At 32.4% G+C, this 61,582-nt stretch overlaps 4 protein-coding genes and 1 pseudogene across 4 annotated transcripts in view; 3 read left to right on the forward strand and 2 right to left on the reverse strand.

The window, feature by feature from the left end:
* Window positions 1-1,300, forward strand: part of LOC100246366 (UPF0481 protein At3g47200) — a 2,353-nt gene extending 1,053 nt beyond the window's left edge. The window contains exon 2 of the mRNA XM_010646355.3: window positions 191-1,300. Coding sequence (XP_010644657.1) covers window positions 191-1,099 — 909 coding nt within the window. The 3' untranslated portion in view covers window positions 1,100-1,300. The remainder of the gene's footprint in view (window positions 1-190) is intronic.
* A 17,661-nt stretch (window positions 1,301-18,961) lies between these two features.
* Window positions 18,962-21,754, reverse strand: LOC100241241 (protein DJ-1 homolog D-like; annotated as a pseudogene).
* Window positions 21,755-31,146: 9,392 nt separating this feature from the next.
* On the forward strand, window positions 31,147-33,776 carry LOC104877669 (UPF0481 protein At3g47200). The gene is made up of 2 exons (XM_010646439.2): window positions 31,147-31,814; window positions 32,740-33,776. Exons 1-2 carry the CDS (start codon window positions 31,284-31,286, stop codon window positions 33,637-33,639), a joined length of 1,431 nt encoding a protein of 476 aa, XP_010644741.2. The 5' UTR covers window positions 31,147-31,283; the 3' UTR covers window positions 33,640-33,776.
* A 7,805-nt stretch (window positions 33,777-41,581) lies between these two features.
* LOC109121769 (uncharacterized) lies at window positions 41,582-44,918 on the reverse strand. Its single transcript, XM_019217032.1, has 5 exons — window positions 44,661-44,918; window positions 43,844-44,351; window positions 42,550-43,580; window positions 41,987-42,072; window positions 41,582-41,585 (listed from the first exon to the last, which is right to left on the reverse strand). The coding sequence occupies exons 1-5, from the start codon at window positions 44,916-44,918 to the stop codon at window positions 41,582-41,584; spliced, it is 1,887 nt and encodes a 628-aa protein (XP_019072577.1).
* A 3,969-nt stretch (window positions 44,919-48,887) lies between these two features.
* LOC100253232 (UPF0481 protein At3g47200-like) lies at window positions 48,888-51,267 on the forward strand. The gene is made up of 2 exons (XM_010646440.3): window positions 48,888-49,418; window positions 50,368-51,267. Exons 1-2 carry the CDS (start codon window positions 48,888-48,890, stop codon window positions 51,265-51,267), a joined length of 1,431 nt encoding a protein of 476 aa, XP_010644742.2.
* The last annotated feature ends 10,315 nt before the right edge of the window (window positions 51,268-61,582 follow it).

Here is a 61,582-nt window from a genome sequence, read left to right on the forward strand (position 1 = left end):
CCGTGCTATCTGATCAAGTACACTTGCAGCTGCAACATCTAATGGAGCCATTGTCCATGGAAATGGGGCATTCAACATTAGTTTGTTATACATTTGTTTGGGTTGTTTGGATATTAGATCCCATTCATATATGTTATATGCAGAGTGGGACTATTAACATCTATTCTCTATTATACACCCTATTGCGCAGGAAGAAGTGGAAGATCCGATCTTCACAACCCGCTGGATGCTACGGACCCTCCAGAGAGATTTATTGAAGCTTGAGAACCAGCTGCCATTCTTCGTTCTTGAAAAATTATACGAGCTTATTAGGTTGGTCGATGACCCACCCCTCGTTGATCTTGTAGTCACATTCTTTGATCCCTTGCTGCCAAGGAAAAATATTAAAGGGAAGCTGAACCCTAATGAGGAGTTTGATCATATGCTTGATGTGTTCCGTTCCACCTTCCTTTCCTCCATCAATGAAAGAACTAAACCTGCTGGATGGAAGCAACTGCAAAAGTTAGACAACATTCCACTGGTTGAAGAGAGACAGTTAATTCACTGTGTCACAGAGCTTCAAGAAGCAGGGGTTCGATTTAAAATGAGAGAAGACCTCGATTTGCTGGACATAAGTTTTAAAGACGGGATGTTGAAAATCCCTCCTCTATACATTGATGATAATACAGTCCCCCTCTTCCTAAATTTGGTTGCTTACGAGCAGTGTGACCAAGATGCTAAACCTTTCTTCACCAATTTCTGCATGTTCTTTGATAGCTTGATCAATTCTCATACCGACGTCGGGATTCTTCACAAGAATGGGATAATCAATCATGTTTTGGGGAGCGATAAGGATGTAGCAAATCTTTTTAACAAGCTTGGCCGGGAGATTGTTTATGATTTGGATGAATGCTACTTATCTCAACAAATGATGGACGTTAACGACTACTGCAAACAATACTTTGCGAGCAAATGGCATGTTTGGTTTACAAACTTGATCCGTGACTATTTCAGTAGTCCTTGGACTTTTCTCTCCCTCCTTGCTGCCATTGCTCTTTTGTTGCTTACTACTGCTCAAACTTTTTATGCTGTGTATGCTTACTATTTTCCAAAGTCATAATTGACCTGTGGATTTTCTATGTATATTCCCCACTGTTCATTCACTTTACCGTTACTTGTATATCATTTCCACTCTTAAGGCCAACCAAAGCCTGCTCCCTCCTGACCCCATATACTTTTATTTCATTTTCATGAATGCATTTGAATAATTGTGAATGATCACATAGTTATTTGTGTATTTAATTTTAATTTTTTTCCAACTCCTCTGAATAGGGTAGTAGGGCTAATTAAATGTCTAATCATAAAGTTCTTTCATAATTCTATCTCTTCTTTATTTCTTCTTCTGTGATATATATATATATATATATATATATATATATATATATATATATATATATATATATATATATATTTCAAGACATTATCAACACCAATTCTCTACAAAAACTCTTATAAGCTCTTTTAGAAGATTGTAACATTGTAAGGATAAATCTATGGTCGGAAAATACCTCCTTTCTCACATGAAAGGTATGTGATAAAATTTTACTTTTATTTGATTTGTTTTATTTAAATGAAGAAATATGTTCATATGGTGCATAGAAAATATTTTTGTAGCCAGAAACTATGAAAAAATTTCACAATCAAAAGTTATGTAACATTCTCTAGAAATTATGCAAGAAATGTTGTTACCGTTTTCATAATTAGGAGTTATAAAAATATAACTAGAAGCTATGCATTCAATTTCTAATTCCTTTTAGTTATATTATATACTAAAAATTTTACAAAACAAAATTGCTAGCTACTTAGCCATTTGCACTTTTTTTTAAAAAAATTTATGTAGCTAAAAGCTATATAAAGAACATTTCCTAGCTTGAAGCTACAAATTTATATATTTTGTTATAAGAAAATATGTAAAAATAATCCATACCCAAAAGCTATGAAAAGTGCTATCCATTCTCAATTTTTATTATGTGAATGCTACTTAATGGTTATGCATTTTTTTAGCATATTTACAAATAATATAATAGTAATTAAGAAAATATAATAAAATGTTAAATAATTGTATTTTTATCATAAGCAAATATTGTATTTTTTTACTTGATAAAATATTATTAAATTGTTTTATTTCATTTATTTATAGTTTATTTCAATAATTTGAAAGATGATTCTAATAAAATGACTGCATATACGGTTTTCAAATAATGTCACATCTTACCAAGCTTGTGTTTGTTGCTTTTGATATTTCGAGCAAAAATTGCTATCTCGGGGTTACAAACACCTAGATTACAGACACTAGTTCATAAAGAGTCTACATGTAGTGGATAATAGGTCATGAACCCAAACTTCATCTCGTTGTCATTTACATAGGGTATTGGAGTGTAGTTGATTATCTGTAGTAGGATGTTGAATCAACTTTAGAATTAGATTTTGAGGGATACAATACTACTATGGGTCCCAATGGTCCCCATTTGAACTCATATACCTTGATGACAAGATTTATCATAGTTGGATTGACTCTAGGTTCACTTTTGTGCATAAGGGTGTTTTGGTAATTATGTAAGGTTGCATAGAGGTTAGTGAACAAGGTCTCTATAAAGGGCCAATTGATTAATGAGACAACCACATTTAGTTAATTAATTAATTAAGACTTGTTTTGGGCTAGATTAAGTAACCTAAGCCTTTAGTGGGCTTAAGTCACTTAAGCCTAATTAAGGAACCCTATATATACCCCTTTAAGGGTTAGGGTTTCCCAATCACTTTTGTGAAAGCCATCTTCCACTTCTAGAAAGAGAGAGTCAAAGCTCAATTCCAAAGACCCACCATTTGGAGTGCCAAGATCGAGGTTAGAGCCATTGGATGGAAGATCTTGATCGTGTGAGACCTTTAGATTCTTTAGGCTTCTTCTTCACAATGTGGAATCAATTTATTAATGTATAAATTGAAGGTAAAGTTTTCTATAGTCTTTAATCTAGATCCTTGAATGTTAAAAAAAAAATGCTGCTTTTGCTTTCATTGCATAGGATCTAGAGGCCTAGGGTAGATTGCATGTACATATACGACCTAAGGCATGGGAATAGAGAAATCCAAGGTTCCTATCAATTGGTATCAAAGCCCTAGGATAGGTTTTTGCTTGTTAGATTTGCTTTAGGGTGTGCTAACTTTGTTTTACAGGGTTGCTTGTTTCATCCCATGGCCATAGGGATGAGTGTTCATGGATTTTAATTGGAATATGATGGTCATAACTGTGATTTGTTTTTGCTTTCTTCTAGATTGGGTTGTAAGCTTCGTGTTTAAGAGTATAGGATTTTTGTTGCATTCTAAAAATCTTATTTTTAATAAGTAGATTGATTGTAAACTCCAAACCAATGGAGTATAGGATGTTGACATAAAATTCTAGTTTTAAATCAATCTTGTAACCCATGGAAGGTAAGAAAACAATCCAGGATGTCCAAGTTAAGGGTTCTTTGCAAGTAGATGAGTTGTTTATAGTAAGTCCACAGGTTTAGACAATCCATTTGAGGCTGTAGTGCTCTATCACTTAATTGGAGGGATGTTTTTTCTTAGTCATTGGGATGGGGTTCCCATGTTGAGTGCACTAATGTATATGGTTAGACATTGAATATGACCTATGATGAGTCATGACATTGGCTATTAGTTAGTCATGACTTCACCAAACTATTATGTTGTATGGGCTCTCAACCTTGAGTGAATATTGAGCTAGTGCTAAGGTTTTCAATGGCTTTGACTTATGAGTGAGATCTTAAAGTAGTCCCATATTCCAAATGGATTGGGTCACTACTGATTAAGGTGGGTGATAACAAGTATTCTTAAGATAAGCACCAAGATATTTCATGGGTTTGAGAAAGTGTGTCCCTATAGGTAATCCTAAGGACATGTGATAAGAAAAACTATGACCACAATATTTCCTTAAGTGAAATTTGACATATGCTCTTAGAAAGATATAGTATGTCGGTTGATCACATAATAGGAGGATATGAGACTCAAGAATTATAAAGGTAATCTTGAGAGATTGATAACATTCACCTTGTTAGATTACAAACACCTATTCATGGTGAGCTTTCATATAATGGTTAATATGTGACATATTGATTACTACCAAAAAGTGCTATTTTGTAGATCTAATTATAATGGTTTTAAGCACCTTTGAGTAGTAATCATATTCATTTAACCCAATTAATTCATTAAGGTCCTTAGTAATTGGTTTTAACCATTTTGTGGCAAGTTTACATGTTTTTATTAGCTCATGAACCAATTCAAGCATGCCAATTGATGGAGGAGCTACTTGGACAAGTTAAAGCAAGGATTTTGGAAGTTTACAGGCTTGAATTTCAAGTGGAAACACGAGCACAAGCAATGGAGAAGAGGAAAATAGAGTGAAGAAAACAGAGGACAGCAGCTGTAGTCTTCTTTAGCACTTTTAGATCACTTCCCGAAGTCCATTTTCTACATGCTATATACCATTTCAAAGCTCAGGAAGTCAAAAATCCAACGCTTCAAACGGTGTACGATTCGGAGTTGAAATGAAGGAGTTAAAGCCATTGGAAGCTGATCACTCCAAGCTGAAGGAAGATTTTTGCATGGCTGCGAAATTAGCCTTTTGCTGTGAGAATTTCGCAGCCATTTTGAACAGTGCACGGGTGTTCTCCTGAAGCTTCCCGATAGTTGCGACCGACACTTTTGGATATTTTTCTTCAGATATTTTTGTATAAATTTCCATTCTTCTCCTTGTAATCCACCAACCATAAGATTTCTTAGCTAGGAAGGTTGGAAAAACGTCTCTATATATATTCCCTTGCATCCACTGTAATAGATATAGAATCATATATGTAATATCGATCAATATATAGAATATACAGAGCCTTGCTCTGTTTTTTTTCTCTCTTCTCCTGTTCTTCCCCATTTCTATTTTCTTAGTAGCCAAACAACCTCTGAGGGCTTTTCCTCAGAGGATGATTGGCTAAAACTTTTAGTTTCTCAAAGTATGGATGTTATGTGATGACTTGGATGCAATCCCATGGAAATTTCTCGCACCTGGAAGGTAAGGTAGTCGTTTTTCATTAATGGTTCATTAATGCAAAGTTTGGTTTTTATTTCCTTTGGACAACTTCCAACGGCCAATACTTGATAAGCTTTTGGATTTTTATCCATTAGTTATCTCCTACGAGCTATTGGAAGGTGAGGTTTTCAATTCCAAGTTTTGCATTAATCTGTTAGAACCAATTTCAATGACCATTGAAAGGTGAGTTTATCACCTGGAATGACCTTGAGTTGCCAATATTTGGTAAGCTTTTGGCTTTAAACCATTAGTTATCTCTTACGAGCCATTCAAAGGAAGTCTAAGGTGAATAACCATTGATGAAATTCACTACCATCTGTTTTGCCATTTTAAAGGATTAAAACTTGATTTGCTAAATCCATACCGGTTCGAGAAGCAAACATCACCATAGTTGCAACCCCAACGCGAGGAGCCTATCCTGAGATTTCCAATTTGCATAAGAGTCAGAGCATAGCTATCCTATCTTTGAGAAACTTGTTTTTACACCCTTTCATTTTAATCTTTAATGTTAGCTTAGATTAGTTTAAATCTTTCTAAAACATTTACATCTTTATGTTTTCTTTTAAAGCTAACTTTGAAATGAAAAGGCACCAATTCATCTTTGAATTAATATCATTTGTGAAGTGAAAACCCATCCCAGCGAACGATCCTAGAACCACTATGCTATAGTAGCTTGGCTACTTTAGTAATAGTATTTAAGGTATAAATTTTGTTGATACGCCTTTAAAGCTAAGCTACCATGAGTCGAATCACATATTAAAGCATAATATCTTGAGTTAATTTAATAATATAATGGACTGCAGTTGATTCTCTATAGTGTAATGTTGAGTTAGCTTCAAAATTGGATTATGAGGAAACTATTATTTTTCAATGGGTCGTAATGATCCTCTCTTGAACGCATATTTTTTTATGGTACATTATTTAAGGGATAATTGGGTTCTTAGTTCATATGTGCACATAAGGGTATTTTGGTAATACATAAGGTTACACAAGAGCTTATGAATAGTTTTTCCATATTAGACTGATTAATTAATTAAAGCTCAATCAAACTAATTAATTAATTAGAACCTAGTGGACTAGATTAAGTAATCCAAACCCAAGATGTGATCAAATTACTTAAGCCCATAAAGAAGCCTACATAAACCCTCTTAAGGGTTTAGGGCTTATATCTTTTGGCTATTCAATCTTCTAGAGAGAGGAAACCTAACCTCCATCCCAATAGAGAGGATTCTACCATTCTCATATGCCAAGATTGAGGGAAAAGAGCAATAAAGTAGAAGATCTCTTGGTTTTCAAGATATGTATCATCTTTTCATTGATTGGAATAGATCTAAGAACATCTAGATCCCAAGTATCACACATATTCTCATGATCCATGTTCTAATTACCTATATGATTTTGTTACATAGATCTAGAGAAGCCTAGGATCATTTTTGTATGCACCCTAACAATTTAGTGCATGGGATGGTTTTCCAAGCCATTCCTACAAGCCTTGGTTATTTGGGATTCTCTATAATGTATTGTATTATCAACAATTCTTATAGACATCCTTTAAAAATAATTAGAAGATTTTGGTTCCTAATGATTACAATTGTGTTGTCTGTTCACAAATTAAATTAATTATTAAACCATATTTCATCAAAGTTGTATTTAAATCCTCAGCCTTTTTAAAATGCATTCAAGGGGGCATTTGTGGGTTCATTCACCTATCTACTAGATCATTTCATTATTTTATGGTTTTAATTGATTTATTAACTCGATAACCTCATGTTTGTCTTTTTTCAACTTCAATTAATGTTACCTTTGCTAGATTACTTACTTGAATAATTTGATTTACAACTCCTTGATCACCTTATTAAGATAATTTAAATTGATAATACTTGCGAATTCTCCTTGCAAACATTCGTTGATTATTGTATATCGGTTGGTATTATTGTTGAGCATCTTATTACTCATACTTATACCTATAATGGATCAATTGAATCTCTTATTAAGTGCTTGTTGCTTTAAGGAATAAATATTTGAAAGAATAGGAGAGTATAGGTTTGTCATATCCTTAAATGTAGACTAGTGCAATACTAGGATCAATCTATCAGGAAATTTTCTCCTTAGTTGTGAGAAAAACTTGCTAAAAAGCACCGAACTGTTTGTATAAGGTTAAGTTAAAGTGTTTGTTGAAATGAAAGATAACAATTTTATAGACAAAAATTAGGTGTACACTTTTCCCTTAATTTAGTCCTCTTCTTTGAGTGAGATAATCCTTTTTAGTATTCTAAGTTAGGTGTACCTTTTTGATGCTCAAACTCACTCCCAATGTTGCTTAGCTTGTCACCCTCACAACTTTACAAAAAGTATTTACTATGATAAAAACCTAATTTCACTTCATCTACTGTGGTTAGCTTCAAGGAGAGTGGGAGATACTAAGGTTCAAACATACTACTAGAATTGCTTAGCTTGTGGCCCTTCACAATTTTGTACCATGGATTTGCTACAACTATCAACTTTGTTTTCCTATCCACTGCATTATTAAACCAAGTTGTAAGAGGTACCATCCTCTTTCAACCCACACCACTTAATTATCTACTTTATTTTTCATTAATTAAAGAGAATAAATGCTTCAAGGCTTGTTAATTCAAAAATGAAAGTGAGGGTCAACAAAAGAGACTAAAACAAGATGACCTTTCTTCTCAAAAGTAGAAATTTTATAAATCATCAAGAAAGTCATACAAAGATATTACCAAGGAAAACTAACTTTGAACTTCTCTATTACTAAATTTTATTTTCTTTCTTTTTCTTTTTCTTTTTAACTACTTTCAACTCTTTGTACAAAAATTGTATATGTATGGACTCAAATGATATACAACTTTTTTCTTTTTCTCTTTGTTGTTTCTCTTCAACTACTTTTCTCTTTCTAACTACTTTCCCCACCCATGTGTGAAGGCTTAAAAGTCTTAGCTATTAAGAACTTTGGATTACTTCTTTCTTTGCCTTGAATCCTATAAGGTGCTTGTTATCTATCTTTAGGCTCTTTAGATGTAATGTACAAAAAATAATGGCTATAAAAATATAATCAATCATAGATCTAAAGATATAGAAGTCATATATGCAATCTGGATGTTCCTAGATTGAATCCAATCCAAAGAGAATGTTGAATCCACGGTAGTCATTGTTGATTTTGTCTACCACAATCTTCCATCTGATTTCCCCCTTCATGAGATCTTGACACGAGAGGGGTGGGCTTCTCTTCCTCTCTTAAGGGTGGCTAGGGTTTGCTTTGTCTCTTTAGAAGATGATAAACAAAGTGCCAAAATGGTAAACCTTAAACCCTTGAGGGGTTTCATATGGGGTTCTTTGTGGGCTTAAGTGACTTGAACCCAAATTGGGTTTGGGTCACTTAATCCTACCTACTCGAGTCTTAATTAATTATTTAACCTTATTGGGTTCCAATTAATTAATTAGCCCAATTCAAAAATACCATTCATAAGATTTATTGCAACCTTACATTTTTATCGAAACACCCTTATGCACACTTATAAACTACAAACCTAAATCTTTCAAATAAAACTTGCTACCATGAACTAGGGGCATAAACAAGGACTCATAGGAAAATACTGGCTCCCACTAAATCCAATTTTGAAGTTGAGTCAATACTCTATTAAATAAAGTCAATTGCACTCTAGTTTCTTATGATATAACAACGAGACAAAGCTCGAGTCCATGACTTACTATCCATTGCATGTAGACTCCTTATGAATTGGTTTCTATGATCTAATGAGGTAAATGCTATCATCCTCTTAAGATCACCTCTCCAATCCTTGAGTTATAGATCCTCTAATTACATAATCAATTGACATACCCCTAGCTTATAAAGTGCATTTGTCAAATTTCACTTAAAGAATTACTATGACCACAAATTTTATGATCACATGTCCTTAGAATCACCCAAGGGGACACACTGTCTCAATCCCATGAGATATCATGGTGCCATTATCAAGAATTTCTATTGTCACCAGCTTTCATCAATAGTAACCTAATCTATAAGGAATATATGACCACCTTATGGTTTCACCTATAGGTTAAAGTCTCCTGTTGGTTTTATCATAGACTTAATATCCTCTCAAGTTTGAGAGTCCATGCAATATAGTAGCTTGGTGAAGGCAACTTGATATTCTTACTTCATGACTTACCATAGGTTCTATCCAATGTGTAACTATAGATATTAGTACACTCACCATGGGAACTCTATCTAAATGGCTAAGACAAGTCATCTCTCCAATTAAGGGATAGTGCACTACAATCTCTATTGGATTGCCCAAATCTATGAACCGTTTGTGAACTACTTATCATCTTGTAAGGAACTAATGCCTTGTATCTTTTGTGCAACTCTCATGCACCTAATTCATGTATAATGCAAGTGATATGAGCCTGAATGCTCAAATTAATATTAATACGAATGGTCGATAGAGAAGTGGAAACTTAAGTATAACTTTGTTACATTATGCCTTGCTTTTAAGGGCTTTATCCTAACAAACTTTTACTAGCCCTAAATGTAGACTGGGCATCGCAAAAATTTGATCTATTGTCACTTCACTTCTCTAAACTGCCTCACAAAACATGTATTACTTTCTCTTTATGCATTTTCTTTTCTAGTGATTCCTTGGTTCTTTAGATTGTGACACCATACCACTATTATCATAAAATAGGATCTTACATGATATAAACAAGAGAACTACCCCAAAGCCTTACAGTTTCTTTGTTACTTTAGAAGTTACAACAAATACCACCTAGAGTATGCACATACCTAGAGGCTGATCGGTGGAGTCCTCATTAGATTGAAAGTGTCAATCTTGGTACCTAAGGAGTGCCAACTTATTGCAAAAACTTACAAGCATATAATCTTTCATTCTCCTAAGATACTTCACTATATGCTTAACATCCACCTAAACTCTAATCCTCAATTGGACTGATATCTACTCACTATCCTTACAACAAAGCAAATATCCGATCTAACACATAATGTCACATACATAGGGTTGCCCATTGCATAGACATAAGGTACCGCTTTAATGTGATTGTTTTTCTCAAATGTCCAAGGACATCGATCCTAAGAAAGGGGACTCAAAACCTAAGGGATAACAAACCCTTCTTGGAGTCCTATATCATGTACTTGACCAAATGTTAGTCAATGTAGATGACATTGTGCAATTTTCCTATTCTTGTAGTCTTAAAGGGCTTTAATCCCAAGAATATATTATGCCCTTTATAGATTTTCAACTAAAATTGAGTAGACAGTGAGATCTTAATTGATCACAATATCCCTACATCATTCTCAATGAGTAGATTGTCATCTACCTACAAGATCGTAGGGCACCACCATGCTTTGTTGTGCCTTTTACACAAGACCCTTTACTATGAAAATGTCAAGTTGCATGATATATATATTAACATCAAACTAATTGTTTAAGAGTACTATCTAGATATCCAATTGCCATATCTCATAATTGAGATGTGTTGCAATAGATATGAGTACTCTGATGAATTTTAGTATGGTTATTGGTAAAATGATTTCCTATAGTCAAAACAATGTTTTGAACTATAATATTTAACTACAATCCTAGCCATATGAGTCTCAACCATTCCATCTTTCCCATGTATGAACACTAAAAGGTCCACACACATAAGTGTATATGTACTAATTGCAAACATTTCTTGACTCTATATCCTTTAGCAATAAAGTGCCTCTTGGTTATTTTACCACTTATACAAGATTCATAGACTGGAAGATTTTCTAGATTTAAAATGTTCAGAATTAGCCAGTCTTTGGATTCTATTTAGATTAATATGACCTAGGCTTTAAAATCCAAATTCTTGATTAGTATTAGGTTTATTCCTATTAGTGAGATTTGATAATTCTCATTTCATGAAAAAAGTGAAAATGGAGTCATACATAAAAGAGATAAAATACCTTCCACTAGTGGGCTTGGAATCTATCCACCATAACTAGTGAGATTCACCACTATATAATCAAGAATGAGAAAATGATGCATACTTTCTGACCGAAATTTCTCTATTGTACCAAAATACTTAGCCTTTTTACGTAGTAACTCCGGTGAAGAAAAACTAGAGAAAGAGTCACTACGGCTTTTGTAGTATTCCGGGTATCGTTCTCAAGGACTGGCTTATGAAAATTGTCAATACTAGAATAAATGAATTGTTTTTGTTTAAATCCTTAAGTGAAAAACAATATGTGAATAATGTGAAACTAAGTAAAAGAAGTTAAATTAATAAGAAAAAAATGAATATTGATTTTAAATTCAATTGATTCAAGTTTGGGGTTTTCCACAATCCAACCTAGGGTATAGAAATTATAGAAAACAAAGGTATTTTAAGTAATATGATCTTAGGGTTTTGGGATCCTTGGCCACTCGCGATCAAGTTGAGTTCTATAACTCAAAATTGCATTCGAAACCTAATTTTTCCTTTTTAAATCAGATTCCTAAAACCATCAAATGAATGAGATTGATTATCAATTTAAGATTTGGCTTTTTAACCATTCCTACTCCTTATAGCTTTGTTTAGGGGCAAATAACGGTAGGTAAGATAAGGATAACTAATGATCAAGAATTACCAAGAATCACTAGTATCAAGTAATAACCTACCGTATCATTCCCTAAACGAACTCAAAAGGATAGGATAAAAAAAAAATGATAAATTGTCACTCAACCAATAATTAATCTCATTGTTATAATAATTCACCCATTGTCCCTATAGGTTTCCTAGCCCTTAGGTTTTCATGCTTCAAGCCCCAAGTTGGCTCTTAGCCTCTCATGGGGGTGATGTCACATTCACAATCCATAATAGAGTAAAAATCCATAATTTGAATCAAAAGAAACTAAAAACAATATATTCAATAAAGAAGAAAAAGAAAACAAACCAAAGTTCTCGTCTTCTTCCTCCTTCAATGTCAAACTCTCTAGAAAAAAAATCCAAGATCCCTAAAACCAAGAATTGAGAGAGTTTATATAATATCCTCAATTACCTAACATGTGGCACACTCTCATTGGCCACTTATTACAAAATAATTTCCTAAAAATGATTAAAAAATAATAAAATGGTGATTTCTAGTCGTGTGGGGTCCACCTAGGGCGGATGGAGTGCTTTAGATGCAATTCCCGAGGTAGAGGAGGCGGAACATCAAAGTGGCAGTGGGTGAATTTGAAATTGGTGTCATTTCGAAGTGGATTTCGAATTCATAAGTTGAATAGATGCAATTCCCGGGGTAGAGGAGGCGGAACATCAAAGTGGCAGTGGGTGAATTCGAAATTGGTGTCATTTCGAAGTGGATTTCGAATTCATAAGTTGAATTTCGAAATCATAAGTTGAATTTCGAAATCATAAGTTGAATTTCGAAATCATTTCGAAATGACCCTCCAGCTTGGTGCAATTGTCTTCAAATGGCCATAACTTCTTCATTTCAGCTCCGATTTGCAAACCGTTTGAAGTGTTGGACTCCTGACTTCCCGAGATTCGAAACGATATATAGTATGTATATAATAGACTCCAGAAAGTGCTCCAAATTTGTCCTCAAAGTTAGAGTATATAATGTCATCAGATTTTTGAGTTTTAAATTTTCATGCAGCTAAATCTTGCTTCATGCCTCATTTCCCACGCTTTCTTGCCTTCTTTCTTACTCTATAATGGTCATTTATCATCTTCTAACCTCATGATATCCTTGTTTTGCCTTTCCTTACGTTCAATGAGTCTTGACTCACTTATTTCCTCATTTAGCCCTTTCTTGATCTTTCAAAATCTAAAGTCATTCAATTTGCACAATTCCCTTGAACCTGAGATAAGTCTCCAAAGTACAGATTAAACTCATGGTTAGGGCCTTAGCATTGATTTAGGTCAAGTTGGGTGATTTGAATGTCCTTTGGTGTACAAATCATATCGAATATGTGCCATTAGAGCACATATTTTGGCTCCAATCACTTTCTTTTTTCATTTGTTAAATTGGGCATTCCTTTTCAAGTTTCCTAGAAAGTCATAAAGGAATCACATACCCCTAAGCTTGCTTTCTCATTCTTTTTCTCAAACTTTCCTTATTTGGTGTTGTTTTTTTTCTTCTTCTTGGTAGATGAGACTAAAGAACTCTTGACTCTCATATGAACACCCCTATAATTTTTGAAAATCCCCTTAGCCATCTAAAAGAAATCTTGGTAAGGTCTTTAAGATCATATAAACCCTAGTGTTCATAATAGTCCTAAGGGCAACTTGTTTGGATGACTTTCCCTAATGTGGACCCGTATTTTTCACGTACGTCCCCACTCAATGGCAATACTCATTGGTGAAAAATTAGTTTTGGAAAAGTTGGAGTCACCTCTTATTTTATTTTATTTTTAAAGGGAAAATAAAACAAGAAAGAAAACCCTAAAGAAGTGACTCCATAGTTTAGGAAAAACAAGTCTTGAAAAACCCGAGTCTTGGTTTGGGGATCAGGTTACCTATTGGGAAGGTACCTCTAAGAGGTAGCACCCCTCTAAGCCCTAAAGAGGTCTCTAATGACTAAGTTGAAGGAGAAATGACAATTAATTAATTGATTGAAGGTACTTAGGTAGACTAAGGTGATTTCAAAACTGGCATGCCAAAAAAAGAAATCAAATCACAATTGTAAAGGAAGGTTTGAATGTGTACTTGGACTGTTTCTCAAGCACTATCATAAAACATCAAAGTTAGCATATAAATATAATACACAACATGCATTTTATCCAAGCAAATCTAACATACATCTAAGCACCCAAGGATGGAATCGGACATAGATATGGCTCACAACAACATGCATGTTTATAAAATTCCGAAAAGCAAGTGATAGAGAGCATACCTGGATAGCATGCATAATTTATAAGGTTTCTCCAAAAATTTTAAAGTGGTCAGGACAAGTATAAATTATATAACATATTCATTATGTCTATTATACAGTACCAAAGCCAAAATTGAGCCAAGATAAGTCAGATGACCCAAAAAATAAATATGTAGACCCTCCATTTTGTCCCTTTAGCACATGTCTTTAAGTTCACTTCCAATACTCCACAATAGCTCCTTGGTGACCCATTGTTACTCATATTACTTACATTTTTTTAACCACCTTGGACACTTTGGTTGAGGGATTTATCTAACCCCCATTGTGACTCTTAGCAGCCCCAATTTAGACTTAAGCTTTTATTTCTTTTTTAAGATGGCTTCTAGGTCATTTAAGCCCACTTAGGCACACTTGGCCCATTAGGCACCATCTTAAGCCCACCTAGGTCACTTAAGCCCACTTAAGCACACTTGACCCATTATGCACCCCCTTTAGGTCCATCTAGGCTCACTTAGGCACACTTAGGCCCACTTGGCTCATTAGACATTTTTAGCGTGACTTGTATGACTTGCATGGTTGCATGACTTGTGTGGCTTAGTTTTTATTGATTTTTATTTATTTGTATTATTATCAATCACTTGTTAATTTTTATTTGTTATATTATTTTTCTTATTTTTTTAATTAACTTATTTATTTATTATTGTTTTATCATTTACTAATTTTTTACTCATTTATTTATTCATTCAATTATTTAATTTAATAAATTTCATGCTTTTGCAAGGAAACTTACCATTGGAGTTTAAGGAATGTGGGACTCTCCTTGGAAGACGTTTTGGGGAGTTTGAAATTTTAAGGATTTGTTTTGGTGCAAAAGATATGGAGATGGCATGGGAGTCTAAGGAAAGTGAGACTCTCCTTGGAAGGCGTTTTTGGGAAGTTTGAAATTCTAAGGATTTATTTTGGTAAGGAAGATATGGATATTGGGAGTTTAAGGTTGGACTCCTAGAGAATAATAGAGTCCACAACTACATGTATTTTTGAATCTAAAAAGGAGAATTTGAATTGAAATGGATTTTTGGGATGGGAAGATTGGAGAAAGAAGGAAAAATGGGAGACTATTATTGGAGAATGGATTCACGGATGAGGGGAATTGTTTTGAAGATCATGTCATTAGTGGAATTTCGGGGCTTAAGCCATGGATAAGGAAGGTTAAGCATTTTAGAGAGAAGAAATAAGGCTATGGTTTGGAGAAGAAAGGGGGCAACCACATCAGAAATCTCGAGGACAACTTTTCCATTGGGCTTTGGGGGAGAAGTATGTATCCTCTTTAAGAACAATAGCCAAGGGCAACTTAGGAAGAAAAAGCCTATGCACAGTCCACTACTGGAGGGACTGCATAAGTGCTCATATAAACGCCATTCTCCATGGAGAAACACTGACACGTAGTAGCCTAAAAAGGAAGAGAGTTCATCTTGGAAAGAATACCACATACACAGGCTACCACTTGGAAAGATTCTCCACGCACACACCAAGGGTGAGAGGATAGCCACACAACCCATAACTTTAGGATCTCCATGCTGGCTGCATTGTTGAGAAACAACCTACCGCATCAAGAAAAAGATAGGAAGCACACACAACCACCGATTCCAAGAAGGTGGCAGCCCATTGCACTTTGCCAAAGATCATCACTCCACACACTCTCATAGGGGATCCCACAAAGAGACAACATATAAGAAGAAATAATCCACCCAGTGTCCACATACAGCCAATCCACATGTTGTTAGGAAATGTAAGTTAAATCTTATATATTTTAGTGTTGATTCATTACTTTGGATTAAAAAAATAGGATTTTGTTTAGTGTAATTTTGGTTCATTATTTTGGGTTAAAAAGTTGGAATTTTGTTTACCTTGGTTCTGATTCATTTATTTTAGATTAAAATTTTAGAATCTTGTTTAGTTTTGATTCTTTGTTTTAGTTTAAAAAATTAGGGATTTTGCTTAGATTGTCTTTGATAGTTTTGATTCTTTGTTTTAGTTTTAAAAGTTGGAATTTTGTTTAGTTTATATGTTTTCATAATTTTAGTTTATTAATATAATGGATTCCATGTGATAAAGTTCATGTTTTAATTTTTGTTTTGACTAAGTTTTGATCCATCTTATTTAGTCTATTTTGATTCACCATTTTTAGTTCATGAGCTTTTAGAATTTAAGTTGATTAGTTTAATTGGTTCCATGTCTTTATTTTCATCTTTTAAGTATATCAATTTTCATTCTTGGTTGATCATTAGTTTAGACCATGTGTTTTTCTAAAATTTTGATTAATTAGCTTAATTGATCTTATGTTAGTTCTTGGTTGCTCATCTCAGTATGTGCTTGATTGATCCTTGTTAATTCTTGATTAATATCTTGTTAGTTTTATCTTATCTAAAGTCATTTAGTTTATTCCTTTGTTGATTTTTTGTTAAAATTTTCTTTTAGAGGTCCTTAGAAAATAATGAAGATTGACCTCTATTCTCACCACTTTAGTTTACCCAATCATTGACCCTTTAACTTTAAAATTCATTTCAGCAAATTCAAAATATTTTTTAAAAATTTCAAAAACTTGCATGGTTTTCCTCATTTCTTTAACTTGAACTTAAAATTTTGTTTGAGTTAGAAAGTAATTCTAGAATAGAAGATATAAATGAGTTTTTAGGAGGGCTCTGTTTTCACCTAGTTCTAGACACCCGAAATATTTTTATAAAAATAAAATAATAAATAACTTTTTAAATTTGATTTGATATTTTTTCTTAATTTTAGACTTATTGAAAATTTATATTAGACATATAAAATATTAAAAAATATGATTTTTTTGGGGAAGATATGATTTTTCAAGTTTGTACCTACTCTACATGATGGATTCTAGACATCCGATAAGTTGGAGTATTTTAAAAATATTTTTGAGTACTCTCCGACCTTGGATTTATTTTTCCTGTGATATAGACATTTTGGACGATGTGTGTGATTTTTTATATGATTTTATGTGATCATTTATTATTTTAGAAGGGTGCTATCTCTTAGAGGTACCTTCCCCAATAGGTAACCTGATCCTCGGACCAAGACTTGGGTTTTTCAAGACTTGCCTTTCCAAAACTATGGTGTCACTTCTTTAGGGTTTTCTTTCTTGTTTTATTTTCCCTTTTAAAATAAAATAAAATAAGTAGCGACTCTAAAATTTTCAAAACTAATTTTTCACCAATAAAAATGAGTTTTGCCATTGAGTGGGGACACACGTGAAAAATGCGGGTCCACAAAATAACAATTCAAGCAATGTACAAGATCATCATCATGCAACTGGTAAAGGGAGCATCACAAAAAAATTTCTAAAAAATGTCTTGGAGTAGAATTTAATTACAAAAAATTTCAGGAAACAACTCTTACACATCTAGAACAAGATACCAAAAGCCAAACACTTATTCAAATAACGAATTGCAGCAAAGACACCTAAAAGTTACAGAAGATCCAGATTAGGTAAAAAAATAGTGACATGCATAAACTTTTTTTTTTTAAAATAATAAGACATTACATAAAATTGTACAAAAAATCACACAAATCTTTCAAAGTGTCTATTCACAGAAAAAATAAATTCAGGGTCAAGTAGTACTCAAAAATATTTTTAAAACACTCTAACTAATCAGATGTCCAGATTCCATCATGTATAGTAGGTACAATTTTGAAAAATCATATCTCCCTTAAAAATATATATATATTTTTTTAATATTTCATACGTCTAAGATCAAATTCAAGAAATATAGAATTAAGGAAAAATATTGAACTAAATTTAAAAAGTCATCTGTTGTTTTATTTTTACAAAAAGACTTCGGGTATCCAGAATTGGGTGAAAATAGAGCCCTCCTAAATACTCATTCATATTTTCTATTCCAGAATTGCTTTCTAACTCAAACGAAATTTTAAATTCAAATTCAAGAAGTGAGGAAAATCATACAAGTTTTAGATTTTTTTTTAAATATTCTAAAGTTGCTAAAAAGAATTTTAAAGCTAAAGGGTTAGTGGTTGAGTTAAAACTGAAAACAAGGAAGAGTTTTGGAAAAATGATTTTATATAGGGGCTCCACCGATTCCCCAATTGATATACACAAATCTAGCCTAGAATTATCCCATTTGTTTGGGCCACAAGCTTGGATTCAAGTCTTACTCAAAACCATAACTTTTATTGAAAACTGAGAAAAATGCGAATCGATCAAGACATGGTTGCATATTATTTAAGAAAATGAGATTTTGATTCTAAGGACTCTAATGATTTTTTTAAAATAGATTTTCAAAGGGATCTTTTGAGAAAAGTATTTTATTTTAAAATAAAAGAAATTAATTTGAAAACAACAAAATATATAAGAAACAAAATACCAAACAAAACAAAAGAAAACAAAATCACAAAGTAAAATTTTTGACAACCAAGCAAACTAAAGTGGTAAGAATGGAGCCAAAATTCTTCATTATTTCTCTTCTAAACCAAGCATTACACAACTGCTGTTTCTCCACTAACTCACCACTAATTCTCACCGTAAAAAAGTATCCACAAAAATTCAATTACAAGGCCATTGAATTCCACCAAAAAACTCACAAATTCAAATAGGCTTAATCAAGAACTAATATTAATGACCTTGAAGCATAAAATAAATTATATGGGATCGATCAAAATAACAACTAAAATTTTAGAACCAATAGACTAAGATGAGATTCAGTCAAACTCTTAACTAGCTCTAAAACCAATCAAACTAAATACAATTGGAACCTGGAATCGAAACAATGATAATCGATATAATCAATCAAACTCTTAAATTTAAGATCAATCCACCTAGAAAAAAAAAAAAAAAAACAAAACTTGGAATCATGGATAATCAATAAAAATTAGCCAAAATCTACAATAAAAAGCAAAACTTGGAACCAAAGTCAATCGAACACGAAATCTCAAATTTATAATATCATCATACAATTAACAAAATATTGAAAATTGGAATCATGGAATCGAAATAAATCCAAAACTAAAATATGCATGCAATCAGCAACTTGAAATAAAAAATATTCATAAACTAAACTTTCAATCTACCTACTGGGGATTATTCTTTTATGCGGCTGTGTGTATTCTGTCCTCCAAAAATCTTTCGTGTTGCGTTGGAAAGATCCAGAATGGCGCGTGCTATGTTGTCCTTCAAAACTGATAATGCATGCCTGTCGGAGAAGCCTCAATGATGCCTGTTGTGTTGTAGTAACCCAGAAATCTGCTGTGCGTGTTTCTCAGAAAATCCTCTCTTGGTGCGTCAAAGTGGCAACCGAATCTGCTGTCCAAAGTCCCCTGTTGCTCTCCAAAATCTGTGCGTGCCGTCCGGAGTCACCCTTTCCCTGTTCTTATCTTTTTATTTATATGGCAGCCCACTCCTTATATGGCTGTGTGAGGATCCCTAAAATTCCCTACAGCCAACATGTAGAAATCTTCTTCTTATGGGAAGTGGGGATTTTCTATGGAGGCCTCTCCCTCATTGAATATTCTACTTCCTTTTTGAATGCATTTGAATATGGGAAGTGCATTTATGCGTGGCTTACTTGGAGATTTCCTTGAGGATGCAGCCCATGTCTTGTTTGGTAAGTGATCAAATCCCCACACAAAAATAGAATCCGTTTATTTGAACCAGTTATGGTGCCTCCTAGTGCTTTTACAAAAAACTGGATGAACCCAGGATGACCTGTGTAAGTTGCTGCAGTAATAGGGTTACCATCAATAACACATGCTGACATGGTCTCAGGTTCTACCCAATGAGCTCTTGCAGCAATGAGTGCAGGTCCCACAGTAGGGTAAGCTGTGCACTTCCATCCTCTGACTGAGCCTGAAGCTGCCAAGATTAACTGCCATGGCAAATAGAGGCAATTGGTTTTCCAGAGCTAAAAAATTTGCGTACCAAGTCCAAAACAGATTCATTCATTGCAAGATATTTTGGAGCCCGCCCTCCTGGAATAACAAGTCCATCATATTTGCTTGCGTCAACCTCATCAAAGGTTACATTGACTGTGAAGTTGTGACCCCGTGACTCATAATAAGTCTGATGACCAAGGCCTTGATGAACAGCAGTCTGACAAACATCGCCGGTTTTCTTTCCAGGGAAAACGACGTGGACGGAGACTCCGTAGGCCAGCAACGCTTGAAAGAGAACCATCACCTCATAGTTTTCCATGTAATCGCCGCAGAGGATGAGAATGCTCTTGGCCATCTTGTGAGTAACAGAGTAAGGAAGAGAGTGATTGTGGGCGTGTGGGCTTTCTTTATGTAAGGAGTAGCCTATGAGACCCCTTTCAGTGCGTGGCTCTTGTTTCTTAAAATCCCATGGTGCGGTTGCTAAATGATCATGGATGGTGCGATTTTAGGAAACCAATCTGGTGTTTCTGTTTGCAAAAGCGTTTCAGAAAATCGTGGAGATGATGCACAAGTAGAGGTAATATGATCCCAAGTTGCTGCAAAGCGCCAGTGAGGCAGGTACAACGCTGAATCTGGTGTCTTGCTAATGGAGTCTCCCAAATGAGATGCCAAATGATGATGATAGTGGAGACACAAGTCTCGAAATGGCGCCTTACTGCTGAATTCCTTCTGATTTTTGTCATACAGGTGGTCTCACGTTCTCAAAGAAAGATCATGCACTGCTCCTAGAATCTCCAGCAAAACTGGTGTCTAATTATGGTTAAGTACGTAAGAGAAATCAGAATATGGTGGCACGCTGTTGCAGAAAACAGTGATGATCCTCGAATTGGTGTGCTGTTAGAGATGTGTGGAGATTTCTGACTCCCTACCACTGACTGTGGCAATGTTTAAATCTTGGCCTCGAAAAATCTTCATGTTCGAATTTTGAAATTCCACAAGCAAGAGATCAACACCGACAAGGAATGGGTTTGGTGATAGATTGGCAAATGCGTATGACAAAAAACGAGGATGGTAAGAGGAATTGTCGATTGTGGAAATGAATGCAATCACGAGATTGTCACAGCATTGATGGGATAAACACAAATAATGCACAACCAGGTTTTATCCCCTCTTATGAGAACTTAATAAGAATCAATCAAACAGAGTAGCAAGAAGACACTCAATCAACAAGTATATGAACACCAATAATTTTAGCGTGGAAAACCTTCTTCAATATGAAAAGTAAAAACCACGGGACCCTTAGACCACTTAAAAACTCCACTAATATAATTAATGGGTTACACAATTCTCTCTAGATAAAACTAGAGGCCTACATCAACCATATCTCAAGACAAATTGATCTTGACAATTTCAACAACTTTGCATAAAAACAATGTAGAGATCTCACCAGACACATCACTGTTCTCGGACTAAAATATAATTTTTTTAGAACTCCAAATCCAATCTTCACCGTTCAGAATGAAGACCAATGAGTTCTGAACGTGCTCTCCAAAAATCGGCTCAATCAAACCACAGATTAACCTTGATCGGAGTTCATGATCAAAACTGTCCGGATAGAAAACACATCAAAATGGAGGCTCTGTTCTCGGACTGAAAGACGACCGTCCGGATCTCCAAATCCGATCTCCACCGTTCAGAATGAAGATCAATGAGTCACAAGACTCTCCTCCAAATTTCAGGTCGATCGGCCCACAGACGAAGTGGGATCGGACCTTTGATGAAATCTGGGCAGTGAAGAAAAAAACTGAATTTTTCTCTCTAACTTCAAAAAAAAAATGGTGGTTCTCCCCTTTCTCTCTCTTTTCTTCTACCTTTGGTGGCTGCAAAAAATTGGAAGAAGAAGAAGAAAAAAAATGATTTTTTTTCTAGCCCTTTTATATAAAGGCTTAAGAGGCCTTAAATTTTGGGCTCTTAATTTGGGCCTTCCACATGAGGAAAAACCCAACAAGCATGGGGATGGATGAGGACTATCATGGCGGTATGGACTGGTGGTTCAGTTTGGCACGTGGGCATTGAAGGTGGCTAGATGGAAAAGAGGCTGTGATGACGTCATGAAGGTCCTAGGATGATGATACTGATGATCAGATGACCATGGGGTCTGTTAATGGTGATATGCCTCTGAAGAAAAGTTGTTGACCCAAAACAACCCTTTTTAAAAACCTGGACTGTTCCATTTTTTTTTTAAAGATCTGCCTCATTCTCATCTTCCGACCGCTGCACCAAATCCCATCTAGATCAACGTGTTTCTTCACCCCTTCAGAATGTTGGATATCACTAGAAAAAACAACACTCCATTCCCTCTACTCTCTCCTCCACGTGCTTAAAATTTCTTTTAAAAAACTTCTTCCTCTTCCCAACACCACTAGCCGATGCTCCTCACCAAAGTCATGGTGAATATCTCTCCCCTCATGCTCAGAATCACCTCTCCTCAAAACCCAGTGGGATTCCTTCCTATCCTGTGCGTCTCGTCAGAAAATTTTTCATGGATACATATGTTACGGATGACCTTCCATACCCCAACTTTTCTTTCCCTGTCATTTCCCTATTCCATAAAAAATCTCTGCCACTTTTCTTTCTCGAAAATTTTGGTGATCCTTCTTTCGAATAGATGGCAACCTGTTTCCTCATGCAAAAAAAGCCAAGAAATATGAGTTAGAAAACTTATAATAAAATAAAATAAAAATAATAAAGAAAGCCATACAAGCCACACAAGTCATGCAGGTCATGCAATCATGCAAGTCATATAAAAAGTGAGTCTAAAAGTGCCTAAGTGACCTAGAGGGAACTAACCCAAAACGCACCTAAACAAAGCCCTGAACTCGAAAGGTGACCAAGTCATAATAAAGGGTTAGGCAAATCCCTCAACTAAAGTCTCCAAGGTGGCTCAAAGAAGGCAAATTGTATGAGTAGCAATGGGCCACGAGGAAACTACTGTGGAACATTGGAAGTGAACTTAAAGACATGTGCTAAAGGGACAAAATGAAGAGTCTACACCAAATATCCTTTGTAGACTAGAAAAAGAATATCAAAGTATGTGGTAATAGACATGTGTTGTTATTGCAACACATTATCCAAATACCTAATTATGAGACACTTGGTCTTCTAATCGATTTTATGCCACCTTTGATATACTACTCTTTATTATAACTCTACCTAAATTAGCTTATTTGCAACTAGTTACTGTGTCCAGATTAATTAGTTCAGTCCAATAGATTAGTTGGGCTTGGTCCATTAAGTGATTGTGAGAAAGAGAGTGATTATCAAATAGCAGACACAATATCTATAAAAAAGAAAAGCGACCATGCATTTAATATAATTGAGTATTCAAGGCAAACAAAAGTTCAGCAAAAATGTAGAGCTCTTAGGACTACATATCCTTTTGCAAGGTATCCTAGTATCATAAGAATCAAACTTATGATAGGTAGGTCTCTCTTAGATTGACCTTCCTACCTTAACAATGGATAGTACCTAGGGTAAGATCAATATAACTTATAAGTCTAGCCCTTAGGTTATGCAAGTGGGATCTCATTGGGTGATTCAACCACTTCATATCTAAGTTACATATATAACCATTGTCCTTGACATTAAGGTCACCAAGTGGAGAACTTCATCGTTAAGGTGGTCACTTCGGCTACAAACATATATTATCTCATCCAAATGGAGGGTCCATATCCCTTAATTCCTAGGGCCCCAAATCAAGACGAGCTTGACAATGGAGGTCGTGGGCTTGCATGGGGGCTTTCTCCCACTTGATTTTTTGAGTTATTTAAGAGCTTTTAAAACCTTAATAATTACATTGATAAATGAATTATCTTCTTTGAGAAATTCCAAAAGTGTTTATTTCCTAGGTGGAAACATAGTGTAATAGGAGAATGTCATTTTGAAAAATTTAAAATTTGTATGAGAGTATTTGATCATAAAATAAGTTTTGATAAAATATTTACTCTCAAATTTTGAAATCTATTGTCATAAAAATTCTCATTCTCTACACAATTCCAATTAATAAATATTTTATCTAGGAAATATTTTCAAAGAAATTTAGTTCCATTAAACTACTAAGTATCTTTTGGTAATACCCTTTAATAATAAATTATCTTGAATGAAAGTTTCACAATACTCATTTTCCAAATTGGAAAATCTAGTGTAATGAGGAACTTCCAATTTATGAGACTTTGAAACTTTGAGAGCACCTAATACAATTGGAAAAATTTTACTTCTTCAAGGATTCTCAATTTTTTTTTAAGAAAAATATTTCAAATCCTCAAGAATAAATTTCGAAAGGAATTTTAGCTCTCATATTCAAAATTCTTCATAAAAATTACTTTCCTTATTCCTACACAAATATTCTTAGACATGGAATCTACTTTTCATAACTATTTATTTTAATTATAAAAAACACAACCATAACCATTTTGGTAACCATTCTTAAAATAACTTCTCTATCATGAGATTTTCAAAATTTGTTATTTTTTTTCCCTAAATTGGAATGTTTATACTAAAATAAAATTGCTCTCGTATTCCTTGTCCTTGAATTATCCTTATCCATGAAAGTCCTTCTTTTCTTGGGGGAAAAAACATGAAGGACTTGGTGTTGTCCTTATTCTTTTAGGGTATTGGAAGAGCTTGGAGGACCACTATAGGTGTTGTTCTCCTTCTCATAAGTAGAAGAGTCTAGATAACCACCTATCCCAAACTAAAAAAATAGTTCCAAAAGGGATAACAATCTTATTTAACAACATCCAATTTAAATCTTAGAAAAATACTTCTCATGAAAATTTATTAAGAATACCAAAATTCTTTACTTTAGGCCATATATGCAATTAATAAAAAGCATAGTATAAAAAGAAAAGAAAAAAAAAAAATCTTATGGCCTTGAAGGATCTTGTTACATGTTTGATAATAAAATTCAGATAAGATCCAAATTATCCATAATTACCAAAAATATTCATGAAACCTTAAATTAGGGTTAGATAATAAAAACCCTAAACTATTATACAAGTTCCCAAAACTTCCAAAATTGCCCTTACTTCTTCTCACTATAGCTATTGGGAGTGGTTAAGTGCCTAAAAATTCTTGAAGGACTATTTAAACCTTCTTGGAGTGCTTGAGAGCCCTGCTCAAGCATTCGACGAGCGCTTGAGCATTGTAGATAACTTGAGCACTAATCTTAATGCTTGAGCATTGCTGCTTGCAATTACACACCGAGGCTACTTCTTCCATGGTCTCTGATCATTTTCGCATTGAAAAATTTATATTTTTTGGTTGGTTTCTTTACCATGGATGTGCTTGATGTCATGGATTATCTTTTCTTTTCTTTTAAGATACAAAGATGGGAAAAAACAAATTTTCACATAGGAAAAATAAACCTATGCTCTAAACTTATATCCCATCTAGCTAAAAAGAAAAACTATTACAACCTAAAAAGAAAACCCTATTCTCCTAACCAAAGAGCTTACAATCCAATCTACAAAATCAATAAACATCAAACCATTAAATCACATATATGAACATCATATTCATTCATTCATCCCTTTGGGCATGAGATGAATAACTACCTTGTAAACTAGAGTTAGTACACTCTAGAATGGATCTAACATGCAAGAACCTAACTTGGGGCTCTGATACCAATTACTGAGACCCATGGATTACTTCATTCCCTAGCCCTGAAAAATAACATAGTGGAAAATAATGACTAAAAAAATTTAACTAATCATAAATCTAGAGATATTGAAGTCATACCTGCGATCTAGATGTTCCTAGATTGAATCTAATCCAAAGTAGATGTTGAATCCACGATAATTGTTGTAAATCTCATCTATCAAATGATGTTCCACCTGATATTCCCTTTCATGGATCTTGGCATAAGAAAAAGGGTGAGCTTATTTTCCTCTCTTAAGGGTAACTAGGGTTTTCTCTTTCTCTTTAGAAGATGATGTACAAAGTGCCAAAAACGTAAATCTTAAGGGGTTTTATATAGGAGTCCCTATGAACTTAAGTGACTTGAGCCCAAATTGGGATTGTATCACCTAATCCAGCCCACTTGAGTCTTAATTAATTAATTTGCCTTATTAGACTCCAATTAATTAATTAATTAACCAAATCCAAAAAAACCATTTATAAGATTTAGTGCAACCTTGTATTTTTACTAACACACTTATGAACTACAAACCCAAATCTCTCAAATAGAACTATGAGCTTGAGTGGTGGCCACAAGGACCCAAAGGAAAATACTGACTCAAAATCCAATTTTGAAGTTGATTGAGTACTCTACTAAAGAAAGTCAATTCCATTCTATATTCTATGATATTACAATGAAGCAAAGCTCAGATTTGTGACTTATTATCCATTGCATGTAGACTCCCTATGAATTGGTGTCCGTGATCTAATGAGGTAAATGCCATTTTCTTTTCAAGATTACCTTTCCAATCCTTAAGTTATAGGTTCTCCTATTATGAGATTGACTAACATACCCTAGGTCATAAAAGCATGTCAAATTTCACCTAAGGAATTATTGCGACCACAGATTTAATGATCATATGTTCTTAGGATCACCTAAGATGACACACCGTCTCAATCCTATGAAATATTGTGGTGCCTTTATCTAGAATATGAGTTGCCACCAGCCTTCATTAATAGTGTCCTAATTTGTAGTGACCACATGGCCACCTTAGGGTTACTCATAGGTCAAAGCCTCCTATTGGTTTCAACACAGGCTCAATATCCTCCCAAGTTTGAGTGTCCATGCAATATAGTAGCTTGGTGAAGTTATGACAACTTGATAGCCTTATGTCATGAATTACCTTAGATCCTATTCAATGTGTAACCATTACATACTAGTGCACTCACCATTAGAACCTCATCTCAATAGCCAAGACAAACCATCCCTCCAATTAGGAAGCAGTGCACTATAGTATCTTCTAGATTTTCCAAATCCATGAACCGATTGTGAACTACTTATCATCTTGTAAGGATCCCATGACTTGTATCTTCAATATAACTCTTAATGCACCCAAGTCATATACAATGCAAGTAATATGGGCTTGAATGTTTAAATCGATATCAATGTAAATAATGGATAGAGAAGTGGAAACTTAAGTTTAATTTTGTTATACCATATTTTCCTTTTAAGGGATCTATCCTAATATCAATTAACTTATCTGTTTTACCCTTGTGTTTGTCAACATCAACCCTCTTCTATTTGGGTATGTTGGGTAGGTGAATCAAGGGTTGATGTGCTTTACTTGTTGGAATATTTGGCTTTCTCTATTCCAAACCCTAGATCATTAAGGTGCATATAAGATTATCCTATGGATACTATATCTAAGCAAAATGAAAGATTTGAAACGTAAAACCGTTGATTGTAGATTTAGGTGCTTACAAAATTTACCTATGATCCAGATGTTCCTAGATCAATTCTTATCTGTGAAGAGTTTGGTGCATATCTCAAATACCTTGTGATCATTTTCCTGATGGCTTTCTCCTTGGACATTGACATTAGAGGTGGTAGAGACATCACAAAGGGATGGTGGCTAGGGTTCTCCTCTCTTTAGAGTGAATAGGAAGACTAAATAGAAGCCTTAATCCCTAAGAGGGAGGTGGGGAGGGGTTTATATAGGCTACCAATGGGCTTAAGTGACTTGAGTCCATTTTAGGCTTAAATAATTTAATCTAGCCCACTTTTGGCCCTAATTGATTAATTAGCATTATTGAACTTCAATTAATTAGTTAGCTCAGTCCAGAAAGACCATTCATAAGCTCTTGTGGAACCTTACATATTTACCAAAATGCCCTTATGAACACATGTGAATAAAGAACCCAAATAACCCTTAATAAACATGTTACAAAGAAATATTAGCTCAAGTGATGACCATGGGACCCATAGGAAAATATTGACTCCTTCAATCCATTTTTGAAGTTGAAAATCAACATCTTCTTATAGAGAATCAATTACACTCCATTATCCTATGTACAAAGAGTTAACAATGAGATACAACTACTCGGGTCAGTGACCTATTCACTATATGCAAGCTCCCTGACTTGATGTTTGTAATCTAATAAGACGAATGCTATCAACCTCTTAAGATTACTTCTATAATTATTGAGTCTCAAATCCACTTATTGTGTGATCAGTTGACATACTCTAACCCACAAAGAGCATATGTCAAGTTCTAGTTAAGGAAATACTACAACCGTAGATTTCCTGAACATATGTGCCTAGGATCATCTAAGGGGACACATTATTGGAATCTCCATGAGATATCATGATTCATTTATTGAGAATACCTATTGTTATGAACCTTCATTAATAGTGATCTAATCCATAAGGAATATGTGACCATCATAGGTTTAAGAGACCATACAATATAGTAGCTTAATAAAGTGATGACTATTCGATAATCTTACATCATGACTCACCATAGAGTCTTTCCAATGTTGGTCATATACACTAGTGTACTCACAATGAGAAACCTATCTTGATGATCAAGGTTAGTCGTCCCTCCAATTAGGAGGTAGTGTACTACGACCTCTAATGGATTACTTAAGTCTATGATCTGGTTGTGAACCAATCATTTACTTGCAAGCATGACTTAAATATTTTGTGCAACTCCTAATGCACTTAAATCATATATAATGCAAAAATGAGCCAAAATGCTCATAAAATATAATGCATGGAATCGATAGATAGAAAGAGAAACTAGAATCTTATTAAATAAATAATAAATCCATAAATGCAACATCATGTCATGCTTATCCTAATATCATCTTCCATTAATCATATAATGGGGTTTCATTTCCTTTCTTTGATTCTTTGCTTCTTTTCTTTTATGATTTTCACATGTCTCCAGATTGGAAATTGTAATGGAGAAAACATGATAATGGTTAAATAGTGATGTTTCAAGGTCATTGAGGTTTGACACATGCATCAACTTTCTAAATTAGTGCACTATCTATAAAAAAGATGCAAGTGTTGTATTGGTGCACCGCTTAAGTTGATGACAAGGGCAAAAATGGTGTGCTGGTAAACCTATTCTTTCAATCTTAGAAGTGGGCTAAGTGAGTGTTTGGAGGAGTTTGAGTAGGGGTGAAGGTGCATTATCTTCTTTTTTTTGAGGTGCGCCACCTAAGTTGGAGAAAAGGTGAATTGTGAGTGTACTAGTTAAATGAAAATAGGAGGTACACCACCCTAAGTTCATTTCTCAAACAGGTGCTTATTGTCTCCCTAGTGCACTAGAGGAGTATGCCAACTCATATTCTCCCCTTTTTTTCTTAGATAATCCTTATCCCTTATCTTTGGCTTATCCAAATGATAATATGATTTCTCCATAATAATAAGTTATGGTTTTTCTATATACAATAAATTTCTCCATAATGAGAAGTTATGATTTTTTCCATATTTAAGAGACTTCTCCATATTTCTAGGTTATAGATTATTTTTTATTTTTTATTTTTATTTATCTAAAATAAACAAAAAAAATAAAATAAAATTAAACATACAAATGGCTTACTAGGCTCCAATACCAAATATTAGATTTTTTTTTTTGTTTTTTGTTTTTTTGTTTGTTTGTTTGTTTTTTTTGTTTTGTGCTTAATATCAAACTTTAAAATAAAATCTAGAATATAAAGAAGGAAACATGCTTTTATCGATAGTTCTTAACTTCAATGTGGTTTGAACATTTTCCGGTTTACCTTAGATCAGGACTCTCCAACTCTTGCACTTCTATAAACTTCGTAATAATGGGTTAAAAAAATGCTTCCAAATGAATGTGAGTGGAGAGAGGAACTAAGAACCTCTTCTAGATATTGATGCTTTATTATTCTTCATATCAATGAAGAATAATAATTGGAACATGAACTTAAATATAATCATTTTTTAGATGAATCTAATTTAATGTCAATAATGAGAAATGATAAACCAAAAATTTTAATAAAAAAGTTAATTCATGTGGTCAGTAAGACCACTGGTTCCAATGTTCGCATCTGGACTAAGGATTTAAATTAATTGGTTCAAATTTTATTTTTGTCTTTATTATTATTATTATTGGATTTCATCCGTATTTGTAAAGATGATAATTGTTGTTCCAATATTCAAGGATGCAAAGTTGCCATTTGCTAGGACAGTGCTTCTTTGAATGCTTAAATCTATGTCTTCCTCTTCTTTTAATAGGCATAGCATGCAAGTTTATTGGCTGGGTTAACAACTGCCCCTCCAATAGATGAAGTCAGCCCCTTCCACCGATGAACAACTGATGTTCCACAGAAAATGACGATGCCAAACAAAAGTCGACTCACAAGTTAGATTCTCATAAAAACTGTCATTGCTCACCCAGTTTTATTGAGAGCTCCAACTGAACTTCTAAAAATATGCAAAATGCGCAAAAACACAGGAACTGGCTTGTCCCTCTCTTCGCCACTTTTAATTATATCTCAAGTGCACGTTGAAGCTAAGCGCGCATTTCGAAACAAACATTGTGTCTTCTCAATGAAGGGCTTGGGGTGTCCAAAGGGCAGCAGGAGAGTTGGCCATTAGGTCATCATCCTGATCTGCTTGCCTGTATACACCTTGCTTGAGATGACAGGAAGGATAAGTTTAATACATAAAAACAATCTCTTTCAGTGTAGAGCAGGCTTCTCTCTGAATTGCCCAGTGGCAAAAATTTATTATTTGAAATGAATAGGAAGCAAATGAAAAGAAAAAGGTGCTAGATAGTGGCTGATATAAAATTAATGAACATGCTACTGAACTACTGTGACAATACAATGTCAACTGCCATGAAACAAGACAAAGCCTGATGACCTAGATTTGATGTTATTAAATAGTGACTCACTGTAACAGAGACTCTTTGGTCCATATAAACCAATCAGGACACTAAAGAATGTATCTGAATTGCAACAAAACCAATTTTATATAGAACTTTTAAGTCTGAAGGTTTGAGCACTCCATTCGAGGCCAAAGAGGCAGATAGAATTATTTGTTTCAGTTATCATGGAGGTCCTGATCTTACTGTGCTATATCTACAAACTTCCAGATGGAATAGTATTTTTCTAAATTTAGGTTAGGTTGGAGGTCACTTTCCTCTAACTGCTATTGCAAGATTCCTTCTCCCGGATTGTTTTAGCACTTTGGCAAAATATGTGGCTCATTTTTCTTTCAGAGAACTTTTTTTTTATGGAAATTGATAAAATAAGCTTTCTTTTCATTATTTTGCTCAAAATTGTCAGCATATTCCTCCGTTCTGTCCATTCACTGAGCTGATCATTCTATTAGTTGATACAGTCCATTGCCTAGAAAAAGAGAAGTAGGTCTGAGCTTGGAACAACGAGGTTGTTTGAAATCCTTTGCCAATGGTGAGAGCAACCAAAGGAAAGAGAAATACAATGAATCAAAAAAAAGCAAGAGCCCATCAAAAGCCAATTGAAGGCCACCCCCCTGAATGGGTGATCAATATCAATAAGTGTATCAAAGTAGGGCCTCAGTATGACTGCGGAAAATGGTGGACAATCTATCGAGTCCCTAGGAACCTGAGAGAAGTTCACAAAAATGCTTTTGTCCCAAAAATTATATCCATTGGTCCCTTCCATTATGGGGACCCAGGGCTAAGATTCATGGAAGAGCACAAGGTGCGGTATCTTTTGCGCCTTTTAGGATCCAGGACCCCAGAAAAAGGAGGACAAGCAGAAGAATTGATGTCACAAGTTCATCATGCTACTCTCTTGGAGGATCTTGAAGAAGCCATGAGGGAGTTGGAACAGAAGACAAGGCGGCGCTACTCGGAGGCTTTTGATTTTCACAGCAATGATTTTGTTCAGATGATGGTCATTGATGGTTGTTTTGTGCTTGAACTATTGCGCCTTTACCACAAGTTTGAAAAGGAGGTATGTTTAAATATCAGCAGATTAACTATGGTATTTGTTTGAGATTGAGTTTTTATCATTCTGGGAGACAGACAGAAAGCTTGCTAAAAGTCCAGGCAAGAAAGCTACTTGTTCCTTGTAATTGGAAGCCAAGATGGTTAACCCAGCTTGCTTCTCCATAAGGAATTCAGTGGATTTTTTTGACTTGGTTCAAGTTTATGAATATGTTTTTAGTCAATTAAAAATATTTTATTCGACTTCCAGTCCAGGGCCCAAACCATCAACTATTTCTTGCGTTAGGGTTGGGATGGGGCTTGGTCTGATCAAATACCCGGTCTGCAGGCAGCAGCATTAAATTGAGCCTTTACCCATGGAATTGGAGCCATCTAACCTTTTGCCTGGTCGATGAGAAAGCCACCTTGCTGACCATAGGATAGAACTGTAGCTGGAAATTAACTGTGGAATCAGACTGCAACTAGCTATATAGTTTGATTTGATATATCAAGGAAAAATTTGAATCACTATCGATGGATTCGGGTTTCACTTTTGGGTCAGAAAATACCAAGTCAAATTCATGTTTATTTGGTCACACATAAACATGTATTCTTCCATATATCCAGTCTGCTTGAATGAAGCAGAACTAAAAATTGGGCTTGCATCTGTTGGAACTGTTGTAATTTGGATCTTAGTTCAACTCCAATTAAAATTGCTAGAGGCTTTGGCTTTGCTGGAGCAGGTTTAAAACATAATTAAATTAATTCTTATGAGGGTATGGCGCTTCTCATCTATCTGAGCTTTTCCCTAGTGAGTAAAGTCCAAAGCTTTGAACATTAATTTGATATGCCTGTTGTTTTAGTTTTTTGAATGGTAGCACTATTTCATGTCTGTTATATGCAGAGAGCCAGTATATTAATGTCTTTTTCTCTATTATATGGCTATCCTACAGAAAAATGTAGATGATCCCATCTTCGCCACCCGCTGGATGCTGCGAACACTTCAGCGTGATTTATTGAAGCTTGAGAATCAGCTGCCTTTCTTTGTTCTTGAAAAACTATTTGAGCTAATTAGCATGGCTGAGGATCCACCCCTCATTGATCTTGTACTCACATTCTTTGATCCCTTACTGCCAAGGAAAAATATTAAAGGGATGCTGAACCCTGAAGGGGAGTTTGATCATATGCTTGAGGTGTTCCGTTCAACCTTCCTTTCATCCCTCAAGCAAAATATTACACCTGGATCCGAGCAACTGAAAATCTCTGTCAACATTCCCCTTGTTCAAGAGAGACAGCTAGTTCATAGTGTAACAGAACTTGAAGAGGCAGGAGTTGAGCTAAAAAAGAGAGAGGACTGTGATTTGCTAGACATAAGTTTTCAAGGTGGGGTGTTGAAAATCCCTCCTCTGTACATTGACGATAACACTGCTCCTCTCTTCCTAAATTTTGTGGCTTATGAGCAGTGTGAAGACGGAAAACCTTTTTTCACCAATTTCTTAATGTTCTTTGAAAGCTTGATCAATTCTTCAGCAGATGTCGAGATTCTTCACAAAAATGGGATCATCAATCATGTTCTGGGAAGCGATCAGGATGTGGCCGATCTTTTCAACAAGCTAGGTCGTGAGGTTGTTTATGATTTGGATGAGTGCTACTTGTCTCAGCAAATAAAGGGAGTTAATAACTACTGCAAGGCATACTATGCCAGTAAATGGCGTGTTTGGTTTACAAACTTGAAACATGACTATTTCAGTAGTCCTTGGACATTTTTCTCGCTTCTTGCTGCCATTGCGCTGCTGTTACTTACTACTGCTCAAACCTATTATACTGTGTATGGTTACTATATATCTTCATAGGCATTGGTATGCGATCTTTTATATCACTTGGGCTTTATTCACTCATTTTCCTGTTTTTCCTTTTACATTTCTTCATGTGTTTTCCTGTTTGGACATTCCCATCAATTTCTAGTAGTTACTAACTTAATTTTGAGAGATCAGTACATCCAATGCAAATCCCTGGGGAAAATAGTCACTCCCAATATTAATAACAGAATCAAATTTGAGAAAAATTAGAGAAGATTCATGTGACTTGGTAGTGCACTTCTGCTCACATGAAGAGAAGAATTCAGTTACTAACTTAATTTTGAGAGATCAGTACATCCAATGCAAATCCCTGGGGAAAATAGTCACTCCCAATATTAATAACAGAATCAAATTTGAGAAAAATTAGAGAAGATTCATGTGACTTGGTAGTGCACTTCTGCTCACATGAAGAGAAGAATTCAGTGATTCTCAAGGAATTGGGTGAAGAAGTTTTACATTTTAACAGGTCAAGAGGCTTCCCCTGCCTCCAATATCTTGACTCAATTGAATTTTTGCTTCTGCAAAGAGTAAATAATATCCTCACCAAAATGGTAAGGCCTTTGGCAGCTAGGATGTTTGTGTAACTCTATCTAGAGCTATCCAATGGGCTGGGCTGCCCATTTTAGCCTATGGCCCAACACACCAAAAGGTCAGGCTGGGCCAGCATGGCCCAATTACTGTAGCAGCCATGTTGGGCCTAAGGAGACGACTGGTCGTGCTATTGTGCCAACCCGTTGCCAGCCCACTTGGACCTTTCAAATATCACTTTTGACTTTTTCCTTTTTTCTTTTTATTATATGTCAGATGTCTATAATGCCCATTTCAACAACTATATAATGACTAGTTTGAGGGGTAAACAAGTAATTCTATAGCTATTTTTATTTATTTTTCATGTCAAATGTATATATTACCCTTCCCAACAACTATATAATGGCTAGTTTAAAGGATAAATAAGTAAATTCTCACTTAGTTGGAATGTACTCAAATTATAGTGATGCAATTTTTACTTTTTTTTCCTCCCTATTTTTTCATATAATTTGTTGAAATATTGAATAAAAGAATATATATATATATAAATTAAAAATATAAAAAGTATAATTATTAGAGGTGTTTAAAGTAACAAAAAGAAATTTCATTTAATAATGAAAAAAATTTAAGATAGAATGACTTAAAAAATTAAATTAAAAATTTTAACAAAGTGAGTGGCTTATGGGCCATGGCCCACTGACACAACATGACACGATTGGCTTGCGGGCTTATGGGCCGTGTTGGGCCACATGTTTGGTTTGTATGGGCGGCCTGGCCCAATACGATTTTTAAGTGGGTTGTGCTAGCCTGATATGTTGGCCTATAACGACCTGCTAAATATTGGGCCGTGCTGGCTCGACACGACCCATTAGTCAGCTCTAGCTCTATCAGGTCACTCACCCTTTCCCATTAGCTTCCTATTGTTTCATTTGAAACAATGTTAAAAGTAGAACCTAAGTTATACTCAATGGAGCCTAACATACAATTAGCCAATGATAAAAAAAATAAAAAAAATAAATTTCACTATATTGATGAATTTTTTTATTTTATTTTTAATTTTTGTGTCTTGTTAAATTTCTAAATAAAAGTCAAAGAGAAGGAGGAGTTGATCAAGAGTCTCACTTCAGTGAAATTTAATAAGAATAGTATTATTATTCACACAATAACTTTACACAACAAGCTATTGAAATAGTAGAAAAAAAACCTAAAATCACCACATCTGATATGGATATGAATAGTTGAGCAAATTAGTACAACCTTTTATCCCAAGAAAATTGTAAAGAGATGGAAGAACATCAAGAAAAAATAAAAACAAATTAGATTAACACTAGTTGTTTTGATTGCTAAAAAAAAATGAAAGAAAATAAAAAATACTTAAAATCTTATTTTATTTTCTTTTCCATGTCTAAATTTCTCAACAACCAAACTTCAATTTTTTAATAGAAAAATATGAATTAGAAAGGTTGTGGAGAGAAAAAAAGGTTATCATTGCAATACCTTGTAGTGGTAAGAGAGGATCCTAGAGTCGTAGAAGAGTAAAGGAGAATAGGGTTTAGTTGGAATAGTTGTCTAGGTTTCAGAATAACATAATTAGGAATATTTCCAAAATTTTATTGAACAATGTTTTAAAAAACAGGAATATTATTGGATTACAAATATAATTTATTACTTCTTAAGTTATTTGCAAAAGAAAAACATATAAAATTATGGACCCACATTTTTCATGTGCGTTTCCACTTGATGACGTGACTCGCTTTTTATTTGATGAAAAATATGATTTTTTGAAAAAGATTTGGAGTTGCCACTTATTTTAGTTTTTTATAAAGGGAAAATAAAATAAGAAAGAAAACCCTGTACGACTCCTTATTTGGAGAAGATATGTTAGAAAAAATTGAGTCCAAATTTAAGGGTCAGGTTACCTATTAGGAAGATACGGTGATGAGCTGTATCATCCCTCTAAGCTTATATACATACGGTCTCTACTAAACAAATGGAGAGAATTGTGATAATTAATTAATTAATTAATCACGGATACCAAGAAAAAGAATAACACAAATGAGTATGTACAAATCATGGTAAAAATCAAATTAAAAGAATAGACAATAAATAACATAAAAGTTATACAATTTGATTTATTAAACTTATTAAAAAAAGATATTTCAAAAATTACTTTTTCAAGAAATTTCAAAGGATTTTATTAAAAAAAAAAACAAATTTGAATTAATGATTCCAATTTAATTATTTACAAACAAAAAGTTTTAATTTATTTGCAACAAGTGATTTGATTTAAATTTATTTGTATTCACTTTTCAAGAAAGTTATTTACACTCATTTTATCAAAAGAATTTATTACAAAAATCTCAATTTGACATTAAAAATGATTTTTACTTACTTTTACTAGAAAATAATGAATTTTTACAACTTTATTTTAAAAAAATATTTCAAATTGATTTTTATTTACAAAGGAACTAATTTCTTTACAAATTTTATTTACAAAAATATTTTCAATCCAATTTTATTAAAAAAAGATTTCTACAACTTCAATTTGCAAAAATGACTCATTCTACTATCATTAAAAGATTACTTAAAACTTCTATTTATAAAAATTATGTTTAATCCCATTCTAGTTAAGAAGAGAGAATTTATTTAAAAATCATTTTTTAGACAATTTTATTAAAAAAAAACCTTTTGGGCAATTTTATTTAAAAAAAAATTTCTTAACAATTTTTATTAAACAGATAAATTTTCAGACAATTATTATTAAATTTTTTTTTTTGAATTTTGTTTAAAACAAATTTTTTGGATTTTTCTAAAAGCATTTTTCTGAATTTTTATTAATAAAAAACTTTCTTTTATTAAGAAGAATATTTTAGAATTATTATTTTGTTGAAACATGTTTATTGAATTGTTCCTCTTATTTAAACAAAATTTATGGTTTGTTTGATATTCAATTATGTACAGAACGAGTAACCAATAGAAACGAATATTTATAGGAACCAATAGAAATAAAACTAAATAGAAGTGGGAAATAAATATGTACCCCAACAAGCCTACAACAAGTTCAATGCCCCATATCCTTCTTGAGCCTCATTTCCTTCCATGAAATTCCATTCTTCATGCTCAACCAACAAAATCCCAATAGTAGAATGGGTCCATACAAAGTAAAAATAACCAAAATGTAAATATCCAAAAATGCACAAAGTCCAAAACAGATATTCAAGCCCAAATTCAAACTTCAAATTAGTATAATAAATTTCACCAGTTAAAATGAGCCCAAATTAGCAAATTGAATCCAACAGAAATATCACACATGTCAAAGTCCAAAATTTCCAAATTAATAATCAAAATATAAGCATAATCAACCAAGTCTAAAATATAAAAAATCAAAATAAATTCAATTAGGCCTAAATTTAATGTCCCAAAATCCAAACTTAATTTAATATACAAACCAAATCCACAACCACAATTAACTCAATTTAATATCCAAACCCAAAATAACATCCAAAATACATCACAATTGTCTCATGCCAAATTAAATAATTCAAATAGGTAAAATCCATATCAATTATAAATCCATCCAATAAATTTCATTAACAACAAATAAACCCAAATTCATTATTAACTCACCAAAGTCTGAATTTCATATTAATTAACCAATCCAAAATCTCACAAACAATCATTACAATTAAAATAAAAAAAAAAGCAAAATAAACTTATACTTTTTTTTTTGGAGACATTGGAAGGAAGATTGGGGGTGGTTGTGCGTTGAGAGAGGGAAAATAAATTAAAAATAAGATAAAAAAAATAAATTAATAAAAAAAGAGGGGGAGGTGAGACATCACACAGCTGGTAGTGGTGATGGTGACAACCGACAGTGGAAGATGGTGTGATGAGGGCAAAAGGGAGAAAAGACAAAGAAGAGAAAGGAAGAGAAAAAAAGGAATAAAAGAAAGAAAAGAAAAGGAAAGAAGGGAGCAATGTTTTAAAAACCGGACCGGTCATTGAACCGGAAAAGTTATCGGTTCACGATTCACTGGTCGGACCGCCGGTCGAACCGCTATCGAACCGCTATCAAACCGGTGACGTCATAAATATATATTTTATTATTTTATATAATATAAAAATTAAAAAATTAATAAATTCTATGTAAATTTTGATAGCATCTACTTTGTTTATTGAGTAACTTGAGTTTTGTCACAAAATTTTTTACCTGTAGAAGTCATCAATTATCATATATGATATTTATAACACAATATAAGATGTTATACATTCATAATGTCAATAAACTCAATATTTATCAAATAATCAAACCATTACTATCCTATAATAACCAAATTATCAAAGAGTTGTTAACTTAACACATTGTCCATAACAAATAATACAAATGTCAACCATAGGTCCACAACACTTAAATAATTACTCAAAATAAAAACATAACATGTCAATGTTTGAATATTCATGAAGATTTTTGCATACTAATAAATATAAAATTTATGTCTTCATTTATTTTGGAAATCGGAATATGGAGATTGAAAATGAGCATTTGGAAAACCAAAAAAAAAATTAAAATAATTTGAACCGGTTTTTTCCCTCAGAACCGGCTGGTTCGTCCGGTTCACCGGTTGGACCGCCGGTTCAAGCGGTTCAATCCCGGTTCGGTCTCCATCCGGTCTAATGATCGGACCAAACTGGAACGATGATCGATTGGCTGTCCAACCGGTCGGACCAGCCGTTCCGGTCCGGTCCGGTTTTTAAAACCATGAAAGGGAGAGGAGAGGGGGAAGGGCGTGTGGTAGTAGTGTCTTTGTGAGTAGCAGCGTGGAGAAAGGAAGAAGAGAAGGAAAAAATGGGGGAGGAAAAAGGAAAATAAAAGGAAAAGGAGAAGAGAGAGAAGAGGGAAGAGAGGAGGAGAGAGATGGGTCTTTGACTAGGAGAGATAGTACAAAATAAAAGAAAGAAAATAAAAAGGAAAAAAGTAAAATAAAATAAAATAATAAAAATAAAAATAAAATAAAACATAGTACAAAATAAAAATAAAACAAAATAATAAGAATTAAAATTTAAAAAGTATAAGTGGGTCAAAACATGTAAATGTAACTGAGTTTGAAATCTAAAGATAAAATTGGACTCAAAATTAAAGTAAAAAAACTTGGGACAAATTTTGGGGTTTATAATAATACGATATTATTTTTTTAGGTCTCTAAATGATGTTAGGTATATTATAGGAAATATGACATACAAAGTTCATTATTCTATATAAATCATCTTGTATATTGCATTCAACTTTCATATCCTTAATATTATTTATAAGAATAAGTTGATGATAATTTTATAAAAGCAAATATTAAGAATTTGTTTGGTTTCCAAAAAATGCTAGGGAAAGAAAAAAAAAATGTTAAGGAAAATGGTTTTCTCATATTTGGTTTTACAATAGAAAAAAAAATAATTAAAATTAATTTGAAATTTATATATTTTTAAGTTATTTAATCTTGTTATAATAGAAAGATATAAGTAAAAAGAGTTTGAAGAAACCTATAAAAATAATTTATTAAATTTAAACATATTTTTTTATTTTCCTTTACTTTTTCTTTTCTTTTCCTTTTCCTCTCTATTTTATTTCCTTTGCATTTTCCCTCAAAAATTTCAAAAATCCAACATAGCCTAAAAGAAAAATAAGGTGAAGCACTATGTCAATTTTCAATTTTCTATCTTTCTATATATATATATATATATATATATATATATATATATAAGGTTTTCATAGTGCCAAATTATTAATATTTTTATATCATATCAACATACTAATTAATGTGAGATTATATAGAGGATGATACTTCATTCAAAATTATCTTGTCAAATATATCAAAGCAAAGAAATAAAACTAATAAGGAAAAGGGAAAATTAAAATATTGATTGTGTCAATAACTAATTGTTTTTATTTAAATAAAATTTTAATGGGTTTTTGAAATAAAAGTATTTGTTCGACTTTTATTTTTATCATATCAATTTGAGATAGAAGACATTTTTATTATTTTGATATTAAGAAATGAAAATATATTTATAATATATTGGATTTTAAATTATGGTCTTTTATCCTAATTGTTCCAAAATCCTAGAAAACAAGAAATATAACATGGTGTATATCACACCAAGAAAATAAAACTAATAAGGAAAAGGGAAACTTAAAACTTGAGTTTGTGAATAGATAATTATGTTTTATTTAAAGAATGTTCTAATGTTTTCTTGAAAAAAAACATTCAATCTATATTGATATTCATCATATCAATTTTAGATATAAAATATTTTCCATTACTTTGATATTGTGAAATGAAAATACATTTATATTGAATTTTAAATTATACTTTTCTATCCTAATTTTTTTTCCAAAATCCTAGAAGAAAAATATGGAATGGAGTGTTTGGTTGAATATATGAGAAGATTCTATGCTTATCCCTTTTCTTTATTACTTTCATATCTATTATTTTATTATTTGATATAAAAATTTTAATATTTTTTTTATATAAATATTATTTCACACCTAATCATAATGTAGTGAGTTAATTAGTAAAAGAACCAATAAAGCAACAAATAAAAGTATGTGAATCCAAAGTCAAGAATCATATAGAAAAAATAATATTGTCATTATATAATTACCAAAACAAATTGCTTATTTGGTCAAAGAATGAGTGCTTTGGTTGAAAATATTTAAAGATTTTATGCTTATTTTTTCCCTTTATATATATAAACATATTATAATAAGTAATAGATTGTTAAATAATAAATATTTTATTAAATAAATTCAATGTGATATAAAACATGTTATAAGAGTGTTGGAAATGGGTTTGGGTGCCCGAGTGGGTTGACCCAATTTGACCTAATAAATAAAAAGAAATGGGGGAGTAGTTTTTAGGAGTTTTAAAACTACCTAGAAATTGTCGCTATAAATAAATAAATAAAGGATTTAAATCTCTCTTACTTACTCTCTCTCTCTGAGAAGATTGAAAGGACACGATTCTTCTTTTTGGAAAAAAGTCATTTCTTGAAGTTTTTTTGTTTTCTCAATAAAAATGAGGGTTAATGCTCTTATGCTATGAAAAATAGAGTGGTTTTCGTATTTATAGTTCTATTCATGATTTGAAGCATAAAATTTGTTAATGAAGCTACCAATCAAGATTCTTGGGCATCTCAGAAGATAACCCGAAACTTTATTTTCCATCATTGGTATCAAAACACTATTTAGGCAGAAAATGAGCAGACTTTGTTAATCGATCCACAATTACCCAAATAGCATTATTACCCCCTAAGGTTCTTGGCAACCCTATCACAAAGTCCATGGTAATATATTCCCATTTCCATTCAGGAATAGAAAGTGGTTGTAATGATCCTGCTAGTTGTTGATGCTCATCTTTCACCTGTTGGCACACCAAACATTGAGCCACAAATCTTGCAATATCCCTCTTCATACTTGGCCACCAATAATTTTGCTTCAAATCTTTATACATCTTTGTTCTTCCTAGGTGGATCGCAAACTTAGAACAATGAGCTTCCTCCAATAGCTCTCTCCTTAAATCTCCATCATTTGGGACATAAAGTCTAGTCCCAAATCTCAAAATCCCATCATCTGATAAGACAAAGTCAGGCTTACTACCCCCTCTTAACTTCTTTTATAAGCTGCACTAATTGCATATCATTCTTTTGTAGGGTCTTAATTATCCCAACCAAGTCTGGCTGCACTCTAAAGTTCACCACAGGAGCTCCCGAGTCCAAAAATCTTATATGGACTTGTAAACTCATCGAATCTTCCAATAATTACCTCTGACAACCTCTAATAGCTGCTAAGGAACCAACAAATTTCCTGCTCAAGGCATCAGCCACAACATTCGCCTTCCCTGGGTGATACTGAATAATGCAATCATAGTCTTTAAGTAGTTCAATCCACCTCATCCGTCTCATGTTCAATTCCTTTTGGGAAAATAAATACTTCAAACTCTTATGATCTATGAATATCTTACAAGTTTCACCAAAAAGAAAATGTCTCCAGATCTTAAGTGCAAAAACCACTGCAACTAACTCCAAATCATGAGTAGGATAATTTTGCTCATAAGGCTTCAACTGTCTAGAAGCATAAGCTACAACTTTCCCATGTTGCATAAGAACACAACCCAAACCATGACGAGAGGTATCACTATACACCACAAACCCTCCTGAGCCTGAAGAGATAGTCAAAATAGGAGTTGTAACTAATTTGTTCTTTAACTCTTGGAAACTACGTTCATAATCATTAGACCACTCAAACGTAACCCCTTTTTGAGCCAACCTAGTCAGAGGTAGGGCTCTCTTAGAGAACCCCTCAATAAATCGCCTATAATAACCAACCAGTCCTAAGAAACTTCGAATCTCGGTCACAGTATTAGGTTTCCTCCAATTTGACACAACATCTACCTTTCCAGGTTTTATAGAGATGCCATCCTTGGTCACCACATGCCTAAGGAAAGAGACTTTGTCTAACCAAAAGTCACACTTCTTTAGTTTAGCATACAATTGCCTATCTCTGAGAGTTTGTAATACAATACTCAAATGGTGCTTATGCTCCTCTCTACTCTTTGAGTACACCAAAGTATCATCTATAAAAACCACCACAAACTGATCTAGATATGGCTTGAATACCCTATTCATTAAGTCCATAAAAGCAGCAGGTGCATTAGTAAAACCAAAAAGCATAACCAAAAACTCATAATGCCCATATCTAGTTCGAAAAGCAGTCTTGGGTACATCTTCACTTCTAACCCTTAACTGATGATAACCAGACCGAAGATCAATCTTAGAGAACACACATGCACCTTGAAGTTGATCGAACAAATCATCAATCCAAGGAAGGGGATACTTGTTTCTCACCGTCACCTTGTTCAACTCTCTATAATCAATGTAGAGTCTCATAGATCCATCCTTCTTCTTTACAAATAAAACAGGAGCTCCCCAAGGTGAAACACTAGGCCTAATGAAGCCCTTATCTAATAACTCCTGAAGTTGAATCTTCAACTCCTTAAGATCCATAGGTGCCATCCTGTAAGGGGCCTTAGAGATAGGAGTTGTCCTTGGTGCCAAATCAATGGTGAACTCCACCTCCCTCTCTGGTGGCAAGCCAGGTAGATCATTTGGAAAAACATTAGGATAATCCCTTACAATGGGTATGTCTTCCAACTTTAGATTATTTTCCTCATTCTCAACATAAGCCAAAAAGCCTTGACAACTTTTCCTAAGCAAAGAACTAGCTCGCAAGATTGAGATCATATGCAATGGTTTGTCTACATGCTTCCTCTCAAAACTAAAATTAGGCTGACCAGGAATGCTAAACACCACTCTTTTCCCAAAATAATCAATAGATGCATGGTATGAAGCTAACCAATCTATCCCCAAAATCACATCAAAATCCTGGAGGTCAAGAAGTACTAAGTCAACTATCATCTCTCTATACCCAATCATCACACAACAAACTCTAAGTATTTTATTAACCACAACAAAATTCCCAAAGGAGTAGCAACAAATAAATCAAAGTCCATGTTATCAATCGACATACCCAACAATCTAGCAAAAGATACGAAAACAAAAGAGTGAGTTGAACCAGGATCAATAAAGACTCTAGCAAATAAGGTGTGAATTCAAAGAGTACCTGTCACCACATCAGAAGTAGCCTGAGCATCTCTATGAGTCATAGAAAATACCCACCCTTGAGCTTCGGGTTTCTGTCTATCCTCAGTATTCTCCTCCTTAGGCTTCCCAAATACAAACTTCTTATTCTCTGGACAATCCCGAACCATATGTCCCTGTTTTCCATAACCAAAGCAAGCTCCTGTCTCTCTGTAGCATGACCTATTCCCATGCTTCTTGCCACAAGTAGGAAAAATCCCATTTAAATTTTGTGCTGCTTTTCCTTTATTATGATTTCTACTTGGAGCAGAATTTTTCTGTGCTTGATTACCATGAGCAACATCATTTCTATTCCTCTTCCTTTTTTGTTCCTTATATTGGTAAAACTCTTCATTATCATTCTCTGCAATAAGGGCTTTGTCTACCACCTCTGAATACACACTAAGCTTCAAAATTGATATCTTATTCTTCAGATAAGGCTTCAGCCCATCCTGAAACTTTAATGTTTTTTCCTCCTCTATAGCAATCAACTATGGGGCAAAACATGATAGTTCGGTAAACTTAGCCTCATACTAGGCCACCGTCAAATTCCCCTATTCCAAACGGACAAACTCCCCCACCTTTTGTCGTCGAACACTGTCAGGAAAGTACTTCTTATAAAAAGCCACCCTAAACTGACTCTAAACAATAGGCCCCTAATCCTCCAAAATCCTCTTAGTCATGTGCCACCAATGGTCTTTCTCTTTGTCTAACATAAATGCTGCATAAGAGGTTTTTTTCTCCTCAGAACAATCAATGACATCAAAGAATTTCTCTATCTTCATAATCCAAGCCTCTACCTCTGTTAGATATGAAGTACCAGAAAAGAAAGAGGGACCCAACTTCTTAAAGTTGTCAAAGGAGCTACCCTTAGTAGATGAGGATTGTCCTTGACCATTACTTCCAGTAGCTCTAGCCTGACGCTCAACCAAGCCAACCAAAGTCCCTAAATATCTATAAAGCCCTTCAATACTCATAGGGGCCAAAGCCTCAAGTGGAGGAGTTATATCATCATTAGCCTGACTGTTTTGAGAAGATGCAGGTCTCCTTGGTGGCATGGTATCCTATAAAGCAACATGTATAACTAAATTAGTCACTAAGAAGCCAAATAAGCAAATCAGAATTGTAAGGAATAAAATGAATCGGACTGGATGAAGTTAAAACTTAAACTAATGTGTCACTCGTTTATTCCTAAAGGTTAACTAAACAAGTTCCCATCAAGATCACAACCTAGTGCTCTAATACCACTCTGTCACGACCCAAGACCCACTCCAAGGGCGTGATGGTCATTTCACACCTCAAACCCAAAGGCTTAAAGTGTAACCTGACCCAAACAATTATCTTGTAGCTGGAAGTTACCAATTACCAAATACCTGTTCAGAGTAGCGGAACAAAATTCTAAAATCTTCAAAACTTAACTTTAAAACTAAGCATCCATCAACCAAAATCCATTATCCAAATAGATTACAAACTCAAACAATTCAAGTGCTAACAAAAATTTTCATAATCTCCAAATCTCAACTTCAAACTATCATAAAAAATTTAAAAGTTCAATATCTAAATAGCTTCCAAAAACCAAATAATCCAAATGAACATAAACTTATAAGCTAACAATGTCCAAAAACAACATCCTAAGCAAAATCCTAATGATGATCATTCCCTAACCTAGCCATCACTCAGCGCCCGAAGTAAGGGTACTTGAAAAATTATCAACATGTAGGAATGAGCTCAAAGCCCAATAAGGAACATTAATACAATCCATTGATCAAATATTTCAAGTTCACTTGCAAAATAGGAGATATCACAACTAATTATTTTCATAAACCTTTAAGTAAGTTTTGCCAATACATTCAAAACTTTTAATTGTATACTTTCATTTCTGATTCAAACATTTTCATAGCAAATTCAATCAAAACATTCAAATCATTTATTTACTCTGGTCATCAAACATCAAATGGTGCCCAATTAGGTGGGACTTTTCAAATAGGTGGCTAGCCTCAAATTGTTCCTTTAAGGTGGGCGGAACCAAACACTACTAGTACTAGTAACCTCTAACCAAACCCCTAGAGGTTGGGGTCCAAATCAATTACATTCCCCACCAAGAAATGTAAAAGTCAATTATTATATCCCGTTGACAAAGGTCAAACAAACCAGAGTCAAATACTTATTTCAATTATTCAAATTTGCAAAACATAATATCTCCACATTTCTCTATTGTAATCAAAATATAAGGTTCTAACATACTTTTCATGCAAAACATATTTGATCCATGCATAAAACGAATAATAACTCAAAATGTTTCCAAATGATGTATATAAAAATTTGTTTCTAAAAAAAAATAATTGCTTTAATTTCCCTCACCTCGAAAGAAATCCTCGAAAACTTAGGAGAAAAATAATTCTGGAAAATCTACTATTCACCTAATATAACATAAGAGAAATAACTATTACTATTTATCTATAATTTAACTAATCTATTCCTTATTTAAATAAAATTAATAAATTCCCAATTTGTTTCTAATAACATATTACTAATTTAATTAAATTGTAATTTTATTTCATTATAAAATTCTATAATTTTTTTATACTAAATCTCTCATTCTATTTATTACAATAAACCATTATTACTATTATCTTATTTATTAATCTAAAACTAAATATTATTATTTTATTAATTATCAAATTCAATAGCCACCCAAACCATTACCCACTTGTCTCTGGTACACACAAAACCAATAACACAAAGCAAGTTCTTCCTATTGCCATCATCATTATTATGATGATTCATTATATATATATTTTAGTTTTCCAAGGCCTTCCTTCCATCCAATGCACATGCCTCCTTTTTATTTTATTTTATTTTATTCTTTCTTTCTTTCTTAACCTGACACGCCCCTTTTTTTTTTTCTTCCAGCAACGTGCACACAACTACAATGCCTCAATACCATAAATACAAGTATCTATATCACCCCTCCAAAATCCAAAAATCATGTAATTCTTCCTATTATTTATTTATTTTCTTTTCAATCTAAAGTCTCCGCAAACGACTAATTTATTTATTATCTAAATCTAAAATTTCTTTTCTTCCTCTGATTTTTTTTCTTCAATAGTACTAACAAAAATCAAAAATCAAAATTTTCAATTTTTTTTTTTTTTTAAAAACCCCAATCTAGATTAGGGTTTCTTAAAAAAATTACCTAAAGTTTGTTTTCACAAAAAGTGACGGATCTAAGAAAATAAAATTGAAGAATTAGAAGAAGAAAAAAAATCTTACCTATAGAGATCTGTTCTTCAAACCCTGAATTCTGACTCTAACATTACGTTATCTGGAATTCTGTTAGTATGAACGCTATTCAGAAAAGAATAGGAAGAATATAAATTTCTAATTTATACTTAGGGCATTTATTCAAAAAATTATATTTTTACCCCTCTTTCATTTTATTAAATTAATTAATTTAATTATTATTTTTATTTTCCTAACTTATCCCTAAAAAAATAAATTTGGGCGTTACATATACTATTAGTTGTTAATGTTAAAGCTAGATGGGAATCTTCAATGGCATCGAATACGGATATTCATACTGTTATCTGTAGATCTTAAGAACTATTTTTGCAGGGGCACTATCCCTTAATATATATGTTTGTATTATACGTTGTTACATCCAAATGAACTAGTTGAAAAGTGACCAAAGGATGGTACTCAAGAACACGTAGACATGCCACGGGCCTTGAGCAAACATTGATGCATCATATGCATTAGGTTCATAGCAGATTTCCCTCTGAAATGGCTAATGGTGGAAATTTATTATTTCAAATGACTTGGAAGCAAATGAGAACAAAAAGGTTCTAGATCGGTGGCTTGTATGGAATTAATTAATGAGTTAATGAATTAGTGTGGCTATACATCGTCAACTGCATGCTAGAGAAGAAGACAAAGCCTGATGACCTAGATTTGATATTATAAAATTTTAACTCACGTTAAAGAGACTTTGGTCCATACAAACTAATCAAGAAACTAAGGATATGTTTGGTTTCGGAAAATTTGTGGAAAAATGGGAGAGGAAAGAAAAATGTGAAGAAAAATAAATACTAAATTTAAAATCGTTAAATTATTTTTATATGCTACCTCAAAGTTATTTCAAATATTTTTCTCTTTTATGTAAATATTAAATATTTTGAAAATGTATAAAATTTTAATAAATTTTAATCACATTTCATTTTCTTTTTTCATATTTTTTATAGATAAACCAGACATGATAATTTCGGGAACCAAATATAGTATAAGAAAAATGATTTTATTATGCTTGATTTATCTATGAAAAATATGAAAAAAATAAATGTGATTAAAATTAATTAGAAATTTATATATTTTAAAATTATTTAATATTTAAATAATAGAGGGAAATAAGTAAAATGAGTTTGAAGATACATATTAAAATAATTTACAAACTTTAAATTTATTTTTTATTTTTCTTCACTTTTTCTTTCCTTATACTTTTTTCTATTTACTTTCTTTCCCTCCTATTTTTCCATAAATTTTCCCGAAACTGAACATAACCTAAAGAATATCTCTAAATTGCAACATAGCCAATTTTATAGATAAGTTGAAGTGGGAACTTATCTTGCAGGCCAAGGAAGCAGAGATCATTATTTTATTTGACTTATCCTGCAGGTCTTGATCCTACTGTGAAATATCTAGAAACATCCAGATCAAATAATATATACGTAACTTTGGGTTAGGTTGGAGGCCACTTTCCCAGCTGCAAGATTCCTTCTCCCAGATTATTTTAGTATGTTCATGGCAAATATTTGTCTCATTTTTCTTTCAAAAGACTTTTATTATTATTATTATTATGGAAATTGATAAAATATGCTTTCTATTCATTGTTTCTTTTAAAATTGTCGGCATATTCCTCCTCTTTATCCCTTCACAGACTGATCATTTTATTAGTTGACACATTTCATTGCCTAGAAGAAGAGAAATAGGTCTGAGTTTGGAACAGTAAGGTTGTTTGATATCCTACTCCGATGGTGAGAGAAACCAAAGGTAAGAGAAGCACAATGAATGTAAAAAGAGCAAGAGCAAATCAAAAGCAAATTGAAGGCCAATCTCCAGAATGGGTGATCAACATCAATAAGCGTTGTAAAGAAGGGCCTCAGTATGACTGCGGAAAATGGTTGACAATCTATCATGTCCCAATGAACATAAGAGAAGTTCATAAAAATGCTTTTGCCCCAAAAATTATGTCCATTGGTCCCTTACATTATGGGGACCCAGGGCTAAGGTTCATGGAAGAACACAAGATGCGGTATCTTTTACGCCTTTTAGGATCCAGGACCCCTGAAAATGTAGAACAGGCAGAGGACTTGGTGCCACAAGTTCATCGGGCTATTCTCTTGGAGGATCTCGAAGGAGCCATGAAGGAGTTGGAGCAGAAGACAAGGCAGTGCTACACAGGAGCTTTTGATATTGACAGCAATGATTTTGTTCAAATGATGGTCATCGACGGTTGCTTTGTGCTTGAACTATTGCGCCTTTACAACAGGTTTGAAAGGGAGGTATGTTTAAACATCAGCACACTATTGATAGTATTGGTTTAAGATTGAGTTTTCCTCTCATCTTTATCATTCTGGGAGAAAACTACTTGTTCGTTGGAAGCCAAGATGGTTGACCCAGCTTGCTTCTCCACAAGGAATTGGATGGATTATTTGACTACGTTCATGTTTATGAATACATTTTCTAATAAATTAAAAACATTTTAATCGATTTCCAGTCCAGGACCCAGATTATCCATCATTCCTTTGAGGGTAGGAATGGGATGGTCTGATCAAATACCCGGCAGGCAGCAGCATTAAATTGAGCCTTTACCCATAGAACTGGGTCAAACTAACCCTTTTCTTGGTCCATGAGAAAGCCACCTTGCTTACAAGAGAATAGGACTTAACCGGAAAATGAATGGATGGAATCAGATTGCAACTAGGTATAGGCAATTGGTATATCAAGAATGAATTTGAATAACTATTTCATTTGATAGATTGAGGTTTTCCTTAGGGTCATAAGAATACCAAGTCAAATTCATGTTTACCATTAAACATAAAAAATTTCAGAATTTATGCATTTACCAATATATGAATCCATGTATAAAAGAACACACAGTTTCATCTGCTTGCATTCTTCTATATATCCAGTCTGCTTGAATGAAGCAATATGAAAAATTCAGTAATCCTCTGTGGAAACTCCAATTTAGAATTGCTAGAGGCTTTGGCTTTGCAGGAGCAGGCTAAGTTCATAATTGAATTATTTGGAAGCTCTAGTCTTTAATTTGGAGCAATGAAAATAGAATAAGAAGATAGAACTTTTAAATCTTTTGATTCTTATGAGTGTTGTCCATGAGAGAGAACTCCAAAGCTTTGAAAATTAATTTGATATACCTGATTTAGTTCTAGCTTTGAATGCAGAGTGGCAGGATACTAATATCTATTCCCTATTGTATGCCCTATCCTACAGAAAAATGTAGATGACCCCATCTTCACCATCCGCTGGATGCTGCGGACACTTCAGCGTGATTTATTGAAGCTCGAGAATCAGCTGCCTTTCTTTGTTCTTAAAAAGCTATTTGAGCTAATTAGCTTGGCTGAGGATCCACCACTGATTGATCTTGTACTCACATTCTTTGATCCCTTGCTGCCAAGGAAAAATATTGAAGGGAATCTGAACCCTGAAGGTGAATTTGATCATATGCTTGAGGTGTTTCGTTCAACCTTCCTTTCATCTGTCAACCAAGATATTACATCTGGATGTGAGCAATTGAAAATCTCTGTCAACGTTCCCCTTGTTCAAGAGAGACAGCTAATTCATAGTGTAACAGAGCTTGAGAAGGCAGGAGTTAAGCTAAAAAAGAGAGAGGACTGTGATTTGCTAGACATCAATTTTCAAGCTGGGGTGTTAAAAATCCCTCCTCTGTACATTGATGATAACACTGCTGTTCTCTTCCTAAATTTTGTGGCCTATGAGCAGTGTGAAGACACTAAACCTTTTTTCACCAATTACTTAATGTTCTTTGACAGCTTAATCAATTCTTCAGCCGACGTCGGGATTCTTCACAAAAATGGGATCATCAATCATGTTTTGGGAAGTGATCAGGATGTAGCCGATCTTTTCAATAAGCTCGGTCGTGAGGTTGTCTATGATTTGGATGAGTGCTACTTGTCTCAACAAATAAAGAGAGTTAATAACTACTGCAAGACATACTATGCTAGCAAATGGCGTGTTTGGTTTACAAACTTGAAACATGACTATTTCAGTAATCCATGGACATTTTTCTCACTTCTTGCGGCCATTGCCCTTTTGTTACTCACCACTGCTCAAACTTATTATACTGTGTATGGTTACTATAGTCCTTCATAGGCACTGCCGTGCAGACTTTTATATCACTTGGGCTTTATTCATTCATTTTTCATGTTTTTCCTTCTACATTTCTTCGCATCTTTTCCTGTTTGGACATTCCATCAATTTCTACTACTTAATTTTGAGAGATCAGTCCATCCAATGAAAATTCCTGGGGAAAACTGTCAGTCCCAATTTTAATAACAAAATCAAATTTAAGAAGAATTAAAGAAAATTCATGTGACTTGGCTGTGCACTTCTGCTCACAATGAAGAGAAGGATTCACTGTTTCTCTAGGAATTGGGTGAAGAAGTTCTACATTTTAACAGGTCAAGAAGCTTCCCCTGCCTCATATCTCTCTTCAACTGAATTTTTGCTGCTTCTAAGAGTAAATAATATCCTCACCAATATGGTAAGGCCTTTGGCAACTGGGATGTTTGTGTAGCTCTATGAGGTCGCTCCCTCTCTCTCACTATCTTTACTTGCCTGTCTAAGGAGTCCTAAAAGACCAATAATTTTATGGAACTACCACTAAAATGTGTTAAGATGTGTGGAGCCTAATTATTATCCCAGTAGTGTTCACCTTGACACAAATTGACCCTACATAGAGACAGCAAGTGGGTTGCACATGGATTGCATGCGGATTGACGAAATTTAATAAGGGCATTTTAATTTAGGGTATTTTGAAGATTTTACACATGTAATTTGGTTACCCTAATTTTTTTATGTTTAGGGTAGTAGACTAGGAGAGATTGATACAATTAAAAAAGATAGAAAATAAAAAAAGAGAGAAAAACCTAAAGGGTGAAATGTTTGTGATTCTCTTGTAATTTTCATTTCATTATAGTGAAAATCTATAGTGGATGCAACTGGATGTAGCTCTCACATTGAGAGTGAATCACTATAAATCTCCTATGTTCTTGTGCTTTAATTTTTCATATTCATTTATTGTCGCTTTCAAAAAATAGGATTAGGGTGTTTTAATCCTAACAAAATGATCCTTTAGTCATGAACGTCAATCTAGATGACCTTAAAAAAATTCATTACAAGAAATTATAGCATTAAAGACAAACTATTTCATCTTCAAAACTATTAATTTTGTGGCAAAATATCTTTAAGGACCAAAAACTTCGTCTTAAAAATTGTCCCTATAGATATGTCATCCTACATAGTAGGAGACAAAACATTCAAATTTGTTAGGAAAATTCTTTTATGATAAAAAAACAAAATTGTAGCCAAATATATTCTTCAACAAAAAATTTTATGGTCTAAAGTAATAACTTTCATTGTGAAATAAATTAGTAAATATGGCGTTTAACTATTTGGAGATGTAAGAATTCATTAGGAGACAAAATCATTTTTTCCTTACACTTTTCATGGAGAAAAATAAAAAAAACTTCAACTAGGAAGGACTTTTGTTGCTATTTAAGATTTTCTAAAAAAAAAAAAAAAAAAATGAAAACTATTTTTAAAAATGAAAATTGAAAACCTTGTTTACTATTTTTTTTATATGAAAATAATTAAAATAATTAAATTTCATTTATTGATTATTCTTTTTTAATTTTTTCATTAGTTCTTTTAATAATAAAATAAAAAATATAATATGCTCACGATTAAACAAAGGAATTGCCTAATTGTGTGTATGTGTTTTTTTTTATGTGTTGCTATATTTTAATAAATAATTAAATAACTAACTTATATATATACATATATTATTCTTTTTAATTTTATTTTCTCTATTAGTTCTTTTTTTGTATAGTAGAAAATTCTAATATATCCATAATTAACTAAGTAATAGATTAATTGTGCATGTTTTGATCTATTAAAATAAATTAATTTTTAATTTAAATGTGAGATATTATTGCTAAAAAAGAAATAGGATATAATACTGTAATATCAATAGTAAATATTAAAATTTCTTGATGACACACTCATCCTATGCATTTTTTTGATATCGTACATGTTCATTCGATTATCTACCCCACTAATGATGAATAGAAACATAAATTGGGTTCAATTTCCCCTTTTCCTTGAGCCATGACAATGGAAACATGGTTAACCCACCTATATGCACACATTACATTTTAGGTCTATGGAATTTGTGTATGTGTACATGATATTTACAATAAGTGTACAAGCTAAATGTACTAACTGTACAAGGGTGTACAAGGTTACCTTCCTTGAAGGAATTCCGTTGATTTTCAAAAACTCACTCGCTCATTTCCCTTTGCTAAGGATAAGAGACATTCCACAAACACATTTCTTGATGGCACACTCATCCCATGCATTTTGTTTACCTTGTACTTGTTCTTTCGATTACCTACCCCACTAATGATGAATAGGAACATAAATTAGGTTCAATTTTTCCTCTTTTCCTTGAGCCATGACAATGGAAACATAGTTAATCCATCCATATGCACACATTGCATTCTAAGTCTATGAAATTTGTGCAAGTTAATAAGGTATTTACACTAAGTGTATAAGGTAAATGTATTAATTGTACAAGGGTGTACAAGACTACTTTCCTTAAAGGAATTTAGTTGATTTTAAAAAACTATCTTGCTAATTTCCCTTTGCCAAGGATAAGGGCATTCCATAGACACATTGCTTGATGGCACACTCATCCCATGCAATTTTTTTTTTTTTTTTGACCTCAAACATGTTCATTCAATTACGTACCCCACTAATGATGAATAGAAACATAAATTAGGTTCATTTTTCCTCATTTTCCCTAAGCCATGACAATGTAGTAAAAATAGAAACTAATAGCCTTCTACCAAGAGATGATGCAAACTCATTACTAATATAAATTGATTTCTATTATCTAGCCTATAAATTATGAGTTTGTTTGAATTATTTATAGTCTATAAATACAAGATTCAAGGGTTTGTTTCAACTATTTACAAATATAAATACCAAGGATTATTCAAACTTTGAGGCATTGGACAAAGATTCCTAGAGATGATCAATGCCAACCATGAGAGTTCTAGTATTAATGGTGATGATGTTTGTTATTGTCATGGAATGTTGAAATGAATGTGTGTGTGAATGTGTAGATAGCAGATTGATTTATGTGTGTCTAAAACAATGTTTGAATCATTGTAAACACATCATTCATGAACACCACCATTGATTGTACAAATGCCTTCTCAAATTACATATCCAACAATGTGGGTGGTGCTTGTATAAACATATTCCCTCTCTTCCTATTTTTGGTTTAAATATAATATTCAAACAGTATCAACAATATTTTAAGAGCATAATTTTTAAAAAAAATAAAAAACATACTTTCTCAACTTTGCCTTTAAAATCAACGTTTTAGTTGATGAAATTATTATTATTATTATTTTTCAAAAACGTCTCTTCATGTTTTAGGTGGGAGCTATGTGTATATATATATTCATGAATATTAATTGAAAAGCATACCATTTACCTAATTCTAGAAGTTAAACATGTTCTTGAAAATAAAAAATCATTGAAATTCTATAAAATGATTGAGTTATTTTATTTTTTATTTTTTGGTTTTGCTAATAAAAGTTTTGTTGTCTTATAGTTGATTACTATAAAAAGAAAAAAAATCCAAAATAATTTTTGTACTCAAGTTTTGAAAAAAAGAGATGACATATAATTATTCTTGTAACCTTTTAGTCATTTATAAGATAAAATATTGAAGTATATTTTGTGTTGTTCCAAATAAAGGAAAAGGGCATGAGTTTATATTTGAGGAATGCAATTTGAATATATATTCTTTCCTTTAGAATTATTTGTAATATTGAATAAGAGAACTACGAATTGTACTCATTCCTAATCAACAAATTTCATTTATGAAAATGAATTAGTAATAATTTTTGTGTTTTACATTTATGATTTTGCATTTTCACCAACAATATATATATATATATATATATATATATATATATATATATATATATATATATTTTCTTTCTAAACAATATATGTGAGGGGTTTTATAGATTTCCTAAGCTTTCATAGTTTATAAAAACCAAAAGATTTTTCAATTTAGCCAATAAAAAAATGTTAGAGAAATGCAACAAAGAAAATGATAAGAAGTACGGGTGAACTCCAAAATTTACATAAAATGGTACAATAATGTCAAATCAACTCGCTTATGATGGAGTAATGATATAATGATATGCTTATCAAATGGACCTTCAATCCAACAAATATTTATACAGCCTACCATTCTAGTACCATCTACATCAAAGTTCCATAAGTTAATAAGGCTTTCAACTATTGTAAGATTCAATTAGCAATATTCTTAAAGACATTGTTGAGATCATTCAAGAGTTAAGTAACTAGTGTAATTTCCTAATGAAATTTTGAGAATAAAAAAAATTAATTTACCTCTCCTTTGAAATTGATAGATGTCATCTAGTAGTTCACTATCAATTCCGATGAAGTTGAAACTTTCAATAGTAAAATGAATTAAATTGCCCACTAATCTTTGAAATTGAACAACACTATCCATTGGTCCATCAATTTTTGAATTTTCAATTATTATCTGATTAGGCTTCACATCTAATTTTCTTATTTTTATAAAAGGATCTAAAACATAGTTTCTAATCATTCATTTTTCATAAATAATAGTGTTATTTAATCATAGATTTTTTTTAACAAATATTTCATAATTACAATTTTGCTAAAAGAAAAGCGTCTAAATTTCTAATTGGTATGTATTATTTTTAGAAGTAGAAAAATTGTATATTATTCTTTGTACAATAAGGAAAGATGTTTGTAGTATATTCATAAATATTTAAGATCATAAGGAAAAAAACAAAGATATTGGGATGAGCTTATAAAAATTGTATGAAATAGGTTGATAGTGAGAAAAAAAAGTGCAAAAAACTCAGTGTAATTAGTCTTACAATTCTTGGTATAGATATTAGGAGGAAAGAAATATGTGATACTTCAATGCTCAATAGTGGTATGTGTATTATCTTCCCTATATACATTCTCTAGTGTATAGTGGATTGATTATTTCTCTAAATCTTGTTAAAAACTCATCAAATTTTTGTGTTAGTTTTTATCATTTTTGTTATAACCCAGACAATTCTCAAAAGTTGAAACATGTACATGAAAAAACCCAATATGGACATCCAACTTCACCTAATCCCAAAATCTAACCACATTTAATAGTCATTGCTTAGTCCTTATTCCATAAGTGATTTCACAAATGGATTATGAGGACTACATGACTAAGGCATGTTATCCTACTCAAAACTAAGAGGAAGCAACCATCCTCTATGTATACCATTGTAGGAGTCGTCAAATCATTCTAAAACAATTCCTTGTTATCCGTTAACAAGTGCATATCACATAAGTACTTTTTCTTTCTAATCTTCATGCAATAAAATATTTTTAACACTCAATATATGAAATAAATCAACGAATGATTAGATAACATAAAATATATTCATTTTTGAAATTGAAGTAAATGTTTTTTTATGGAATACTTCTGAGATTTTAAATCATACTATGGTGTTTTTATAAAATTTATTTTGTACAATGTTTCATCTATGTGTGTATGTATAAATGTATGTATGTATTTGTTTGTGTGTGTATGTATATATATATATATATATTTGTATATGTGTGTGTGTGTGTGTGTCTGTATGTATGTATGTTTGTATGTATATACATTGGATCTCTATCTAAATAGTTTTCAAAATAGTAATTTTATGTTCCATAATTACCTTTTGACTCTTTAAAAAAAAAATACATATGAAACTTTATTATAAAAATGTGGCTTATGTTTGAATCCAAAAAGAAAAAAAATAAATAGTTCCATAATTTAGTCTTTCCAATTTAATTAAAGCTACAACTTTTTAATATGCTTTGAAAGTATTTGTATATATTTTTTAAATCAATTTATTATCATATGGAAAGAAAAAAATTATTTTTAATATTGCAAGTTAGTAAAGTTATATAACTAGCATGCATTTTGAAAGGTGCATATTAGACAAGGACTTAAAAATAGAACTCATTCCAAATGATTATAGGAGAGTTTTGATCATAATTTGAATAAAATAAAAGAACAAAATACAAACCAAAAAGGAAATGTATTCTATCACATGTCGTAGTGCTTAAGTAACTTATTGTCACCATCATATAAATGCATGACAACTGATTACATTCTCAAAGTAAAATATAAAATTTTTGAACCCATGCATCTTAAATAGTAAAAATTGAAACTAACAACCTTTTACCAAGAGATGATGCTGACTCATTACTAATCTAAATTGAATTATGGTGTAAAGTCTATAATTATGAGTTTGTTTGAACAGTTTTTAGTCTGTAATACAAGATTCAAGGGTTTGTTTCAACTATTTATAGGTATAAATACTAGGGATTATTAAAACAATGAGACATTGAAAAAAGATTCTTAAAAAGTTTTAATGGCAACCATGAGAGTTCTAGTATTAATGGCAATAGTGGTGATGTTGTTTGCTGCAATCGTGGAATGTCGAAACGAATGTGTGCGTGAATGTGCAGTAGAGTGTGCAGATAGCAGACTAATTTACGTGTGTCTAAAACAATGTTTGAGCCATTGTAGACGCATCATACATGATTACCACCATTGATTGTACAAATGCCTTCGCAAATTACATATGCAACATTGTGGGTGTTGGTATGCACACATTGCCTCTCACTCTCCTCTTTCTTTAGGTTTAAAGATTTAGTCCTTGTTTATAGAAACAATATTTTAAATATATATATATATATATATATATATATATATATATATATTAAATATAATTTCTCAATTTTACTTTTGAAATCAACCTTTTCTTTGATTATTTTTTATTTTTTTTTTGAAAAAAAGTCTCTTTATGATTTAGGTGGGACTTATGTACATACATATTTATGAGTATTAATTAAAAAGCATACCATTAACCTAATTTTGGAAATCAAACATGTTCTTGAAAATAAAAATCATGGAAATTTTGTAAAATGACCGAGTTGATTTTATTTATTTTTTTATCAAAAGTTTTGTTGTCTTCAAGTTGATTTCTATAAAAAGACATAATGTCTAAATAATTTTCATAATTCTGTTTTGAAAAAAATGAGATTACATAAAATTATTCTTATAGTTTTTAGCAGATTATAAGATTCTTACAATATTGATGTATGTTTCATGTAGGTACCAATAAAGGAGAAGGACATGAATTTATGCTTGAGGAATGCAATTTTAATATATATTCATTCTCCTTGAATTATTTGTAATATTGAATAAGAGTGCTATGAATTGTACTCATTAATTCCTAATCAACAAATTTCATTTGTGAAAATGAATTAGTAATATTTTTTGTGTTGTTTACATTTTTGATTTTGCATTTTAACCAACAATATATATATATATATATATATATATATATCTTTCATAGTTTACACAAACCAAAATTTTTGTCAATTTAGCCTATAAAAAGATGTAATAAAAATATTTTTATTAGAGAAATGCACTAAAGAAAATTGTAAGAATTATGGATGAACCCCAAATTTACTTAAAAGAGTAAAATAATGTCAAATCAACTTGCTTGTAGTCAAGGGCCAAATCTCATAATTATCACCATTCAGTTTCTCAGACTTGTTTAGTTATGCTATAATGTATTTAATTGCAGTCAACATATGCAATTACATAGAGATATTGCACAATCTTATTAATTGGTGCTTCTATGGATATTAGTACTTGCACTAATTATCTTCTAATATGTAATAACCTTAAATTGCAATAAAAATGAAAGTTAACTATGTTCATTTGCAATCAACTCTTATATACAATTTTAATTATTACAAATTAGAAATAATCTATGCAAGTATTTTTAACCTAAAAACTCTCACTCCATGAAATAATATTGTACAACTAGTATGTATCACTAACATATATAAAAGAACTGAAGACATGCATGTCAATAAAAGACATATTTATCAAAAAATAAATATTCATGTCATCTCTTACATATCAAATGTTTACATTTTATGTAAAAAGTATTAAAAAGTAACATAGAAAAAAAAAAAAAAAACTAATCTTCTCCCTTGAAGCTAAAAGGAACAATATCTAGATCATATAGAGTGTCTTCTATAACTCTAGATGTTCATTTCAATAACAATATTTTATAGAAGAAACATAAATCTAGCTTAGTTGGTAGAGTACAAGGATTTCCACTTAACGGTATGGGACAAGCCCCTTCGTGGGCAATCCCTCCATTCCTCCCTTCCTTATTATTTTATTTATTATTATTATTTTATAATGAGTCATATTTTATATAAACAGTTGAACAAATAAAAATTTTAATTATAAAGACCCTCTTCTATTCCTTTTTTTTGTTATTTAATTTAAACCTATTTTTAAAGTCTAATTATATTTTGAACAAATTAACATAATTTGAGTACAATGAACTTGGGTCTCATATGGGCATGAGAGGGATTCTAACCAATAAAGTTGGCTCATCCTTGAGATTAATAAATAGATTGAGACATATTTAACTTTTGTTGTATTATTATTATTATTATTTTGATTGGAAATCACGCTTTTCTAGAGCTATAACAAAAAAATGTTCCACTTCAAGTAGACTCTTGTCCTTTTTTTTTTCTTTGAAATTTTCTTTTTCTTAGGAACTGCATTTTTTTTTTCTAGAATTCAAGAATTGTGTTTTTCTAGAACCGCAACCAATTTTTTTTTTTTGTCCTTTTAGAAATTCCATTCTTTTTCTTAAATAGAGAATAAACAAAACAAATGACAAAAAACAACTTAAATAGGGTTTTGATACTAAGAGCGGAAAATAATGCTTCTAGGTTACCTTTTTATGTCCCTTTATATTCCATAATTTAAATTTATTGTTATTTTGAAGAAAAAACAAATTCAAATATAATTTTTTTTTACTATTTTTAAAAACAAAAAATTTACATATCTATAAATTTTACAATTACAAACTCGACAAATATAAATATAAAAAATAAAAAGTATAATTATTAGAGGTGTTTAAAGTAACAAAAATAAATTTCATTTAATAATGAAAAAAATTTAAGATAGAATGACTTTAAAAATTAAATTAAAAATTTTAACAAATTGAGTGGCTCATAGGCCATGGCCCACCGACATGACATGACATGATTGGCTCGTGGGCTTATGGGTCATGTTGGGCCACCTGTTTGGTTTGAATGGGCGGCCTGACCCAATACGATTTTTAAGTGGGTTGTGCTAGCCTGATATGTTGGCCTATAAATGGCCTGCTAAATATTGGGCCGCGCTGGCTCGACATGACCCATTGGATAGCTCTAGCTCTATCAGGTCACTCCCCCTTTCTCATTAGCTTCCCATTGTTTCATTTGAAACAATGTTGAAAGTAGAACCTAAGTTATACTCAATGGATCCAAACATACAATTAGCCAATGATAAAAAAATAAAAAATAAATAAATTTCACTATATTGATGATTTTTTTAAATTTTATTTTAAATTTTTGTGTGTCTTATTAAATTTCTAAATAAAAGTCAAAGAGAAGGAGGAGTTGGTCAAGAGTCTCACTCCAGTGATATTTAATAAGAATGGTATTATTATTCACACAATAACTTTACACAACAAGCTATTGAAATAGTAGGGAAAAAAAAACCTAAAATCACACCTGATATGGAAATGAATAGTTGAGCAAATTAGTACAACCTTTGATCCCAAGAAAATTGTAAAGAGATGGAAGAACATCAAGAAAAAATAAAAACAAATTAGATTAACACTAGTTGTTTTGATTGCTAAAATAAATGAAAGAAAATAAAAATACTTAAAATCTTATTTTATTTTCTTTTCCATGTCTAAATTTCTCAACAACCAAACTTCAATTTTTTTAATAGAAAAATATGAATTAGAAAGGTTGTGGAGAGAAAAAAAAGTTATCTTTGCAATACCTTGTAGTGGTAAGAGAGGATCCTAGAATTGTAGAAGAGTAAAGGAGAATAGGGTTTGGTTGGAATAGTTGTCTAGGTTTCAGAATAACATAATTAGGAATATTTCCAAAATTTTATTGAACAATGTTTTAAAAAATAGGAATATTATTGGATTACAATTATAATTTATTACTTCTTAAGTCATTTAATTTGCAAAAGAAAAACATATAAAATTGTGGACCCACATTTTTCATGTGCGTTTCCACTTGATGACGCGACTCGCTTTTTATTTGGTGAAAAATATGATTTTTTGAAAAAGATTTGGAGTTTCCACTTATTTTAGTTTTTTTAAAAGGGAAAATAAAATAAGAAAGAAAATATTGTACAACTCCTTATTTGGAGAAGATATGTTAGAAAAAACTGAGTCCAAATCTAAAG

Source organism: Vitis vinifera, chromosome 19, assembly GCF_030704535.1.
Source record: "Vitis vinifera cultivar Pinot Noir 40024 chromosome 19, ASM3070453v1".
Taxonomy (NCBI): Eukaryota; Viridiplantae; Streptophyta; class Magnoliopsida; order Vitales; family Vitaceae; genus Vitis; species Vitis vinifera.

What these genes read in the sequence shown, in the direction of transcription:
- LOC104877669 (XM_010646439.2), top strand. Translation starts at nt 31,284, where the DNA reads ATGGTGAGAGCAACCAAAGGAAAGAGAAATACAATGAATCAAAAAAAA. An exon ending in ACCACAAGTTTGAAAAGGAG is followed by an intron (nt 31,815 to 32,739) that starts GTATGTTTAAAT and finishes GCTATCCTACAG; the next exon opens with AAAAATGTAGATGATCCCAT.
- LOC100253232 (XM_010646440.3), top strand. Translation starts at nt 48,888, where the DNA reads ATGGTGAGAGAAACCAAAGGTAAGAGAAGCACAATGAATGTAAAAAGA. An exon ending in ACAACAGGTTTGAAAGGGAG is followed by an intron (nt 49,419 to 50,367) that starts GTATGTTTAAAC and finishes CCTATCCTACAG; the next exon opens with AAAAATGTAGATGACCCCAT.
- LOC109121769 (XM_019217032.1), bottom strand. Translation starts at nt 44,918, where the DNA reads ATGCCACCAAGGAGACCTGCATCTTCTCAAAACAGTCAGGCTAATGAT. An exon ending in TACTTCTGATGTGGTGACAG is followed by an intron (nt 43,581 to 43,843) that starts GTACTCTTTGAA and finishes TTTTGGGGATAG; the next exon opens with ATTGGTTAGCTTCATACCAT. An exon ending in TTCGAAGTTTCTTAGGACTG is followed by an intron (nt 42,073 to 42,549) that starts GTTGGTTATTAT and finishes TGCATTATTCAG; the next exon opens with TATCACCCAGGGAAGGCGAA.